This window comes from Anas platyrhynchos, chromosome 2, assembly GCF_047663525.1.
Source record: "Anas platyrhynchos isolate ZD024472 breed Pekin duck chromosome 2, IASCAAS_PekinDuck_T2T, whole genome shotgun sequence".
In the NCBI taxonomy this organism is placed as follows: domain Eukaryota; kingdom Metazoa; phylum Chordata; class Aves; order Anseriformes; family Anatidae; genus Anas; species Anas platyrhynchos.
This window is the reverse complement of record NC_092588.1, coordinates 88,510,517-88,582,605: the sequence shown is the minus strand read 5'-3', so window position 1 is coordinate 88,582,605 and position 72,089 is coordinate 88,510,517. Positions and strand designations below refer to the sequence as shown.

At 40.0% G+C, this 72,089-nt stretch overlaps 1 long non-coding RNA gene across 2 annotated transcripts; it reads left to right on the top strand.

Moving 5' to 3' along the window:
* The first annotated feature begins 15,856 nt into the window (after positions 1-15,856).
* Positions 15,857-51,720, top strand: LOC119716074 (uncharacterized). Of its 2 annotated transcripts, none has more exons than XR_005263753.2 (3): positions 15,857-15,989; positions 46,195-46,360; positions 50,808-51,720. It is a non-coding gene; the product is annotated as an uncharacterized lncRNA (long non-coding RNA). The 2 variants fall into 2 exon arrangements; XR_011807249.1 differs by having other exon boundaries at positions 46,195-46,367.
* Positions 51,721-72,089: the final 20,369 nt, after the last annotated feature.

The window sequence follows — 72,089 nt, the reverse complement described above, 5'->3', positions numbered from 1 at the left end:
GCTTTATGCACAGGGATAACGCCACTGGAATCCTGCGAGCCTGTGTTGGAAGGCATCTGGAAGCTAGACGAGCCTTGTGGTTAAGCAGATTGATGATGATTTCTTTTCTGGCAGCAGGTGTCTGTAACTGACTCTGTGCTTTGCAAGATTATACTTTATCAAATAACTGTGCTGTCAAAGTTAATTAGTTCAATTTTATTCTACAGTTTACCTCCTTGATAACTACCTGTCAATAGTGAAAAGTTCTCAAAAAAAGGTCATGTGCTTTAGCTAGAGGATTTCAAGAACACATGAAAACAGACTTTTGGAAAAGGAACATGAAGGCTTTTTGTTGAATTTTGCTTTGCTGGTTGTTGCTGACAAAACTATATCAATATAAATGATACTTAAAAGCTTTTGGAGATTTTGACCATGCTGGAGTGTTTCAGGAGCCTGTCATCTGTCTTCATTTGAAGATGTCTCCCACCCTTGTAATGAAGTCCTGAATGCATAGAAACCTATGAACTGTGATTGAACTGTGATTATCACAAGATTGACCATTGCTGCCATGTACCATTTGTGATGGTGTGGAGAAAAACTGTTCCTCCAAACAATTGGTGAAGCATGCCAGAGTGCTTATCTTGCATTCTGTGAAATTATATATAAAATTTGGGCTGAAACAATGTCAGTGAATTAAGTTAAGGGGTTCATCTATCTGCCAGATACCATTTCTAACAACAACAATGTGCTGACCACTTAGTTCATAACTGCCAAACTACTTGACAAGGGGTTCAAGACAAATACCTGCATGTTCACAACACTTTTGGCCATCTTCCTACAGACAGAGACCCTGTCAGCACAAGGAGATAAATAATGTGTGTAGGAAAATTCTCACAAATGAAGCAGACTGTTCTTTCCCTTTCTACCCCAGAACACTGACTAAAGACAGGATTTATCAAAACAGTCAACAGCACTGCAGAGATGGTGAATACATGGCAGTAATTGCAAAAACAATTGTAACACTGCAAGGATTATACTGGATGCTATTTATCTCTCAGAAAAAAAAAAAAAGTAGAAATGCCATGTTTTTTGTATGCAGGATGTAGTACTTGGTCAAGATAATTGGTTCATTTTCTTTACAAGTCTGAGAAGTATCTTATACCGATAATCATCACCAGCTGAATTGTCAAAGAATTGTGTTGTGCTTTTATCTGCAGCTAAAATTGGGTGTGCCATTTTACAGTTGTGAAATCTGAATATTATGTATTCTGCCAACAAAGGCTCTGTGATATTGCAAGCCCAAGAGGTTATTCCTTGACAAAACAGCAACACATTGATGCAGATAATGTCAAATGATAATAGGTTGTAGGAAGTCTTGTATGATCTAACTTCATTCCATTTCTTTCAGTGGCAGGAAACACCTAGGCAACTAAATGCCTTGCAAACGTAATAGTAGGATTCATTGCAAGTTGAGCCCTTAGCTCTCTTATGATCCTCGTGATATTCTGGTCAGAAAACTTCAGCATTATTGAAGTGGTTTTTGAAATGATGTTTTTCCAGGAGACATCTGTACCAAAATATCTCATGTATCACTGGCACTCACATTTAAAAGTTATTGGGAAGAGAATCTAGACAGTGCCTGACTGTTGTGTCAATATGGTATGTCGGCTTCCTTCCACCTGAGAGGCCTGTCTTCAGAAGAAAGCTGTTCTATCCTCCTCCACAAACAGCAGAAGTAGATAGGTGATTCCAGGATATGTCTGAGAAGGGCTGAATCACTTTTTTGAGGTTCATGCTTCACTCTGATGATTATCTGGGGAGTCTAGCCATGCTAATCATTAAGGATGTAGTCATACCTTTCGTTTTGTAGTGGGGCATTACACCTACAAGCAAAATCTAGAGCTTCTTTTTATTTCTGTTTTTAGACAGCAAGTTGCCATGGGGGTAAAATTGGCTGGGGAGGAGGAGGTTGGGAAGTTATGGTATACCTGCCAATTCCTTGAGGGAAATAAATTGGGGTCTATGGTGCATCTCAGTAGTTTGTCACTGCTTCTGGGAAGTAGTCTCAGTCAAGCTGACAACTGCCCACCACTTTCTTATTTAATGGGGTAGCCACATCCTCCCCATTTACCCCCCACCGCCTTCCTCCCTTGCAAAACTGCTGTGACAGGGTAACCCACAATTACCAGAAAGCAAAGACCCATCATTACATTTCCATCACACTGTGCAAATACTTATTTTAAAACACAGGAATGTGTCCTTATGTTGTTGCCTAACTACATTATTTGGGAAGAAAACAGACAGTCAGGGGTTAAAATGTAGGTGATTGATGCTACTGTCTTGACAAGGATAGTTTCTTTACTGGTAGCTTTAAAAATGCAATACAACTGTATCCTCCTGCCTCTCCATGGACAGTGAGGTAACCATCATGATGGTCAATGTTCAGTAATACATGATTGGGCTCATCCAAAATAAGCTGCAAATTTTGTTCTCTAGTTTCAGTGTTAAAAAATCCTTTTATAGTTCCTAGAAGGTCAATTTCTGTTGTCATGATTGCTCTCTACATGTGTCTTTAATAGTCAGCACTGAAATACTGAGTCAACGCCTTGTAGTCAAAGTGAATACTTTCTCACTGAAATGTTTATTTCTCCACTATTTTTTAACAAAAATCTTCCTTTGCAGATCTGTCAGTCACCAACATATGCCTACAATTAGCTGTTTATTTAGTCAGAATTGATGGGTGGGTTTCACTAACTTCAACCTTGTAATTGGAGACAGAATCTGCATTAATATATCTATTACAAGATGCATATAATTGCAGAAATATTATGACAGATTAAATTTCTGAACATGGTGCTTTACTTTATGCCCCACAGTGGCCAGAAGCAGCAGTTCCCAAAGACACTGATCTTTCAGTATTTTGGGTTATTTAAGCTGAAAAAGCAAAGCATGTATCTTAAATTGATTATTTTCTAATAGAATTGGTGATTTTTTTTTCTTTTTGATACATTCAACAATTTTTTAAAAATTAAAAATTGTCAGGAATACTATCCACCCTAGCAAGTCTGTGAGATTAACATCTGCTTGGTTCCAGTAGATGCATGCTCCATACCTAACAGCTCCATAATTTGCAATAGTAGTAATGAAAGGATAATCATATGAGGTGTATAACCAGGGGACCAGGTGGGACAGAATAGCCTTTCCTGAGCTTGGCATCTCAGAATGTTTTCTTTCCCCTTTTTGAAATGTAATCATGAGTCTAAACTTACTACTGATCTAAGCATATATGTTTTCTGAAAATATGTGAAAGCATTTTTTTTGTATTCTTTTCGGTGATAAATTTTCTCCAAGACCAAAAACCATCAACAGCAAGGAAAACAATCCAGGCCAGAACAATGGAGTGGCTGGAGCAGTTGGTAGAGCCCTGTGATCAGTAGGTAGAATATTATTTTCCTTTGGGGTGTAGGCGTGGAAGAAGAGTAAACTGTGTTTTTCCATTGTGATAAATTTTCGGGAAGACCTGGGCTCATAGAACTATTTTTTTTCTTCAAAGTCAGTTCTGGTGATTTACAGTAAATTTAGCAAGCAGGAAGTGGAGTCATCCTTCCTGACTTATGATGAAGTGCAAATATCAGCTCTTTATTCTCTTGAAGGTCATATGGCTTGAAAATTTGCTATGAATCTTGATATCTTGCACCAAAAAGAATAGGAGAGCATTTTCAAATGAAAGGCCTCTAGATTCACAAGATACTTAATCTCAGAATGGAGCAACAAATGCTATGCTCGGGTCTCTTTGCACAACTGTATGCCTCACAACTTCTCTTAATACCTTAAACAAACATTTTATTAGCTGTGAGTAACATGAAGATTCTTATTTTTCTCTTATTATAGTCATTAAGACTTAGCGCTTTTAGTTATGTTCTGGTTATTTTTTTAGGTTCAAACAAAGTGGCTCTCTATCTTGAAGATAATGGAGAAAGCCTGATATGAATACTTTGTATCTGCATAGAGTGCATGAGTGTCATAGTCAACAATGGTATACCAGTAGGGAACACAAATCAAAGACTTTGTATATGTACAAAGTACTTTGTATGGCAGTACTTCAGTAGTTCCTGATGTCTGGAGTAAGAAATGAGGGCAGTATATCTGATAAGATCTGATACATAAATGTTGAGTTCTTAATGGTTACTATTGTACCATCATCTGCTTCATCTCAAAGACTGTAACCTTTTTACAAGTAAACCTTTCCTAAGAGGGCCAAGTATACAGCTCCATCTAGTAGAAGCAGCAAAATTCAGTGGTAACTTGATTGCTGTGTAAATGTCTGGCATTTCCTTCTATTCAAGGAAAATTGTATGGTACACATTTACTCTGAAGACAATCCATCAAGAGGCCTGCGTAGGCCGAGGAGTGTATGTTCATGTCAAATATTTCACCCATAATTCTTACTTTTTATCTTGAAGTTTGTCTAAAAGTCGCACAAAGTGGATGTGTGTGGGTGCATAGGGCAAGGAAAGGCTTTCTTAGTTAAGACCCACATCTGGAGTTTTCTCTCCATAGTCATCAACTGGCCGAGTAAATATCCTGTGTGGGATCTTTCACAGCAAAGCTCAGGATCTCTTCATTTTCCTTTTATCATAGTTTCCCTATAATTGTTGCTTTGTGTGGTTTTGATATAAGAGGAAAAAGGGACAGTGGTTTGTGTTCAGTGTTTCTTGAGGTGCCACTCTGAGATTCCCTAGCATAATTGTCTTTCTGTTATGCAGTTTTATTAGTTTGAAGCATTGCTTACTGACGAAAGAGGAAATTTCCAACAAAAACTTGTTAGATGTTTAGAAAACTAACAGTCTGAATTCACTAGATTTTGAACTGCCAGCTCAGTAATTTCACTTGTATTCTGATTCCTTGAGGACATCTGGGGAGTGTCAGCTGAACACGATTTCCTGCATTTATGCTGACATAAATCTGAAGTACAATCGCTGAAGTCAGTGCGTGTTTGTGCAGTCAGTTTGTGCTGTTCAGATTCTATTTCTAAATGCTGTCTTCCATGTCTATTTACTTTCAAGAGGAGTACAATGGGATGAAAGCCTTAATATTTGAATGTTTTCTAGTTTACTGTGTGAATGATGTTAAGACTGGGCATTTAAGTGCTGCCCTGGGGTTGGCTAGTTTTTTTCCTCTTGTGATGAACAGCCAAGATGAGTTTGTACTGCCAGAAGCAGAGCTTCAACACAGGGAATGGACTCAGACAGATCAAGATTTTTGTTTTGCAAACAGGCTAGACTTATTTTTGGTGGCTTTGGTTTGGTCGTGTTTCAGAAACCTTGTTCCATAAGGGCTTTTCCTGCCTTCAAAACCTCAGTTGTTTTAACAGTAACAATAACAAATTATAAATGACTCCATCTGCAAGAAATCTAACTTGATCAAATTGAAAGGCTCCTGTTATACCAGACATAGCCAATAACGTGCTTGAGTGCCCTGCAGATGTTGTCCAGAAATGCTGCTTGTAGGCCCTTTGGAGGTTTCTGGACAGCAGAGTACCTCTGCATACAGAATTTCACAAAACAGTTGTCTTCACAAGTAATTTGGGAGTAGGGTTGTTACTAGGCTCTTTTATTAAGGGAAATAATCTTAGATGAACTGCTGTTTTTGGTTTCTCTGCAAATGGATAGATAAGTATAAACCCGACATTTCACCTGGCATACCAGCAAGGCTGTGGACTCAACATTTCATCTGAAATACCAGAAAGAGTGGACTGTGCTACCATTTATGGTTTACTCTCAGAAGTGATCCACAACTAGCTATGTAGTTCTGTAGTTTCTTTCTTTCATATAGCCCATATACCACAGAACCTGTGTTCTATGGTATAATGCAACTAAGTCCTCAACAGCCCTTAACAATCTGTTTTCTCTTGTTTACATCATTCTGCAATGAAACTGCATTTGCTTACAGGGCAAGAAGAGGAGATGTTACAGCTGAGGCACACGACTAATATACCTCGAGGAACAAAACCATTTCTATGGCTTATAAATAGAAGACTTCGGGGTTAAAACTTGTCAGACTGATATTCATTTGTAATAAGAAAAATTGAAGGTAATTGGTTTTGTTTATGTTCATTGTAGAAATGACTACTACAGCAAAGCAGCTGGTAGAAAAGGTAGAGAGGTGAAGTATATCTCATATTAGAATAGTAATAAAAATAAATACAGAGAATACTTACTTCTGGAGCTTTTTTAAAATTTTATTTTGCTGTCTAATGATGCAGGAAGATAACATGTCATTGTATTGGAAATGTAAAGTATGTCCAGACGTTTATATATGGTAGTCTTACTAGAGTCTACAAGGGACCATGTTATCCTCTTAGATTTATTCCTCTAAACACAACCAAACAACTCATGCTGAGTAAGACTGGGACTTCCGTTCAAACAGCAGTGGTAAAACTGTGGGACTGGAATCTCCTGTATGAAGGGAAAATTTTAAGACTAATACTCATCAAGTCTGTGGAAATGTAATACACAGGGCTCTTTGTGCTTTAGAAACATGAAACTTTTTTTTTTCCTTTGAGAATTTTGTTGTGTTGCATTTATAACTGTGTGAAAGAATTTATATTAACTCTATCTAAACTATGTGCACCAAAACATAGGCTGTGAAAGTTGTTCACTCTCTGAGAAAAGCTTTTTCTTGCAATTCCACCTGGATGGGGTGAGTGTTTGGCTTTTAATCAGGTTTATCAGCATCCTGAGGGTCCTGAAAGCTAGAGACACCTGACAGAAGAAAACTGTTTCCTTACATGAAGGGGGGACTAAGATTATTGAGTCTGGAGCTTCATTAAATAAAGTTCCCACCTGTTACCTTTTCTGGCACAGACTTCCATCCCTTTGGAAGATATATACTTCATGTTTGCAGGGATTGAGCTCCCTGTGTGATACTGAGGATTGGCTTTGTGGTTAACCTTGTGACAAGTCAGTTCTGAAAAGAAGTGGCAGGGTCCTGCACCTTTCAGAGTCCCTACTTGGGGCAATCACAGACAGGGAAATTTAAAATAGCCTAAGATGTGTTTAAAACTGTCTGAAAATTCATCTTTAATCAGTTTGAACCTCATAGATTAAAGGAGGAATTTATAAGTAAGAGAAGTCCCATAGTCTTCAGCCTATGTGGTGATAAAGTGAAAACATGCAGTATAATCTGTTATTTGTAACCTTTGATTCCTCTGACCCCTGTGACTTTTTGTGTGAGAGAACATGGCAGTTAAGCTGTTTGAAATGTTATAGTAAATAAAGTCAGTGGGATAGGAACAGAGGTGTGGGGACTGTTCAGACAGTCTTTTTCCATTCCTGTCTGCAGTTCTAATTTGGTTCCTTGATTGTGTGCATTGACACAGTCTTTAATTAGATCACCACATCCTATTTTTCATTCCGAGGCAAGATTGAGGATCAAACTTCCAAGACCGCTAAGATACAAAAGTGACTACACACCATTGTGTCTGAGCCAGTGATGAAAACTCTATGATGTATTCATCTATATTATTGCTGAATCACATACTTTGTTCAGATATTGCTAGATAATGTCCATAGGAAAACACTTTCCAAGCAGAAAAATTCCAGCAAGTCACTGAAATAAATAAATGCATTTAAAAAAAAACAAAAACAAACAAACAAACAAACAAACAAACAAAAAAAAAAACACCTCTAATTGAGGCAAGGAGTTCTTTAATAGCCAGGCAAATTATGGGAGATCATCCTAAAAGGTATCTCAGTGTAGTGACAGAGTTTGCAATCACCTGTCCTCATCCTTCTGTGAGGCCTGAATGAGGAGCTGACACAATGGTGTGAGGGGAAACAGCGATATCTCCCAGTGGCCACTAGCAGATACGAAGGGAGCATGCAGCAAGATTTTGAGATGCCTATCGGGAATTCAGGGCTTGCAAGAAGCTGTTGCATAGCTGTCTGAGGTTCTCTTATTCCTGTTCCCTTTATAATACTAGACCTCAATTACAGCGCTGTACTGCACCTGCTGGCAGGATCTTTATGAACATTTCTGCTGTGTACTTTGAATGGTATTTGCTCCACAAAACATGAATTCTCATAGACACCTGTATGAGGTGTGCAAATGGTACTGTCCTAACTTCAAAGGTGATAATCAAAGCAGAAAAATTGAAGTCAAAGACTTTTCCTAAGTTTGAGTACTTTGTCTGAGATGCCTACTAGCTGAATGTTAAAGAGCTCTTATATACTATATGATATGTTTAAAGCATGGCTCCCTCTCTACAACTTCATTTGTAGCTATGTGTGCTCTGAACGTTTTTAAACCAGACTAAAGGGTCTCCTGTGAGTGCGTGGAATTTACACTTTTGAAATTTTTAGCTTGAATGAATGTCCTTCATCCCGTGGGGATTGTGTCAGAGATGGGCACATCATTTATTTTCCAGCACAGTATTCAGTTGCCTAAAGCAAAACCACTCAGTCTCAGCATGATTTTCCCTGCAACTGCATCTTCTGACTGCACATCATTCTTATTTCCAGGAAACAAGAAGACTCACTAGATATGTCTCTGAAAGGTTCGTTGTACATAGCACAGATAAAATCTTTGGGAAGATAGGAGTTTTACAGTTAAGCAGTCTGCTCTGAATGCATAGATTGTGACTAGTACAAAGGCTTGCCTTTTGGCTAAATTTCATAGAGATTGTAAAAAGTGCATTCCTTTTACCCCTGTGACTGTAGTCCCATTCCAGCAGACTGCAAGTCCTGCTCAAAAATACCAAGTAGAATTTTCAAAAAGGAATAGTTTTCTTGTTAAATCAGGAAGCTCCCTGCTTTTTAGGGATCATAGAATTGTTCCTAATTCAATCTAATGTGCTAATGCCTGCAGGAAGAACCCAATATGGAAGATATAGCTGCTTTTTTTTTTTTTTTTTTTTTTTTTTTTTAGCCAAGGAAAGAGTGATAAATGGGAGATGTTGTCTAGCTTTCTAGCTATATATCACTGCCAGTTGCCTTACAGTACCAGAAAACACTTGTCTCTATTTAAGATCTAGAAAGTGGTGTAGTCAAGCCCAGAACATCAAAGGATATTTCTCATGCTGCTCCAACAGAAGTATGAAAAAAAAACAAACCACGAATCAGTTGATAGGAAAACAGAAGGAGACAGAAAATTTACAAAGATCAAAATATAGTGTGAATAAGAGCTCCACTTATGTAGTAGGGATAAATTGAATTTACAAGTGTACCCTACAGATATGTCTCTTGCAGTTGACTTACTTTAAGTTTCTTTTGCACTATGAAGAACAAAATGCCAGTGTTTTGATGTTAAAGAGACATATGCTCCTTTGTTTTCACATATTTTTATGTAAGAAGTCTCATTCAAAGTTTACTCTAGGTCTGAAAGATGATTTGACACTGATCAGTGGTGTTATTTTTGATTCTGCTGCTGGTTCTTGCCCAAATCAAACATATCTTACTTGACAGATTACACAATAAATAGAAGATGACTCTCTCCTTCATTGGTAAACAGAAGCCTTGTTTCTTCCACTCAGCACGCTCTTTACTACCCCTGTTTTTCATGCAGAATTTAAGTAATTGGTAGTTATGTTGCCCTTGTCCCCCCTACATCCCAAGACTCTTTCTACTGTGGTCAGTGCCATTGCATAAGCCAGTCATCCTGTCCTCCTTTTGGAAAATAGGCCTGTGACTTCATCATATTGTGTAATAAAAGTTTAAATTAGTGCATGAAAAGATTGTACAAAATAGCGTTTTTTACTTCCCTAATTAACTTCATAACCTGAGTGGAAAAATAAGAGGTTGTTGATATAAAAAACAGGCTATTTGTAAAACAATCTACATAACTGCTTTAAAATACTGAAGTAACTTTATCTTAACATCAACAGTTCAGTAGGTAGATTAGTTGCATATAGCATTTTCATGGCAAATTAATGTTCAGTATCTTACAGAGTAGTTCAAAGTGTGTTGCGAACAGATCTATGTTCACATATTTCATCTGAGAAGAAGTTATTTTTTCAGAACAGGTGGCCTTTATTTTAAAGTTGCATTCAACAAAATCTCATACAAGGGTTGGGAAGCACTTTTGCAAGTTTTGTAACAGGGCCACTATAAAATACCTCAACAGGTAGACATTGCAATTTGTCTTAGGAAAGGGTAAACCAGTTCAAGAAGTTTGAGTTGCTTTCATGTGATTGCACAGCAAGTCAGTCAGCTTCATGAATACAACCTGAAATGTACTTACCAAATGATATCTGTTCTTTTTTTTTTTTTTTTTTTAGAAACTCATATGGATCTAAATTTACAACTACTTTTTCTTCATTTTGGGATTAAACTAGTTTTCAGATTTGTATCCCTTACATAAAGTTCCCATAAAAAATAACAGTTTTTATGAGTCAAGGTCTTTTTGACAGTTATACTGGTAAGATAGTGGCTGATGGCCTACCATTTTATTAAAATCTTATTTTGGTTGTGTAGAAGTAACTCTTCCATCAGTAATTTTTGATCTTTGGACGAAACAGTTCACTAAATCTGATTTTGATTGAGAAAACTATTATTTACATGTGAGTTCTATTCATTTCTGCGTTCATGTTGCTAGCTGCTTTGCTTGCAAAGGAGATGTCTGTCCCTAAATTGTGTGCACTTTTCCAACATCAGAACTACAAAGCAACTTCAACCATAGCTTCAACTAAAAACTTAACAGCTATATACCTATTATTTTTTCTTCAGCTACTCCAGATTGTTTAAGTTAAATTCTGGGTAATTCTCATGCATTGACTTTCATTGACCAGCAGAACGGTTAGTAAAATAATTTGTTTTAATCCCTATTCAGGGGAGAAAGTCTTAGTTCCACGTCTGGGTCAGCCAAGAGTCTGCTAGGCCATCTATGGCAAATTACCTACATTACACTTCAGGAAATGGTCTTTCACCAAAACAATGTTTGGGCATTGAACCCAACATGAACAAGCGTGACTTTTGGTGTCATGAGTTTCTAAAGTTCATTTTACTCATTTTTTCAAATGTTTGCTGTCTTCAAAAAATTAAAACAAAAATGTCTAACATGCATAAAGACATGTGATCCATTCGGGAAATGCAAATCTATACTGTGCTCTCCGTGGGCATAGGAAGGAGACAGGAGAAATGATCAGTGGAAATGTGCAGGCAAAGACTTCTCAGTCCCTGTCTTTTGGTCTTCCCAGTAGAAAGTATTCTGGCAGAACATCATATTTTGATTGTCTTTCCAAAAATAGGCATTATACCTACTGATCATGCCTGTGCTGTGCACACAGACTGTGTCAGGGAGGAGCAAGATAAGGGCTGCTCTCTAAGGGAAGGGGAACTGGAAGCCAAAGGGTGTCCCAGGACCAGCAGGACAGGGGCCACACCAGACAGGGCCCATCCTCTGGAACCCACATCAGCCAAGCAGAATAGATCTGGAGATGATGGCCAGGTCCTACCAAGAGTTCAGATCATAAGGCAATATCATGAGGCAGGGTGAAGGTCAAGCCAGGAAGTCAGTTGACAGGTTGGGCTTAGGATCAGGTCCAGTGATTGCCCAGTGGGTTCATAGCAATTAGGCTAGGCTGAGATCAACCCAGGACGTCAGTCTGTGGCCCAGGGCCTGTACTCAGGGAATCTATGGCTTGAAGTGACCTTAATGCTACGGCCAGACATGGCCACAGAAACTAGCACTCCTCTATCATAGCCCAGGCCCTTTAAGGTAGTGAAGGCCCAGGGCTGAGCTTGAAGGGTGCTCCAGAGCCCAAGGGTGTGGGAGCATCCTCAAGTGAGGCTGGTCACAGCCAGTAAGGCACATTAGCACACTCAGGGCCCTGACAGACTGTCACTATTCTGTAATGTGCTCCAGAATATTTCAAGGTAATTCTTGGCATGCAGGAAAGATGCAGGCTTTGCATTATTCCTTTGTTTTCCTGGGTGCCCTTGGAGCCACTGCTATATTAAAATAGTGCAGATAAGAGATTTTTCATATTTTAGTGTGCTGAATTTTTAATAGAGATCTTTCTGATGTATTTTCATTAGAGCTTCCTTTTGCCATACTGCTAACTTATTCCTTAAACATAGCAGGAAGAAAACAAACAGATATAGATAAGGTGCTTTGTTATGAGTTGAAAATGGCTTATAAAAGCCAAATTCTACAGTCTGCAGAGCATCAGCAGAGCAAAGACTAAACTTTTTATTTAGTTTGGATGCTTCTTTTTTTCCTAAGGACCTCTTAAAATTCATGAGGGAGGTGTGTGTGGAGGGATAAAAGTAGATTTGCTGTCATCTTACAGTGAGCTGGTGGAAGAAGAGTCTTGACTTCTATGTCTGAGGGAAGACCGAGCAGGAAACTTTTCTGTTCTGTTAAGCTAAGACATTAAATGTAGCCTTGAGCTGCTGATGAAATGCCTCACAGAGGAAATGGGAGAAACTCCTGTTTCTCGTGATAAGAAGCTTCAGGCTGAGCTATGAGCAGCTGAAATGGAAAAATCCAGGCTTATGGTACAGAAATGCTTGCCATAAGTAAGGTCAAACCCCTTTGTAAACAAAATCTCTTTTCTATAGATGTGGGCCAAGTACTTCTGTAGATTTTTTTCTGTGCTTGAACTTGGAGCTTTATGTGAAACCCCATGTGGCATTTTCTTATCTTTTGTTTGCTGGCCTGCTTATCCTTGTGTCTTAATAGCCACACAATGAGCTTAACGTTACATTAGTGTTTGACTGATACACACATACTCCAGTTTAAACCCTACCTTCGGTATGCTGTACAGTCATTAAGAGTTTTTAATAAAGAGACAGTGAACCCGATAGAAACACATGAACAAATGCGCGGTGGGAAACTAAAATAAAAACACGGTGCAGAGTTGGAAAAAGGGGGTTCCGTGAGATGCTGAGCAGCTGCTTGGGAAGAGAACCATACCTTAGCAATTTGTTGGGGTTAGGTTTCTGAATCAGTTTGGTGCTTTTGTGAATATCTTTTGTGATAATTTCCATGCTGATAATTTCCTAGCTTAACTAAGAACCTACACAAATGTCTGCATTTTTTAACAGAACCTCAAAACGGTCTCTGTTTCTATGCTGATAAACATTAAAATACAATGATACATCTTTTTATCTGCAAAGTTTTCTGGTTTATTACTTTTAGTGAGTTGACTGTACAGTTGGATTAATATCTGATTTGGCAATGAATTGCAAGGCATATTGTGTTTTTCCAACCTCTATTTTATTTCTCACCTATATTGTGAAATTTTCAAAGCAGGGATACATGCTGAGAACACAGTTTGCCAACCATCAAACTCTTTGAAATGTTATAAGATTTCCCCTTACCCTCAGAAAAGAAATTTTGTTCTGTTCTTAACTGGGGTTTCCAAGGCTCTTGTGATATCATCTATCTGCGTTGGTGGGGACATCACATCCCAGTTAGCTTCTGTCACCTTGGTTACCTTAAAAATGATGCCAACTGTCTCATTAGTGTCCTATGAGGAGATGGAAAGTTGCTGTCCAGAAATAGTGCTGTAATTAGCCTATTATCCTGCACCATCACTCATGAGTAACTGTCTGAAACTCCTTCCCTGGAAAATACTGTTCCGTTAACATCAGAAGACCAGCACTAGAAGGATAGTACTCATGGTGATTTCTGTCCTCCTGACTTGTCTCCAGAGCTCCCTCAACTCAATGGAAAAGCAAGGGAGAAAGCTTGCCGTGTAAAGCACTTCATGTGCAGGGCCACTTTCCTGGTCCTGTGAATGCCATGCAATGCTGTGCACTTGCATTGACAGTGTGTAGTTTAATGGTTTATTGTCTATCATTTTGGGATGATCTGACTGTTAGCTCCTTCTCCAGACCCAAGCCCTGCTCCTGGTAATGTCCTGTTCCTCATGCTACCCTCTTTCTCTGTTTCGTGTTCTAACCTGTGCCACATTCCTTAGTTTCTGTCTCTGTTGGCGTGGCCCTGCAACCAGGTGGGCTTAGCAAAGAGAAAAAGTAACTTTGTTGTAGGGAGCAAACCATTTAAGAGAATGAGGTTTCAGATTGGTCAATAGTTTCTGGAATGGAGAGAAGTCAAATACCCAATGTTCTCAGGTCTGTTCTGCTGAAAAGCAATGATAGAGTTGTTTGAAGTGTCGAGATGAAAACCTTGAAACTAGAGAAATTATTTAATTCTGAAAAAATGCATACAGAGGATGAGAAGTAAAAACAGACAAAAGTGGTGATCTTTACACTGAGCTACTTTTAGCATCTATTTCTTGTTCTAAACATGCCAAGATCATTTTTATTGTGATTCTGAAGGTACAGTTGCATTTCTAAGTCTCATATTTTATTAAGTACTGCAGAGTTTTTCATGTCATTGCAAATGGTCTAATTGGAGAGGGAAATAGCAGCGATGCTCACTTCAAATGGCCTTTGGTTTTCCATGTTCCTTTTCTTTCTAAAACTAAGGAATGACTTCCTTGTTGGTGTACCATTTATTCTAGGTGAATATATGAGTATTCCTTCAATTCCTGTTGCCGTTTGGGAAGACATTTGAATCTGCAGAAACAATACTTAGTGCATTCACGAACTACATTTATCAGCACTACGGCCTAAAGGAAAGTCAATTTAATTGCACTAGATTTCTAGTTCAGAATGACAAACTGCAGAAGTTTGGCTCAGTATGATAGATAACTTCTTGTAGAATAAGCCTCTCTGATTCATTTTAGATATTTCATATTATTATCTTTGAGTAAAGAGAAACAGGTTTTCATTGAGACAAACTTTATCACATTGGGGTTCTATTGTAGCTGACTCACAGATGACGGTGTATTGGACTAGGATCTCATGTGTAGTAAACTGTGTTGCCTTTTTATTTTTTTTCTTCACTTGACACTTGAATACAGTTGATAATCAAATACAAGCACAGAACTATCCTTATCACTGTCTACTTGATACTATCAATATTTTTGATAATATCAAGTAGATTGATACTTTTGATAGATATTTTGCTTCCTGCTTATCAACCTCTGCTCTAAAGAAGGTGACTTTTTAGTTTTGAAGTTGCTTTAGCCACATAGGCTGACACCATTGGTTAAGCTGAAAACCAGCTGCAGCCCTTTTGAAAAGTAAACCAAATCTTTGATGAATTGATTTAAATAGCAATTTAGGAATCCTGAAGTCTATTCTGCAGTCTCAGCACAGAGTGAAGAACACTTAATTACCTGAATAGCTGCTTTGTAATCTGCAGCTGTTCAAATCCATGGAGCCTTTACCTGAGCTATGCTTCAATGCCTCTTCTAGCTACCTCTGCGCTGCATTCGCTTGCAAGCACTTAAGTGTGTCTGCTCAGCACAAGTGTGGGTGACCTTGTAGGAGCCTGATATTCACTGTTTATGGGGCAAACTGATGCGACCCAAATCCCCCTCCATCCGGTAATTTGGTGCCTCTGCTGGCAGAGCTGACTGATTACATGGCTGTGCTCTGGTTAGGTGAGTGGCAATTGAACTAGTAAAGCAGTGGTTTAGCCCTGCTGATAGGAAGACTTGTTAGTCAAAATCATAGTGAACTCTACTGAAGGAAGAGGATGGCAGTGAATCACCATTTCTTGTGCCATAATTTCTGTCTAGAAGCCTTCTGAACACTGACCTAGGTAAAAAGAAAGTAGACCCTCTGTTTGCTTGTAGGTCACATCTCAAATTACTTTAGATTTAGGGTGTTTTTCAGCATCACCAGAGGGATAACAGTGATGATCAACATTTCCCTGTTTTCCAAAGGACCAAAACTACTTGCATAAGAACATTTCTATCTTTGTAGTAATTATAAGTACTGTGTGTCAGGGCCCTGCGGGCACAAACAGGAATTAATGTCTCTGACCAGCCTCACCTGAGGCCTTCACCATACCCCCTACCCCTGGACTTCTTTAAGCTCAGGCCATGGGCGTTGTGTCTCTCTTGCCCTAGGGAAAGCTAGGTAGGGCTAGTGAGCTCTGGTAGTGCCTTCAGGATCCTGACAGCATGAATGTACCAGAATCTTGTTTGAGATGTAAGTCAAATGTTATGTGCTTGATGTCACTGATTATGAACTTGGTTTCTTTGAGGCACCAGCTGAGAACGTGGTTGGTTTGAGACAATTTAGTGAGAAGCTTTTTTTTTTTTTTTTTTTTTTCTTTTTAATATATATGTATATATCTTTAGTTCTTTATTTCTGAAGGCCTCATATAACTACTTTGGCTTATTTTCTTGGGATTTATTTTTTATTTTCAGACTTGAAAAAAATATTTTCATGGGAAGTTTATGGAAGTATTGAAGGACTCCATTTGGTGGCCCTACTTTTAGTTTTGATAGTGATATGTATGCTGTGAAATTGGAGTCATGTTAGGAGACAGGTGTAACAACTAACATTTGAAAAACATTTGAAAGATTGAAAAAAGGGAACTAATACTCTTTTTTCTGGCAAAAATGGAACTTATTTTAGTATGCATTTCACTTCTCTATAGCTGTATCTAGCCTAAAAATGAATGACAGAGACTAATGAAATCCCTGTAAGTTGTCCTTGATAAGGTCTGAATCTGAACTGGGACTTCCATTTGCCAGTTAACACCAGTCAAGGCCTTGGCTACATGATTTTATTTGCGTTTTAAGATGTGAAACATTAATGTTGTGGCCTGTGTTTTTCTTTCCCTGTCATAATACCTTCAACAGTTGTGTTCAGCAAGTATGGGTTTGTCAGCTGAGGAGAATCACCAGGCAAGATAAGTACAGGACACTTTCAAGGAGCACTCAATCTCTGTAAAAGAAAATGGGAAAGGATCAAAATATTCAAATCAATAGTCTGAACCTGCATCTTTTCCAGAGTTTATTTTGACAGCTGAAATGAAAGTGTAATATTCAGTGCAGTTTTCTAATGATGGGTGTAGGAGAAATAAAGAGGTAAATGCAAATCCAATTACAGTTCCTGAAGTTATGTATGCAGGAGGCTAGTTTTTTTCAGATAGGTAGGAACTGGACCACTTTCACTGAGATTTTTAGTTAGAGCAGATATTTTTGGATCAGTGCTGGTTCTTTACTATGGCTCTCAAGTTGGTCTGTTGGTCAAGATCGTAGAGGATCTTTGTCAGCAACTGTCAATGGGGAGTGCTGTTCAGAGAGGATTTTCTCATGTGCATAGCAGGTTTGAGTATGCATGCTGAGAAATGAGGTTACTGGTGTTTTAAAGTTACTGCCTTAGGAGCTGCTTAGGGGTTGTACATAGATGCTACCCATTGTTTTCTTACTTTTAATGTCTGCACTAGTTAGTTATAAATCAGATATTCCTTTGACTGGGGGGGGGAACATCTTGAAAAATCCAATAAAAACAGCTCTGTGAATCCCGTTTCTGAAGAGAGGAGAGAAAACAGACAGATGCACTTTGTTGACCCTTCATTCTCTTCCCCCACACTCTCCTCCCACAATAGCTTAGATCATTAAGCTCCTATATAATTAAAACTTGGTCCAAGTCACACTAATTCTGTTTACTGGCCACAGTGAAGGATATAAATATCTAATCACTTCCTTACACAGAGGCTGCTTCCTGCTGGTGGTTTGCAGTTGCAAAGGAGTCAGTCCCTCAGCAAGCTCTCTGTACAGCTGCTCACCCTGTGTGAATGAGCCCTGCTCTAAGTGCTGCCATGGTGCATTTATTCCCATGGATTCCTCCTCCTGTTTTTTTCAAAGGGAATGATGTCACTCGCTATGAACAGACGACATAGAAAGGCTGCCGTTAATGCACATAATAATGGGAGTGAAATTTATGGAATGAAATTAAAAGGGGAAGAAGAGACTATCTTTTGAGGGTTTCCCAAGGGACTGCAGTTCTAATGGGCAGCTGAAGCTGTGGCACTGAAAGGCCTCGTAGACAGATAGGTTCTGAGCATAAATCCACTGAAGTCATAGCAATGGTTCATTGATGGCAATGTAATTAATACAAAGTGCTTTCTCTTCAATGTGGAATGCCAAATGCATGTTGGTAATCTCTGGAGCATGCAGGGGTTAGTATTGCCTGCAATAAGATTTCATAGGCATGCTAGCGCCATGCAACACAACTCTCTAAGTAGGAAGGAATATCTGGAAGAGGGAAAGTGGGAAAGAGGAAGAACCTTCCTAATTCACATCATAATGGTGTTGTGAAGTTGTCATAAGTAGCAGGCTTGAAATAATTCTTGAGGTCTGGTAGAACAGATTTCACGCATGGGGCATGCTTTTTTTTTTTTTTTTTGGTGGGCGGAAGGTGGGAGAAAGGGGTCTGGGCATGGGCAGAAGGTGGGGAGTGGTGTACAAATCTGTACCACATGCTTTGAGGCTGTCTATGGAAGAACTCTCCAAAATTAAATGGATGGCTTCCTCAAGACACTGAGCACCCTGAGCTGTTTGTGACTGCCTTGGGCTCAGCAACTCCAAGAAGCTAGTCCACGAGCTCCTGCTTCTGCTGTGCAAGCAGAAGAGGCAGAATCACAAACGAAGTGAAGCCAAGCAGGTGCACTGCAGTGACAGCCCTTCACCTCCACTGACATTTTCAGGAGTAACCACTGTTTTACAGAGTATTTAAAGTAAATTACTACTGTCTTTTCCCTTTCCTAATTTTTGACAGATGAGCACTTCTATAATTAAATATGGTTTGATTGTATTTTACTTAAGGTTTATGTTTGCAGCTGGGTGAAGTGCCTGGTGGTGGAAGATACTAGCAATGTGAGCAAGGACTTTAAAGCCCGGTAGTGAAAATTTCCAGATTGTACTGACTAATCTAGTTTCCAGGTGATATGCAGAGTAACACAAGACACACCAGCCCTGTCAAGATGTGCAGAGGCTTGCTGTGCTTTGGTGGATGGAGCAAGTCTGCTTCCCCTTGGAATGTTTTTAATACTTCTGTAAACTACGTGGGGTTGAGGGCTAGTAGCTGTATACTTAGCCTGTGACATTTGATGTGTACTGATGCACCAATTGAATATTTTATAAAAGCATTGGAATTCTAGCTTTGGTTACATGGAAAATTAATGATGAATGTAACTTTAAAATAGTAGTAATATCATAATATCTTGAAATTTACAATCATCGGCTCTGGGATATGAGCTAAAGACATAACTGATCTGAATCTATGTGAAGTAGAAGCAATTTAACAGAAGAGAATTTAAAACATGTCTGTTTTGACTTCGCTCATTCTCTGCAACAGATTGATACTGACCTACAAGTCCATCTGCATTTAATTTATGGCTTATGTTTGTTGTAGAATTAATGATTGAAATAGATTTGAGTCTGGACCACTTAGTGAGCATTAGAATTGGTATTTAATTCTCCCGTCTTCTGTGCAATTGCAGATCTGCTTATGTTTCAACATTCTGTTCATCAGCTTCTATGAGGCTGCCTAATAGCTGTCATGGATTTTTCCTCCTACTTTGTAGGGACAGAAATGCAGTGGATTGCTCTATGAGTGTGTTTTAATTATTACATGCAGATTTCTAGAAGAGACAAAGCAAAGAAGTGGGCATGAGGCTTGTGTCAGATTTATTTTTTATTTTTTTATATGGGTTGAATTTGGGAGTTTCTCCTACACAGCCAGCAATTCTTCCTCCCTGACCACCACCTCCTTCTCCCCAAGAGATACCCACAAAGTCAGAAGGGAAGAGTGATCTACTCAAACTTTCAGCCTGAAGTTGCGGATGGCCTTTTAAAATCAGGCTGCTGAGCTGTAGTTTGACTACAATTTTACTTACCTTAAATTTGGTTTCAACCAGCCTTCCTTCATCTTTTAGTCTTCTCCAAACAATGAATCATTGGGTGTAGTTGTAATGCTCTGTCAACAAAGAGTTGTGTGTCATCTGGGTATTATGGATACTGTTATCTGACTAATTCATCTAAGTGGTTAGCATTGGAAAACGTGTTTGCAGGGTGCAGTGAGTCTCAAAGGTAGAGATACAGTTCATGACCATAAGGAAGAGTTGAAGCCATTCCAGTACATTAATATAAGACTCTGTTGCCTGTTTGATGGGAAAACGATTTCTGCTTAGTTGGGTAAGATGGTACTGAGTGGGCCAGAAGATAGAAATATGTCTTTTGTTCTCTATCAAACATGGAGAGAAGTTACAATTTTAAAAATACCAAGAAAGATAACAAGACTTCACACAAATTCAATATTGTTTTAAATGTAAGCAGGGATTGACTGCACGTTAAATAAACACTAAAGTACTCAAAATTTTATCTAGAATCTACGTATTTGAACCTAAATACTTGATTCAGTATTAGGCCTAGTGCCACAATTCTTATCTTCATAATTATTCATTGCACAGTACTGTCTGTGTAGTGACAGTAATTAGCCTTCTTGGTGCTTTTTCTTCCCATTTCAGAGCTTTCAGGTTATATTCCTGCAGGTTTAATTGTCGTAATTTGTTACTTAATGGCAATAGGAGAAAAAAGTTTCTATATGAATAACGAGGTTTTTGCAAGCCATGAAGAATGAGAAAGAAGAGTGATAAGTTATTTTCTGAGCACTTTTTAAATTTGTATTTTCATTACCTTAAAAACATTATGCACCTCTAAAAACAGGGGCAAATTCTATTTCCAAGGCCTTAATTCCTAAAGTTTGGCAGGTTCAGTATAAAATTTAGTGACTCAAGAGACTTCCAGAGACGATGTAGAATTTTTGTGGGCTGAAAAGGAACTTAAAATCCTTCTCCATCCTTTTCGTTAGCTTCTGTGGTAATTTAGAGTAACCTGTGGTAATTTAGAGTAACCTATGTAAAAATGTTTGGAAAAGGGAATGTGGTGGTAGAGCTGGCTTTCAACAAGTTGGTTTTATTTTAATTGTAGTTGTCAACAAAATAAGTTGTCTTCTGAAGACAAAGTGGACTCATGTAAAATGTATTGCCTGGAGTTTAAGCACAGGGAGCTGACTGCCTTTTTTATCTACATATTTTACTTGTTGATTGTGTAGTTATCTGGGATTTATATGCTGTAACAGATCCACAGAGATAGGTGTAAATTATGAATCTGCAGACTGAACAGGTACTTTGGCTGTGCTACTTGTCCAGTCGCTGTCAGTGCTGCTATTCACGTGGATCAGGCTAGTCTCATTATGATGTGATTCCAAACGTATGACAGTCATTGCAATATTCTTTGCTTCATCCTCCTTACCGAGGCTGGATGATTTACCTTGCATGCCAACCTATAGCTCTTGGCTAACTTCCTAAGCTCGTAAGCTAAAAAATACAAAATAAAAAAATGCCCAATTCAATGAATAATTGAAGATGGAGTTTGGTCCATGGAGAAAGATGTTTGAATCTGGGGAATAATGAGGGGAGAAGAAATGGCAGCTGCATAAGTAATTGATAAATTCTCAACAGCAGTCCCCTTGTTGCTGCGACTGACGGAGAGAAGGGAGCAGTGCTTTTCTTCTCCCCTTATATGGACTGCAGTAATTTATCCTTTAGGCAGCTGCCTGTGTAACTATGACATGCACAAAGAAATCTCTGAAGGCAACTGCTATGAGGAAGGCAGTGCTTGGCTTATCTGTCTCTTGGTTTGGAGGACAAGTAACGTGTTAGTTCTGCTGTAGAGAGGAGAGTGCATGTTTTTACCATATTTCTTTAGGCAAGCAGATCTTTGACCTGCACATTAGAAGTAAAGTGTACCAGGGAATCAAATCCAGAGTGGCAGAGACAACACTTCTGCTTGGGAAGGCAGAGCTGTTATCTCTTGTGAGGTCAGCAGTCCATATGAGACAGCAGTTACTACAGTCATTACAGTATTTCTACTGCTGGATCTTCCCTTGGTAGGCCAAAATAGCAATGCTGAGAAATTGTTCCTCTTCAGTATATCTGAGACTGGCAGTGTAGCTAGGATCCAAGAAACAAGGGCTTACATGCTGCCACTTAAATCATGAAGCTGGACTGTCAAAAGCTATTGCCTTCAATCCTGATTATGGATTACTTCCTTATGTTTAGCAAGGGGAGTTACTCTGTCTCCCTTAAGCCTGACCTCATGGAGAAGAGCTGAATTTTTTCCGTACCCCATTGGTGCTTCCCAGTAGCATCCTCGTCCATTAAGACAGCATTTTGCTTTGTTTGAACTCTCACTGTTTATCTATTTAACTGTAATTTCTGTGGCTTTCTCAAGTGTGTACTGCATGGCAATAAAATCACTTATAGCAACAGATGTCTCAATTCAAGTAGGTGGCACCATTTTCTCCCACTTACTGCATACAAGTAACAATATCTTCTGCATGAAACTTTGCCGGACTCTTGTTTTTGCAACAGTGCAGAGAAATAAAATCAAACCCAACAGTAGAATGGAAAAAAAGGGAGTAAAAAATGCAGCACACTGCTTAATACATGATGCAATGACAATGTCAATGCTGACTTCCTCCAACTGACGTTGCATTTCACATACAGTATTTATTCTGGATCATGCTAGAACACTAATAATTATGCTCAACTTCAACTGCACCGTGCTGATACTATGTGAGAGCATGCATGAAGATGCCTTTGATACTATATTATACTGTGCTTTTCAGAAAATACATTGAAAGCCAGCATCATTGTTGTAACATTCATTATTTATGTGCAGCTGATTACTTAAAGGAGAGACCATTACTTCTGTATAGCTAGAGATTTTAATGTACATCTATCTTACGTCTGAAGAAGTGTCCATGAGACTGTTGCCTTTATGTTGCTTAATAAATCATTTTCAAAACAATCTGTGTGTGTACAGATTAAAACCTCCATCAGTGGTTTAGCACTATTTTGTGGTCAAAACGCTGCCAGCTGATGTAGGACTTACGCCATAACAGTGAAGGCTAACCATATCAGACCAAGATACAAGAACTGTTTCCTCTGTGAGGATTAGATAGCTTAAATCAGTTCATTAACTCACAGTGAATATCTACCATGCATCACTCCTCCTGTGATGGAAAGACAAAATTGAGTTCTCACAGAGCCTGTTTCAAGTGCTCTTCAGGGCTGGTTCCATCCTCACAGAACTCCACCTTGTCAGACATTAGCTTTGCATTTGTAGGGGGCACATACATTCATTATGATCTTAAACTATTGATCTATTTTTACTGGTTGAAAATATTTAAGAATCCGGTTTTCTTGGCTCAATGGCTTTCTAAGACAGACAGGACAAACACCAACTGTGCAGTGATTTGATAACAATACACCAGCAATCTTAATAAAACTCATCTTGGAAAAGGAAGTATATTAACAATTGCTCTTTGTGTGGTTCTATTTATCCCTGTGATATACAGAAGGGGGTGTTTAGATTAAAAAAAAAAAAAAAAAATAGTATGGATTGCTATTTCCCCACATTTTTTAGATTGAAAAACAGTGAATTTTATAAACCCTTGTGTCAAAGCTGCTTTGTTGCTTTATTTGTGTAGAAACACTCAACTCTGGCATGAATAGAAGTGGGCACAGCATTTCTTATTTTTCAGTGTACTTAAAAATTCAGAAGTGGTCAGTAGACCAGAGCTGTTTAATTAAGCTTAGTGAATGTCGAGGCTTGAGCATACTTGACAGCAAGTAGTTTGCCTCCCGGTCTATTGACCGGTACCAGCACTAGAGAAAAGTTCCCTTTTTTAATTGTTTTGTTGCTTGTACCATGGCACGCAGGGTATAACAAGTGAAGCAGACTCTGAGGAGTTGCAGAAGAGCCTTGTGGTACTGAATAACTGATGAAATTCTTTGTATGCAGGTATGACGTGATGCTCAAGGGACAGGTGGAGGAACAATTCCTATCTTGTCCCCAGTGCTGTGGGTCTTCCCATACTTCTGAGGGATACCCTTCAGAAGTTGTTAGTCAGCTTTATAATTGTCAGCTCAATTCGCAACAGTGGTCTGAGACCAGAACAGGCAGTATTGTGCCGCTGAATAAATCCATGGTACGCCTGTACCTCCAGATGTACAAGGTGTACTGAGTTGGCTTCTGGCTGGAGAAGTAAGAAGTAATATCATCTGCTGTTCTCCATCACTGCCCCCACCTCCAGTTTTGTATTTAAAATGCAGCCTTCAAAGCAACTAATTGCAGCAAATATAGAATGGTCTGTGTTAGAAAGGACTTTAAAGATCATCAAGTTCCAACCCACACCATGGGCAGGGACACTGCCACCAGACCAGGTTGCCCAAAGCCCCATCTAACCTGGCCTTGAACACCTCCAGGGATGGGGCATCCACAGCTTCTCTGGGCAACCTGTGCCAGTGCCTCACCAACCTCTGAATGAAGATTTTTCTCCCAACATCGAATCTAAATCTACCCTCTTTTAATTTAAAGCCATTACCTCTTGTCCTATCACCGTGCTCCCTGACAATGAGTCCCTCCCCATTTTTCCTGTGGACCCCCTTTAGGTACTGGAAGGATGCCATAAGGTCTCCACAGAGCCTTCTCTTCTCCAGGCTGAACAACCCCAACTCCCTCAGCCTGTCTTCATAGGGGAGGTGCTCCATCTTCTTGATCATTTTTGTGGCCCTCCCCTGGACTCACTCTAATAGCTCCATGTTCTTCTTGTGCTGGGAGCCTCAGAGCTAAACACAGGGCTCCAGGTGGGGTCTCATGAGAGCAGAGCAGAGGGGGAAAATCACCTCCCTTGACCTGCTGGCCACACTGCTTTTGACACTGCCCAGTGGTTAGCTTTCTGGGCTGCAAGTGCACATCACTGGCTTGTCTTGAGCTTCTCATCAACCAATGTCCTCAGATCTTTCTCCTCAGAGATGTACTTAACCCATTCTCTACACTGCCTGTATTTGTGATACAGATCACTATTTTTTAATTTCAGTAATACTTGCTTCTTTTTGGTATGCGAGGCATGCAGGTGTGACCTAGGATTACCTTCAATTACATAGTCTGTTTCTGCTTTTTCTGTCTAACTCCCCCCTCTCCACTGGGTGTGTGTATATAAACGTGTATGTATATGAAGATATATATCTATATCTTCTTTACCACAACCCAGTGGAACTAATCAGTGTCAATTAAGAAGCCGTTCCAAAATTTCACGTTTCAAATGTGCCAAGAAAATACCTTCAAATATTTGATTGCAACCATTTTGTCTTTATAGGCATAGCCAGACTCAGCAAGAAATAAAAACATTTTGTGAGGCTGTAAGCTAAAAGTATGCAATTTGCTGTATAGGGTCAATGTATGTGAACATCAGTCCTTTACTCAGCTATTTAGGTATATTCAGTAGCAACTGTGAATTTAAATGTCAGACTGCCCACTGCCTGAAGAATGGGTTTTAGCTTCAAAGCTCAGCACATTGCTGTAGCAATCTTCCTCAAAGGCTGCAGCAACAGTAGTCTACAGCTCACTGGCTCATCAACACAGATAAAAACTAATCTTTATAGCTTGGCATTAGGTAGAAACAGTGCACATAAAATATGCCCCAGAATTCATCAGGTGGCTAAGGAATTTAACAGGTTTCTCTGGGTGAGGGAAAAAATCTAACATTTCTATAAAGCAGATATTTCAGAAACACTCAAGTTTTTCATGGTCTCAATAGAGGTTGTTAGACATTCCAGGCCCTTCACAGAAGGAAGACAGTGAGAAATGTGTGTTCAAATACTTAATAAGTTGCTGTTGGAATAGATTTGGGTCTCCCAGGTAAGTGCAATAACTTTCAAGTAATTTTTTTTTTCCCTTTAAAAACACAGTTAACTTATTTTCATTTCAATTTGAAGCAAGCGGAAAAAAAAAAACAAAAAAAAAAAAAAACAAAAAAAAAACAACTTGTGTCATAAAAAGTGTTATTTTTTGACCGTTTTTGAGTATTGAAAAGGTTTTTATAATTAACAAAAAACGTTTTTGTGCTACTATGCAAAAATACATTCCAGCACATGTAAAACAATTAAAACTCAGTTCTCTTTAAGTTTAGATTGCTTGCTGAATTGTCATTTTCAAGCACAGAAGCAGTGCTGTCATGCTGTCCCATGATCAAGTTTCAGTGGTGAATGAAATAATCAGTGTACAGATTGTATTTTTGGGGTGATAAGCTGTAAAAAACAGTCCTGAATCTTTGAAGGGCGAGTTTTTCCATTGGTCTCAGTAAAAGGTTGCCAACCCCAGCAGGGCGGTGGTGGCACTGTCCTTCAGGGAGAGAGATATATGGTGGGAATTCTCTTCTAGTCAAGCTGACAGAGGCTTCTCTCCCCTCCTCTCCTCCTCACCTTCTAGACACGTGAAGTACATGGTCATTGCAACCTTACTTCTACCTTCATTGTCCCACTCCACACAAAGCATTGGAAATACCTCCACAACCCACTAAACCCCTCATTTTTAATGAGATATTTGGTTTTCAGTTCTCTCACAGTCATCTCCTTACTGTTGTTTTCTGCATACCAAAGCAATGTAGTAATCTTCTTTAACCTAGAGGAGACTTCGTTACTTCCCTTTCCATCCTCTCCAGCAGTCAGGAAAGGAAAAATTAAGTTTTAAAACACTCTTCCCTTCACCCTCCTGCCACTTGGCTGCAGCTTTTTATAGCTCCAGCCATCATGTCACCTGGGCCTTTCAGTGCACTGTCTTTAGGCTGGGTCAGTGCTCTTTAACCTTTTCCTACAGGAAATCTGGTCTGACACTTTTTTTATGCCAAACTCTATAAAATTAGTGCTATCCAATTTTTGGTATAATCATAAATCAAGAATCCTTTGAGGTTTGGGGACAACATTATCTTTGTGCAGGCCATCACAGCTGACTTTGCTCCTAAATCTTTGTGTTACAGGGTTGCTCACTGCAAAGAAAAAGAAAATGATTTCCTAGGGGGTCCTTTCTGCAGCTAGCTCTTGAGGTTGGTAGTCAGGCATCTGCAGTCCTGAAATAGCCATGTGGTAGCAAGTGCTGTGGCTGCTGCCTTTCCAGCTGGTCTGCATGAAATATCTGTAATGATTCTCCTTTCTTTACTGCTCATGTAGCATAATACTTAGAAGCTATGATTTCTGCCTTCCTTTGGCATATCCTAAACTTCCAGATTTTGAGCTGTCAGAAAGAGGCTTTTCTTTGCAAAGATAAGTATAGTCCAGTCATCTCATTATAGCTGAAAAAAACCTAGTGCTAAATATATATTTGATAGACAAAACGGAAAACCAGTAATTTGGTCTCGTACCTTGATGAAAGGGAAAATCTGTTGAAATTGGGGTGAGGCTTCCGTGACCTCCTTGGTAAAGCCCTGTAACTTGGCATAAGGGACAGGTTGCTAGTGAGCACTGCAAGCAGAGTAGATATTTACACTGTCTTTATACCACCTAATGAAAACCTAGGTGTTAGAAATGTATCCAACTAGGCTCACATCTAACTAAAAATGTATCCTTCTATACAAATTGCCATATAAGCTTAGCATTATTTGCTTATTATTTTCCTGGAAATAAAAATGCATGAAGTGGGAGGAGAAAAGGCTCTTGCTATCTTTCTTTCCAGAAGCTCAAAAGGTGCTTTGAAAATGGCACTCACGTCAGGTGTTTTTAAATGCCTTTGACCTCTGAAAGAGGCCCCCAGGCTTCAGCATTATGGTTCCCTTATCTGTAAGTATTGTTTCATTTCATACAAATAGTTCTTATTGAAGCCCTGAAGGCTCTAATAGCCTTGACCAGCTGCCCCAGGGGTTACCTCCTGCTGATTCCCCGGGAGCCCCATTTCAGCTCAGCCCAGGGCCCTCAGTCCCTGTCTGAGCCAATCTACAGCATCACCAGTCTGTTGTGCCTGTGCCTGGCATGATCTTGACCTGCAGACTGATTGTCTTTGCCTAGCCTTGCCCTGTCCCCAGGCAGGTGCCTGGGGCTGCCCCCCAGCCTGTCCCTGGTTGGGGATAGGGATGGCCCTGGGGAACCTCCAGTGTCCTGGCCCTGAGGCAGTAGCCAGTCCTTGTGGTGCCCCAAAATCCTACCTCATGGGTGAGCAATAGAAATGTTTGTTTGAGCCTTCTAGCACTCCAATGGCAATGGTGGTTGTTGGTAGTGTGTTGAAACCCACTTCCTCCTGTACAGGTGAAGTTATTGCTTTGGTCATTTCAGGTGTGTGTGGTGAATAATGAGCAGTAAGATTAAAAAAAAAAAAAAGATGTGCAGAATGCAAGTTAACAGTTTAGGTTCACTGTTTGCTTACGTTTATATGTACACAAAGATAAAAATGCTTGTAGAAGCAAAATCTAGAGAAGGCTACCAAGCTCCAACAGGTGACCATAGCTATTTGGGGCTCCTGGCTCCTTTGGACTGTCAGTGAGAGCTGTTGGACAGTCGGTCTGTAAAGACCACATAAGATACCAGATTTGGGTGGCAGGAAACACTAAACTGAGAGTTATGCCTGCCTTTCCCTGGAGCTTCAGCGTGTGTGGTCTGTCTGAGTTGAAGCACCTGTACCCTCACAGGTTCTGGTCTCAGGAGTCCTCTTCAGAAGGAAGACACCTTGGAAGTTAGGGATTTATGAAGTCTGAGGTTTATTTTTCTCATATTCCATGAACAGTCCCTGCAAACCAGAATCTAGAGTTGCATTGCTGTGAGTTGCTAAAGATATACCAGCTCCAAGGAAAGCCTACTACTGAATCACAGAATCACAGAATTTCTAGGTTGGAAGAGACCTCAAGATCATCGAGTCCAACCTCTGACCTAATGCTAACGGTCCCCACTAAACCATATCCCTAAGCTCTACATCTAAACGTCTTTTAAAGACTTCCAGGGATGGTGACTCCACCACTTCCCTGAGCAGCCTGTTCCAGTGTCTAACAATCCTTTCGGTAAAGAAGTTCTTCCTAACATCTAACCTAAAACTCCCCTGGTGCAACTTAAGCCCATTCCCCCTCGTCCTGTCACCAGGCACGTGGGAGAACAGGCCAACCCCCACCTCACTACAGCCTCCTTTGAGGTACATGTAGAGAGCAATAAGGTCACCCCTGAGCCTCCTTTTCTCCAGGCTGAACAAGCCCAGCTCCCTCAGCCGCTCCTCGTAGGACTTGTTCTCCAGGCCCCTCACCAGCTTCGTCGCCCTTCTCTGGACAAAGGGCTCTAGTTTAGTCTCCATCTGAAAGGCAGTTTTCAAGTTTAGTCTCTGCTTCTAAGACTTTCTCATAAACTGAATAAAATAATCTGATAGGGCCAGGAATCCAGGTTTTCCCATCTGCTGGCTCTCCTCAACACTGGGATTCAGGATCAGGATTGCTCTGCTCTCGTGAATGCTGCTTGTATTGTCACCTGGCCAGAGAGGGCACCTCTCCAGGGGGCCTTGCTGATCTCAGCAGCCTCCTGAGAGGCAAGGAATGAGTGCCTATAGTCGTGGGCAGTGGCTGCAATTGCTAGACCATTACAGAGCAATCCTTCCCCTCTTGTTTTTGAATAAAAGTAACTGGCTGCCATGCTTTATAGTAGATTCAGTAATGTCTTTTTCTGTGTAAAGCATGACTACAGCTTGCTGGAGGTCTTTCAGGGGGTGAAACACAACTGCACTGTGTATGCAGCTGAGCTTTTAGTAAGTGCCTAGCTCTGCAGGCTTGAGTACTTACTGGTCACATACAAACTGACATTTGGGTGCTTGGAGGACTTCACAGATTAACCTATAGGCTTGAGTGGTTTCAGGTTCCTCAGTTTGGAGAATGGAGGTATTTGTTGGATTGCTTTGTGAATTTATGTGCCTGAATTCCATTGAAGATGTGCCTCAGGCAGTTAAGGTGCTTTTCTGGATGTTGACCAAATCCCTCCTTCAGCAGTCTATAATTCATCTCAGTCAGATATGATATGTGGGTCAAGCGTTCAAGCTGAAGAATAATTTCTTTAACTTAATGCATTGAAGTTTCAGCTGCAGTCTGGAAGATGTTAGGATATTAGGTACACAATGTGACAGCTTAAATCCAGGGGAAAAAAGCCTGTTCCATATATTTTCAGGAAGCTAATACTTGAAAACAGGCAGCGTCTTGAACTGAAGTGGGGACGTTTAAGGCTATAATTCATTTAAAGACCTAGAGCTAGGACTTCTGAGTGAAAAGAAGGGGACTTTTTTCCCCCCCTCTTGCTCTTTGTGTGATGATACTCACCAGGTAGGGTTTGATTAGCTGAGTCAGTAAATTACTGAAATGAGAGTGAGGATGATGTTACAGCTGCTTCAGAGGGAAGGAGTCCCCTCTTAGACAACCATGTCCATAAGCCAAGGGGTTTGATTTGAGGGAGCAGTAGTGCAATAGAAGAAATGTGGTTGAGAAATTCATAGAAGTTAGGCTGAGCAAGCCTAGATCAAGGGGTTGAGGGGAACAGATGGAGGTGGTTATTCCTATTAGAGCACATGTTACTTCAGGAATCTGGAGCTGGATGTTAACCAGGTAACTTTAAGCCCTGAGCTGGTCCCCTGAGGCAATAGCTCTGTTTTCGAAAGCCTATGGTGCCCATCTCTATGTACATAAATGTATGGCTCTTGCACCAGGAATTCTAGGTGGCAGAATTTCTTGTCTGTGCTGGTTTGCAGCTTAGGATTTTGTCTTTCTGACAGATTTTTCTCTGAGTAGTGTTTTGTCTTGCTACGCGTCCACTGTGGGTGAAGTGTACAGTAAGAGATAATAACCCTAACTTAAAACAAATATTTTAGTTTTCTTGTTCAGCTGTAGTGGCCTAGCATGCTCTTTCCAAGCAAGAAAACAAAGTAAAGCAGCTCAGCCCTACTGCGCTTCCAGTAAGGAAACAACCAGGGCCTGTACTTGCTGAAGGCGCCTGTGGCCTGCTGGTGGGGAGTGGAGCAGGGCCGCAGCACGGTGCCCTAGGGAGAGGCAGGAACCCATCCCGCAGCGGCTCACCCTCTCCTGCACGGCTTTGGCTCTTGTTTACTCTTGTTTGAAGCAGGACGTGAACGTCACTGAGGTACAGATTTTGTAACAGCCTGGCACCTCAGCAGCTAATCCCGTAATTTAGTTCTGGCCTGTAGGTAATAGTCCCAGGAAGGTGGGACTGCAAACTGCTGCTACGCTTGTGTAATCTTGGTTTGGGGCATTCATGGCTTGGCCTCGTTCCTGCCTTTGGAGAGGATGGCTACCCACGAGCCTCTCATGGAAGACTGAGCTCTTGAGATCAGCCATGGCAGTGGGAAGATATATAGTTACTCTTTGTAATGGCCACTGTTTGGAGAAAAGAGCTTAGATTCTCATTGTGTGTGTACATTATTGTTACTGCTGTTGGCTTCATGTGTAATATTAATCCTCCTATGAAACTTAACTGGCATTTGCCTTTCTTCCCTTCTTTTAATCCTTTGCACTTGGGCTCTAGCCCTGTACAAATTTGTTGAAAATCACTTGTTTCAAATTGATATTATTTCAGCAGCTATATTAATCTGTGTGCCTAATGTTGTTTTTCCTCCTAGTTACCATTGCTTGCTCATTAGAGTAGCTTAAAGCTAAAACATCTGATAGGGTGGTACAGTACTTACAATTACTCTAATTTTACCCTGTAGATAGCTCCCCTCCCTTTTCAGTATTTATGTGAATATTGGAAGATAATCAAGAGAAGATTTCCTTATTCTTCACCTTCCCTCCTCAAAAGCATGAGTGCTTTTGTACATGAGTATGCGCAAAGGATGTATGTGCAAAAGGATGCTTTTATCCCAATTTTTATCACTGTTTTAGTTCACTGACTCTTTATGCACACAGTGCATGGCTCAGCAAAAGTCTGGAGTACTACAGCAAGCAAAGACACAAATACTTTGGTGCTACAGGCTGTTTAACTTTTGTCCCTTTTTTTTTTTTTTTTTTTTTTTTTAATTGTTTATCACCAATATGACTTAGGAAACAATGTAGTCATCTCTGTTTTTTATTTTCCAGCAGTACTGGCATAGACTAAAATAAGCAGTAATAGTAAAATATTGTTGAACAGGCTACTTCCATGGATTTGTTTTTCCTATTCTTAAATATAGTTTCCCAATTTTTCCTTCTGAGTAACAGACTTCCAGAAAAAAAAGGTTGACTTTTGCTTTGTTCTTCCTGTTGCTATCTTTTTTGTTTTAAATGAACATACATAAAGCACTAACTAAGTAAAAATGTTTTGCCTCACAAACAACCAGTGCGACCAATACTAGTCATTTCTTGTTTTTTTCCAGAATTTTATTTGGCAAGCAGTATGGGTGTCTGTGGGAGGAAAGAAACTGAATTAAAGTGGGGGAAATACAGGATGGAGCTTGATAGGGTGTGTCCTCAGATGTGTGCACATGTGTCACACTTGCAAATTGGGTAATTGCATATTTAGTTTCCTGTCTGTATGCATGTGTGGGAGCAAATGTACGGTTTGTCTGCTATAAGGGAGATACATGCACTGAGGGCATCATCATTTTCAGACTGTTTTGAACCTAGTGCACTGGAAGAACTTACACTATGGTGTAAGTCACTATGGTGACTCAGAAATTCAGGCTCAGTTTTATGTCTGTCTAGTAAATCTTGGTAATAATTGTGATGTTAAATGTGTTTTGAGGTATACTAGCTTCAATTCAGCATGAATATGTTGTTGTTGTCTCTGGGGAGGCCTGTTGTCTTCAGGTCTGAGCATGGCATGGCTGTCAGCAGTATTACTCCATTATAACTACCGGTATGTTCTTGGTACTGTGTTCTTCTTGAGGAAAAATACCCCCACTGCTATATTTTTCTTCTTGGAGCTGCCATTGGATAGCTTGAAATAAATCTGAAAATGGAGGGAGACAGAGGACACATGCAGGTCAACATTCAGTGACAGTGAGGAGAGACATAGAAGGACGATGAGGTTTTCTTGTAAACAGTTTGTACTGATAGTTAACAAAAAGAATAAATTTAATGCTTGCTCTCACATTTCTATTCTGTATTCCTAGCCTCCCACCTGATGATGCTCATCTTCCATTTGGAGTCCTTCCAGTTATAACTACGAAAAATACGCTATTTCTGATATGCCAATAAATATACTTGCTTGCTAGTCCTAAAAAACAACTCCCTGCAATTACCGTTGTGGTAACTGCACATAATGAATGATAGAGTTAGTGGTGAAAGGTTTCACTGTCATAGCCACCATTTTATATTTAAAAATTTCAAAATAAGTACCACACTGTTTGCAGTTGGTATTATGTGTTCTGAAATATCTGAAAGGTAAGCTAAAACTTTTCTGCTGTGAAAATGGAAGGTATGGCTATTCACTGAAATAACATTTGTTGTTGCTGTTGCTTATTGTGTATTTTGCTTGGAAAGTAAGGAAGGTTGAAGTTAATGTCTTGTTTTCTCTCTGCCCAGCTTTGAAACTTTGTTAGGAGTCAGTATCTTTGAGTCGTAATGAAGGATTGTTATTGTCAGAAGTGCAGCTACAACTAAACATGCTTACCTTCTCTTGCTTTTTTTTTGCAGAGTTGAATTAGGATGTGCTACCGGGAACTTACTAGGCCACCTGGGCATGCATTGTCTTCTGTATCTGAAGCTAAAGTCCAAGCATTTTTACTCTAGAACACAAACATATTTCACAGTTATGTAAATAACATGATGAAACTATAAGCTAACTTTCTGGCTCTCCTCTGAGGGCTATGAAACCTTTGAAAAACTAGAGAATGTATGTTCTCTAGTGGAGTTTCGAATTTACTGATTTTCTGGAGGGGGCTTCCCAACTTCTGGAGAGGATTTGGCAGGCCAATAGTTTGTCTCTTTAAAATAATAATAAATAAATATATATATGATAGATAATCTTTAACAGCTGGTGTAGAGTACTAGGATGGTGTACAAATAATGTTATTGTTGCTAGTGCAGGTATGTCTCCCGTCCCCTGCTACATGCTTGCTAGATTTGGCATAGAGGACTTTGGCTGTGGGTTGGGTCTCTGTTCAACTCAACATCTCTCTTTAGGGCCCTGCTCCTTGAGAATTAAATACGCACCGGGGAAAAACTCCAGTCTTACAAATAAATGGTTTATTTCCATAGGAGGCAATAGGTTGCAAGAGGTTGTTGTGGGGCTTTGGGGGAATAAACTTTAAGCTGTTCAGGAAGGATGCAAGAAGTTACTGTGCCCGAGGACTGCCTCAGTTTCCCACTGTTATTCTAGGGTGCATTCAGTTTTCTGCTGTGCCCCTTCAGTCTACCAGAACACAGATCCTTCTCCAGAGAAGCATAGGCAGTCTGTGCTTCCTGCCAAGGTACCCTATATCTCTTTGCACCTGTCAAAACCGGAGGAAGAGGACTGAATGAAGCATATGCTAGTCCTTCTTGGCCCCTCTTCACACACTTTTTCTTCTACTTCTGTGAAAGTGCCCTTACTTCAGTAGCAGCCCAGTGGTTTAATTCAACCAATCTGGTTGCCTTAAAGTCATCCTATCAGCATGAATTGATTTCTCATTTAGCCAAAAGCTGCCTGTGTCATTGTTTCCAGTTTTGCAGAGGCACAGTGACATGCCTTGTGATGGATCATGAAGTACAGAAGAAAAACTACCTAAAATAATCAGACTGCATCAACTGTGTGGTGCTCAAATGAACTCATGTAGGTGTGGCTGTGTTGCTTTGTGGTGATGTGCTGCATTTGAACTTGTAGGAGATTGATCCTTCTGGACTCAAAAGTGTTCTGGCTGGTAATTGCTCTATTCAGGTGAGAGAGAGAGAGAGCGGAGGTAAGAAGATGAAGCAGGCAGTCTCTCACTAAAGCAGTCATTCTGGGAATGAAACCTTGGGCAACGCATCCTCTTCTAGGCACACCTGTAGCTGAACCACTTGCTGAGACAACTTAAACTCCTTTATGATCTGCTTGTTCAAGTTTGTGGGAGATCTAAATTTCCCTCCATTATGTTTTGTGGATTTGAGATGAATAGATCCTGTGACTTCTGGAAAATGCGGCTGTTCAGTCATGTGTGGTGCTTCTTACAATGTCTGCCCTATCTTATACCCAGTAGCCAAAGCCTGATCTTCCATTTGTTCAGACCTTTGCTGTCAGTACTCTAGACTGAGTATTGGTGGTCTTTTTGCAAGTCCTCAGCCTTAAATTGAGTACTTCTGAGGCAATCTCCATTTCAAGGTGAACCCACTTCTTACCCTGCCACCTTCTTAAATTTTCTGTAACACATGAAAGTAACAAAACAGTAACTGTGAATCTGCTTGTAGTTCCAGGGGTGTGTGTGTGTGTATATTGTGTATATATATGACTTGAATATGTTAGTGTATATTTATATATATGCACATATAAATGTTTTGAGGAGTAATTGTATGACTTTTCTTTTTGTGCATTGAAGGTGTGAGTTCTTCAGCAAGTTCAGCTCCTTACTACTGTCCTAATAGCTTTTATTCTGGATGATACTGGTGCTGTGAGACAGGAGTCTGAGGAGAGGAGCCTGTCACTTGTCTATGCGAGCTCAGCTCTGAGAAGCTTGAATCAGAGCCAAGACATGACATTTCATCAGATGAGTGAGATTTTTTTTCTCGCTGTTTTTCCTCCCTCCCCCTTGGCTGTCTTGCCCTGAGATTCTGCTGATTGGTGCCTTCCATGGTACACCAGTCTTCTGCTTTTTCTTTTTTCCTTCATGACAAAACCTTGCTTTGCCATATGACTCTTTCTCAGACAGGTCTATGTAATGGCTTTAGTCTTTTGAATTCCTTTAAAGAGATGTGTATTCCTTCAAGTAAGCAAACAGTTTACACTCAGGCTGGAGGCTTCCTACAGATTTAGACTGTCACCCTGTATAGCATTTCATCCTGACAATTTAGACCTGCAATTGCTTTCCCCTATTTCTGGGAAGAGGGGAATTCAGCTTTTTAACATGTAAAACACACAGACCAAGCCCATCCACTTGAAACTGTTTTCCTGCAGCTCTGAAGAATCAGTCAGGTTGGGCCAGTTTCACAGCATCCTTTTTTGAGACTTGGAACCGTATCTAGGAAATCTAGCCCTAGCTGTTGGCAGTGTCTGCATTGGAACCAGATCTTTTTGCAACAAAAACAACTTACCACTTTCTCTTTCCTGTTTAAAGGTGTTTCTTTTTTTTTCCCCATAACAGAATTTTCCATTCTATTGCCCTTCTCCAAACCTTTAAATAGTGGCTGAAACTCTGCACCTGAATCCCTGTTTCTTGCTCATGATGAAAGATAGGGGGACATCTATCCGGTGGGTGAAGAAGCCAGAAGAATAAATATTTATTACCAGGAAAGGCAACTGGTGAGGTTTAATGACTGGCTACTGTTTGTAGCTTGTAAGGGCAGAGTTTGTCTTGGCAATCTGTGTTCAAAATTTCTTGAGCATTATGAATATTATCATTAAATGGCACCTATTAGGTGGATATAGCATGTACATTCTCACTACATCATCTTGTGTGGAAATTTAAAAAAAATAAAAAAAATAGAGGTCTTAATTTTACTGTTAGATTTTGAGAAGCTGTAAGTATTTTAATTTGTTGGAGCCTTGATACAAGTATGGTAGTTTCTGACTTGGCAAGTGCTGTGCCACTTGGGGAAGAGGTGACAATAATAAAGCATAAACAGAGCTGCCATTGTTTAATTTCTTCAAAATCACGGGAATCTCAGAGTCAGTTTCATTCCTTTCCTAAAATCTTGGTCATGACATTTGGTACTTGTCATGATCACTATGTGCTACCTAGGAAGTAAGAATATTTCATCAGGGAATATTTTCTTCCCTCTTTTTAAATACCAAAGTTCTCAAACAGAATTCACCTCTATCCCTAGCATAGCTGCTGTTGTTGTTGTTGTATACTTCTGTGATTATTGGTAAGGAACAGAGTTTTATAGTTTCCTGGCATGCGGGTTGGATTTTTTTTCTGCTCTGATGTTGAAGAAAAATGAATGAATGTAAATGAATGTGTAAAACCTTGTTTGAAAACTTAATGAGACTTTGTTCTGCTTTTGTTCAAATGGTTTTGAGGGCTGCCTTCATCCTTTTGGAAAGGGCGGAGGAAGAAATATAGCCCTTAACAGAATCTTAACCTCTTCTGGTAACCATGGGCACAGTGGCAGAAACTGCTGTGGGTTAAGGAAGGAGTAGTTGGTCACTTGGCTGAAACTACAGACATCATCTTTGGTCGACCTTCATGATTACTCTTTTGGTAGTGGCCATCCCGGTTGGTCAGGCTCTCAGAAAAGCACATGCTTTTCTAATAACTTACCTTAGGCTGGCTGGTTTGCCCGAGATTCAGTTCTTCCAAAAACGTCAAAAGTTTCAGATATCAAGGAATTTTTTATACAGATGCCAGTAACTTCTGTAGCCTTCCAGCAACCCTCATGGAGCACGTGAGCTCCACTGGGCACTGGTACAAGGAAGAGGGACTAGTCTAGCAGAGCCCATTGAAGAGGCTAGGAGTATCTAGCAGTCAGTGACTTCAGGAGGAGAAGCACTTCTCAGAGGTCATCATGAATAGTTCTATTCTGGATGTTTCTGTAAGCACCCAATCTGTAAACACTGGGAATTCCAGATATGTCCTGTATGTTGGGGTGGCTGTACCCAGTAACCCAACGGGGAGGCTGCTGCAGCTCCCCACCCTGGGTCCCAGCCAGCAGAAAGGCTGAGCGTGTATCCCCAGTGGGGATGTGTGCGTGCATGCACACGCTGTGTATAGATCACGTACACACCTGAATGGCCGCACGGAGTGACACGGGCAGGCACGCAAATGACACCAGTGGCCTCCTCCTGTTCCCTCTGGCTGATCAAGATTAAGGTCTTGGTGTGAAACGTTAATCATATATAATTATACATATATATCTGTATATGTACAGAGAGGTACATACATACATACCAGTAATTATATATTATTAATATATTAATTATAGGTCATATCAAACACATGTAATTAATATCTATTAATGAGTATTTATTGCTACTAGTTATCACTGATAATTATTAGTAACTACTGCAAGTACTACTAATTATAATTACATTTAGGAATAGCCTTGTTTCTTCCTCTCCTCCTCAACAAAATGTAGGGCTGTACTTATTTTCACCACTTTGCGCTTGAGCACAAAGTTTTGGAAGTAAACTCGATGGCTAGTTGCTAATAACAATTACATATGCACACAATGTGCACAATGTGGATCCTTCCAGTAGTCAAGCCCCGTGGTCTTGCCATGAGTGATATGGGCACGCAAGGAGGTGCCCCAACCAACCCCCAGACCCTGTGGCTTTGCCAGCAGCTGGCTGGGACTCCCTTGGTCCCTCCACAGCCAGATGATGCAGTGGTCTGGTTGGAACAGGGTTTCCTTTCCTCTGAGCCCCTAATTTGGCTCAGAGGTGGGCCTTTGTGCAGGTGGGCCTTTGATGGGGCATGGTCTGCTGCAATGTGCCTGGGAGTAGCTGGGGCAGGGATTATTTGGGATCCCCCTGCTGTTGCTGGCTGTGCTCCTCTGTGTGTACAGATGGGCTTTATCACAAAACCTAAGACTGCATGTGGAACATAGAAACCTGGCCTGTTGGGTCAGGAAAACAATGGCTTTGCATGAGAAACTATATTTTTGTTGTTTCTGTTGTGAGGCTTCTGCCTTATTAAGTTAATTAAGAGTAACCTTTGTATTCAAGATTCACAAGTATGATGGGAGAGAGGAAGAAAATGGAACTACAAAAAGACCCTCTGTCTCAAGCCTGCCCCAGAGGAGGACAAACAAAGGAACTGCAAACAAACAAAACACCAGGGGTTGAGAAGAGGCAGGAAGGGCAGACATCTGACTGTTTTAATTGCGTTATCTCTTCTTTAAGTAACACCACTGCCTGTACACAAGAGATAGAAAGCACCACAACCTGGGCTGATCTGCAAAAACAGGAGACCTGCATGAGGACCAAGCCTGTCCATATGCCAGAGCCCATGTGCTGCTCTTGCACACTGCTGACAACAGCCTGCTCTCTGTAGTGACTGAATCCAAGCACAAACAAGGCTGTCGTTGCACATGACACCAAAATGCAGAATTTTAACTTCTTTTCTGAGTGTTTTTCTGGGCTGATATCAAGTCTGGCTGCGTCAAGGAGCACACTGTTGGAAATACTAACATCCTCATCTGTTCCTATAACCTTTAGTAGCAAACACATTGCAAAAATATTCCTTTGAAAGTCCTTAATGAATCTGTGAGGTGAGACAAACCAAATTTAAAATCTTGCTCATTGTCATGTGCAGTCTTTTCTGATAAAATCACAGCATGGTTCCTCAACCTTGGGTTGCTTGCCTTAGCCCTTTCACTGGGAAATGTTCATTAAGCGAACAGTCACTAATATTTTGAATATTATTGAAATGGCACATCTTCACAGCAGAGCCTAAACTGAATTAATCTCTGTGGCTTTTGAGAGGGTTAGCAGATTGTTGCATGTTTCTTAAATAGCTTCTTTTTGTAGCACTTCTAAGTTAGCTGAGTGGGAAAATGGAGTTGGGAATGGAGGCCAAGAAGATAGGCAAAACATGTGCTTAAAACTTATTTTATTTTTTCTGGTGGGAAAAATTCATCCCAAATAGGAGCTGATTTTTTTTTTTTTTTTTTTTTTTTATTTTTTAAGCACACATGGAGTGCTATAAATATTCATGTTTAAAAAATGAGCTGTCATCTCTCATCACAGTTGTGGGCATTCAGCTTTTTAATGACTCCAACCCCAGCAACACCAAGCACTTGAGAAAACCTGGTGTGTTCAGTTAGCAATTGGCTTCGAAAAGCATGCCTCGTTCCTCAGCCATATTTAACCAGGAACTCCAGTTGCAGAAGAAGAGGGTTTCTTTGTGTCACAGAACTGAACTGCTTTGATCAGCAGGCTTTTAAGTGCCCGTCTTCTGTAGCATCCTGTTGCACCAGAAAAGTAAAGGGACCTATATGAAACAGCCTGCTTCAGTTATGTAGCTCTGATTTGTATTACGACAAGTCTCTCTCTGCTTTGACTGAGGCAGGGGTGTTCTGGATTAGAAGGGGGAAGATACAGGATGGGTGCCACAAGATAATTTAAGGTGATGGTTTTTCTCCATCTGCCTGCTTTGCTTGCTGTATTTCCTGGTTTATGAGAACAGGTCTTTGCAATTTGTATTTCAGAATTACTTTTGCAGAGTTCATGATTTTTTTTTTCTGAAGATTTAAGGGAAAAGCAAATGTCATTTAGTAATCTGCTTGAGACCACTTCATAAACTGCAGTATCTACCAAAACTAAACTTTTTTCCTTCATCCTTACCTGTCGTTGGTAGTCCATATGACTATAAATCTTAATGATGCCTAAAAATATGAATCCTAAATGGTCTGAAACATGACCCTGTCAAACTCATATTGTCAAACACCCAAGCTGAATGGGATTTATCCTTTCCAACTTGTACGAAAAATTTGAAGTAGCAAATCTATTCCCTTTATTAACGTGGCACAAATCTGCTAAGCAGTAAGAGGGAAGGCTTGCATGTAACTTGTCTAATTATATTTCTTCATCTAATTTCATACGCAAATTGAGCGACAGGCTTAAGCAGCCTCCTTTTTCCACCTTTACTGGAAAACGGTACATTCATGTATATGCAGAAGGCTCTTACACTTTTTCCTTGTAGGATTATTGCTGGACAGAAGTGAGAATGGGTTGAGCATTACATCTCGGCCTCCCTTAGGCCCGTGGAAGGGCATCTGTTGCCCTCTAGCGTTCCCCCTGTGGATCTCCTCCCAGCTGACGGAAACTTCTCCCGTGACTGGAAAGCTGGGGGTGTTATGAACCTTTTCATTCTGCAGGAAAGGTTCCGTTCAAGATTTAGTGAGTAAATGTTTTAATAACTTGTTACAGGCCAAAATACTGAAATATCCTATATGCAGATAAATCAGAAGAGTTATTGCAGTGGATGTCGAGACTAGGCCCAGCTCACAGCTGAGAACTGAAATTATATAAAGTTTTTTAGGGTACTAGCAGAAATCTCATTGAAGTATGCATCAGGTGTGCTCTTTCCACCCACAATCAAGCACTCCATTAAGAAATCATGCTCACTCATTATCTCAGAAAATCACTTTAGTATGTATATATGTAATAATCTCTTTTGAAATGAGCCACCATTTAAGGTGATGTGCTGTACTTGCACAATGTCTCATTCAGACAAGAAGGCCTATGCCCTGTTTTTTCTTCACCCCGTTTATCTGATGGTAGCTAGGATGGTTGTGAGGGGACCTGTGGTGTGTGCTGCTGACCAAGCTCTATTCACATGTATTTGCTGATAGGTATTTCAACCCTAAATACTCTGTTACCTGGATGCAGATCAAATTGTGTACACTAATCAGAAGACTACTTTTTTTTCCTCTTGTAACTGAGAACGATGGGGAAGGATCATTAACAGGTGTCCAAAGTGGCAGTTTAACACAAGCTGGAGCTGTCAAAGCTGATAAGCACATCAAATTCAGATACCTGTTAAGCTCTGATCAAACTTCACCTAGAAAAAGAAAGCAAAATTACTCACTCTCATGTCCCTTCTCTCATCTGCTTTTGAGTTATGATACTGATAGATTTAGTCCTCCTGAGCTGTTCTTTCTGTTGAGGACGTGGCAGGGAAGGAGGGGTCTGTATTAAGCTGTAGCGCTGAGTCCTACCTGTGGGCTAGTCGCTGTTCATGGGGTTTAAAACTAGACTTCTGATTTCTCTAAGTGGATGTTAAACTGCCTTCCAAGACTGCAGGATGACAAAGGGTCTTGTGCCTTAGAGCAAATGTGCTCATCAAAGAGAGGTGGTGGGAATCTGTGATAGTCAGTCTAGATAGCCCCTGGGCAGCTGCTGTTTCAGTGACTGCTGGTGAGGAGGCAGCAGTGCTCTTAGCAATGGTGCTTAGTGGTGACCTCAAGGACGCTCAGCAGTAGTTCCTGAGGGGAGCACAGGTCTCAGACAGCTGAGCAGACAGCTGAGCAGATTTTTTACCTGGTGTGCAATGACCTTGTAGAAGCTCAGGGATATGGTTTAGTGGGGACTGTTAGTGTTAAGTCAGAGGTTGGACTCGATGATCTTGAGATCTCTTCCAACCTAGAAATTCTGTGATTCTGTGAAACAGTGGACAGAATGGTACATGTGGGGATGGGCTGTCTTTCCTTACTATTAAGGTTATTCTCTGTCTGAGAGTGCTGCTATAGCTTGTAAGGTTGGTTTTACACAGCCCGTAACAGACCTGAAATGGTGGTGCAGGGCTTTTGTGTGCTAGCAGATCTGGAGTTCAGGGTGCAAGGTTGGATTATGTCAGATCTGGAGTTAGTTTATAATTTCAGGGCAATGTGCATATAGCCCTCTTGGTAAACGGGCAATTAGAGGGGACAGACTTGCAGATCCCAGTGTGAGCAGAGATACCGATTTAGAAGCTAAAATGGACCTTTTCTTAAACGTAACAGATATTCCTTCCTGAACACTTCATGCTGCATTGGAAGACCTTTGCGTTCTTGTTTTTTCAATAATTTATAGATCAGATGAATAACTGAACTGTGTTTCTGTCCAATGCTGTGTGTAGGCTAAAGCCACCAGATTCGTTCCCCACTGTAGCAGACAATCAAGCTTCTAATATAGAAAGGTTTGGATAAAGGCTGAGGAAGATACTGGTAGCAGAAACATGAGATCATTCTTTCTTTTGAACGTATTTTTCATGAATAAACCTCTTCAAAGAAATGATCTCCCCCTTCATAGAGGTGTATACACCACATCCTTAATTGCAAAATAGTCAGAAAAGCAGCTTCAGTTATTCACTGACTACAGCAGATTAATGCTCAGCATGTGCTCAAAACAGATAACTTGTAAAACATCAAGAGCTATAACTTTCCCTTCTAATAAATCTATTTCCTTGGTGGGTGGAGGCACAAGATCAATACGATCCTTGTAGATCAAGGAAAACTGTGTTATGTATCTGTCAGTATCCCCGGTTTCAGTATGGGAGAATGAATCCCAGAACAAAACCCATAAATGCCTACCAACATAATTGCAGGCAACAGTAGCTTGAGGGTGTGCAAGAGATCCTAGCTTGTAGTGAACCTGGTGGTGCATCAGTGTGGCCTCTGTTGGCTGTATCGGCTCTGTCTTGAACATGCATCATGATCACATGCCTGTCTGGTGCTGCCGATGTATCCTGGTGTTTGCCAATGAGAAGGCTTGTCAAGGGCATAACAGCCTGTTACAGATATCTCAAACTATTTTGTGACGTTAGTGTGACCAGGGAATCTATACTTGCTCTGTGTTACAGTACGTAGGAAGCACATAATTGGAAAATGAGGCTTCATAGCACTGGCTTATTTGCATAGTTAGTGATAGCTGTAGTTATAAGCTTTCTAGATTTCAGGAAGAAAACCTTTATTTTGTGACAGTTTCACCATTTACTTGAAGTAGTGCTGGGCCTATAAATCTTTTTTTTCTTTTTCTTTCTTTAAAATTGCCTTTTTTTAAACACAATCTCATGAAAGGAGATGTGAACCATTCTACTTTACAGTAAGGTTAGTAGTGTTTGCAGTGCTTACGTGTCCTTTTATAGTGATTCATGTATTTGGTTTATAGAAATTAATGCTTCTAACACAATCATAAGTAAATGTGGAGTGCTTGCTTCAGTACCTGAATGGGTCTTATGATGAAAAGCATTCAAATAAGAGAGGCTTTGTTTTCTCTTCGAGTGGGAAAACCAGAGTCTCCCTCTCTTAAAGGAAGCTTCAGAGTTAGGGAAGGAAAAAAAGTTAACACAGAATAATATATTGGTAAGGAATTACGCTTACTCTTCCATCACAAGGGTTAGGGAATCCTTGTAAAGTATTCTGGAATTGTTGGCTTAAATGTTCATGACTAATCAAATCTGTTGATAGAGGTGGCCTTACTAACGGCTCAAACGCTCTTTATTATTTTAAACATCTGACAGGTTAAACATCTCTTCTTTGATGAAGCAACATAGCTACTATTTTGGTGTGAATAATTCAGAGAATAAAAGGAAACGCAAAGGACCAAAAGTCTCTAAATAGCAAAGGTGTGTGTTTACAAATTGCAGTATTGCCAAAATATTAATTCTGAAAGATAATTGCTAGCTGTCTACTTATCTGGACACTGGTTACACTCCCATCTGATCCTCTTACAACAGTGAAAGAGAAAGGACAGTGATGAACACAGGTGATAAACAAGCAGGGAACTGAAGCAATGACACACATGCCTCCAGTTATTCCTTAGGAAGCAATCTGCAAAAGAAGAATATCTTCAAGATAGGAGACTGTCACATTAATTTCAATGCTCTTTTTATCTTCAAATTATTCTTATTTTAACTTTTCTTCTAAGGATTTAGCTCATCTTGGAAACTTTCATTGTTCTGGAGCTGTAGATTTACTTTTTTTTTTTGTCACAGATGGTCTGTTATTCTGCATAAACAAAAGATAATTACTTCCTACATGATTCCTTAAAGATGTATGTTCATACCTAATCTAGTCCCGTTAGCAGTCTTTCGCATGCAATTACATTAAATGAAATGTTGCATTTCATTTGCAGCTGAAGATTCAAGTCAGACTAGCTTTTCTGTCTTAAAATTACAATGTGTTTTAACAAACCTTTTATATGCTATCCTGAGAGTAATTAGGGCATCAGCTAATACATCAAATAAAGGAGGGGGGAAAAAAAAAGTTTAACTTCTACTTAGATCCTACTGGGGTATTGTTTTTTAGGTGAAGAAACACTCAAAGTGAAAGCCAACCCTGGCTTTTTCCAAGGTCAATTTTATTCTATTTTTTTGGTCATGCCCTGCCATCTGTAGAGCTAGTGAGTCAACTAAGAAAAAGCTCTTTAAAGCATGCCAGAAAACTTCTGGCCAGGAAAATGTAAGTAGACTTTTGACTAACAAAAATACTGAACACTCGGTCTGTGCGATGCATCCTTGCAATGACGGGTTCATCACAGTCCAGTAGGGCTGCTTTCATTGATAATGAAAGTTCATGGGCAAACACTAAGAGACTATTTATAGTTTTACTTGTCCAAATATGACGTAGTTCAGTTCTAGTCCCAACCCTTCTGAAATCATCTTTGTTGAAGACAGGTGTGTGTGCCGAAGTTCTTTTGGCCTATAGTCAAATGTAGCTCACACCATTGCAAGAGATAAGAATTGCAAACTTCGTGTGTGTGTATGGAATCTGGTGTGTGTTTAACGTTAATAAAAATGGTCTGACTACTGCCTATTAGATCAAGATGCCCTTTTGGGGGTAGGAAGGGCTATTTTCAAAGCAGTTCATTTTCTCACAAAGAATGTGATCATACAAGGGACTACTAACGGTGTGCTACCATTCACCTTTCAGGTGGCATTGTAGTTTTGGGCCTGGCATGTTGACTAAGCAAAATGATGCATAGCAGGGAAATCAACCATGTAGGTATTTTTTGGTAATCATTATTATTTAATGTGCTTCTCTACCTTGTACGCTGCTTACATTCCGCAGTGTGGGGACTTGTATAGCTATGAAATCTTGCACGGACTGAATTTGAATTATTTTTACTTTTCTCAAAGGCAGTATCTTTTCTAACAGATGTTTGAAATGTTATTTTAGACTTGTTGGAGACATACTGGCTAGCTGCCAATTCACTGAGAAGCTATAGCTGTCCATTCAGTCTGCTCCTGAAGTGCATATAGCAAAAGCTTTGCTTGGGTGGGAAGATAGTGTTGATGAACAGTAACAGTTTATATTCAGGCATTCTTGTGTTAACATTCAAGAATGATTGTCGGAATACCTTTTACAGAAAAAGTCTGTCTAGATACTAGTTCTAAAAACTAAGCATTTTTTTTTTTTTTTAATTTTGACTTCATAGTTGTTAGAGACTTATTTCAGAAGTGGTTGGGAGAACAATGTGAGAAGAACTGTAGAATTTCTAAAACTGAAAATGCTTTGTGTTTTTTAAATAGAAACTTAGCCATCTGAATCTTCTCTTTGCATTTTGTTTTACAATGGTGTAGTGTCTCAAGATATACCAAAAAGGCCGTTGGTTTAAACATAGAAATGACAAGTTCATCGTGCCATATTGATTTACCTTAATTTCTTATGTAACTTTTCACACAGTTGCACAGGAGCTACTTCTTAAATCTACAGAGCTTATTTAGTGACAATGAGTCAGTAATTGTGATGCTACTTAGTGTAGTACTGTTGTTGTTCAGCAATGCATTGTGTTGAAATAATGAGGCTTGAATTTTAGATAGTAATACATTTAATGCCAGGCTCAGTATAAAGTGAACTGAAAACTTGAAGTTTTTTGAATAAATGACAGGTGGTGCCAAATAAATCAGTTCCCCAAGACACGATATTCATACTGTTCTTCCTATATAAAGTCATAACCTTTTCTGCTCTACAGATGCAAAGATCTGACTTTTTTTTTTTTTTTTTTTTTTTCCAGAAATGCACCCCAGCAGGTACATTGAGTACTGAGCCACCACAGGTATAAGCAGTGTTCATACAAGTGTGAGAGCTCTCAACAGACAGCTGTGAAAGTAAATGGGAGCTGTGTGAAAGCACTTGAGAGGGAGCAGGAACAAAACAAGCACTGGGCAGAGGAGCTGCAGGTAGGAGGTAAACACAGTATAGTGTTCCTGTGTATAAGAGGAGCAATGCCTGGCTCTCATCAAGATTCTTGTTCTCACAAATAAGTGCTATTACCAATGTGAGTAAGCTAAAAAGACCTATTTCTTTTCCAGTCTTTATGGCAACAGCCTGAAGCATGGTTTAAGCAGAATAATTTTACGGTTTCTCTGGAACACATTATAGTCTGGATATAAATTCAGTACTGGCTGAGTTACCTTATAGGGGAAAATGGTGTCCAGTAGGACAGGTTGTGAACTGACGAATGACATCACCCTGAGCAATTAGACTAGCTGCACAGCTGTGCTGATGTCATGCTGCTAACTACTTTTAAGTTTATGGCTATGATATTACCGTTGGTGTAACGATAACAAGAGAGACCACAGGAGGTGGCTATAGGTTTTTCAGATGAAAATATGAGAGAAGACAGTCAGGTATAGATGCTTATAATAGCACTAGCTGCATGAGCTTTCTAAGGAGCACGTTGATCATTCCCTTCTATCTGATGTTTCTTGTGAAAATTTGTTGCTGTTTTGATAGTAAGAATTATGAGTGCCTGCCCTATTTAACCGTCTCGAAAGCACTGAAGTACCTAAGGTCTAGCTCCTGGCACATGGCTCAGTTGCTTTCTTATACAGAAGCTGACAGAGGGCAAGTAATGCAGTGAAAGAGCTGAGTGGGCGTGCTCATTACCTTGACTGGTTTATGGAGCTGGGCATCTTATGCTAGGAAGAGGGAAGGCTGGGCTGTTGTGCACACAGCTGTGCTGGAGCAGTTGTTGAAGTGAGGCTGAAGTGACACGAATGAGACCTGCTAGGACCATGGCTCACGTGAGCACATACTTCAGCAGAACAAGTCCTGTTTTCAGCAGGTTATGAATTCAGGAAGAGCCATGCTGTAGGTTATTACTTGGAATATAACCTATTGCAGAAGTGTGGAGGTTTAATTTCACATACTAGGTGTCACCTGAATGTTAATAAAACTGCTGTCTGCATTCCTCATATTCAGTGTTTCCTGCAGCAGTTTAGCACTGGCGGCTGAGTTCTGCCTCTTGCCTCCTCAGTGAATGCGTCAGTGTAGGAACCTCCTGAGAGCAAGGGAGAAACTCGTTGCTCAGTTTTTGAGACAAGGATGTGTCTAGTGGGTCACTTTACAGATGGTCTTTTTAATGTAAGAATTCATTTTTTCTTTTTAGGGGCTAATTAGTCAACTTTTGGACTGGGGCTTTTGTACAGTGCTTCAGCTTTTCTGGAGACAAATTTAAAGAAATAACTGAATGCAGAAAAAACAATGTTACTGGTAATATTCTTCCCAAATGAGGATGTCTTGACATGCTAAATAAGCTTCTTACCCTGCCTTTCTTTCCCCAAAGAAATAAACTGTCAATAATATTAACCATGTCTGAGATGTTTTGAGAAGGCAGAGGGAACCTCTCTGCTATGCAAGAGAGCACGTTGCTTGCTGAGTACAACGAGCACTGAGTGGGACCATCCGGTGTGAACTGTATATACTTCATGAGATAATGGCTGCACGTGTTGTCTCAAGTACAGAAACTGCAGGAGTGCCTCTGGGAAAGTCGATTGCCTCCAGTCCACCATTACGTGGGAAAATTTGGACTATTTTGGCAGGAGGAAGTGTGAAACTGATTTCCATGGGAAAACCTAAAGAAAAAAAACAACACGGGTTTTCAATGGGAAAACCTACAGAAAAAGAAAATTCTATTTTTTTCCCCATATATTGGCCACATTATAATGGGGTTCGCTTAAGAAGGGGATGAATCATAAATCCAGCATTATCATTGGGAGTATCACATCTAGATTTATGTTATAGGAACATCAAGAGTTTCAGGACCATCTTCTGAAGACATTTGTTGGTAGAGCTTTTTGACTTGATGTGGTGTCAGCTCCTAATTGCCATGGGTTTCTGAGGGCTGGAAGCCCTGAGAGTGGGTGATGTCCTCAGATGGTTACAGTAGCCCCAGAGGAGTTCCCATGAGCAGGGCTGACCCATGCAGTCAAGAAGCCTTTCCTCGGCACCTCAAAGGAAGAGGGAGATGACTTTTGGAGGCATTTTCTGTGGTTTACTTGAGAACCATTTAAGCTGTGCTGAATTACAGTTGTGTTTGGAAGAGGAGCTGCCTCTTCTGATCATTGCTAATGTAAGGTAATGCTGCAGCTGGTGGTGCTGGGTGAGGAAAACCTGGGCAGAGTTGACTAGCCAGCCAGGCTATCATTTCTGTGCTAGTGTTTTTTTAAGAATCTCATGTTCTCCCAGCCCCATAAAAAGAGCTTAAATGTTGCAAGATGATGTTGCGTAAAGTAGTATTTCAGCAAGGGAACAGCTGATGCACTAACAGAACTCTGCACTCATCCTGGCTCATGGGAGAAATTATTACAAATGTTAATAATAATAATAAAAATAAAATAGAAGCATCATAAATGCAAATTTGGCAACATGTGCCAGCGGTGTTGGGAAATCTGGCTGGTTTGAGAGAGCAGGCAGCTGCTGGTGTCTCCTCCTGTATTTATTTCAGAACTCTGCTTCGTGATGTAAAGCATTGGTTCACATTTAAGATTCAAAGGTAGGTTGGAAAGAGTCTGATATGAATCGTGATCCTTAAAAGTGATTGCAGTGGCAGGGTTTAAACCACCAGCAGTGTTGGTAGTTGCTTTGCAGAGATGGATGCCATGAGCAATTTGCAACAGCGAAGCATCTTCTGTGACACTGAGTGATGCTCGACTTGGCTCTTGGCACCACAGAGCTGAAGTGAAACTGCTGATTTTTATGATGAATGTGGAAACAGATGGCTAGGTGAAGAAACAACACTGAAGCTTGCAGTCATTGGTTACACAAGATGCAAATACCTAGCATGTGTGTGCTCCTAATGAAAGCTGCAAAGGAATTGGTATACATTTGGTCCTTTCTGCAACCTTTTGTATGTGCAGATTGTGTGACAAGATAAGTTAACTATACTTGCTGTTTTGGTATGGCGTTGAGGAGGTAAAAGATTTTTATTTTCAACAAAGGTAAAAAGATCAAGTGGGAAATCCTTCTAGAGACAGCCAAAGCTTTAGAAACCTTGTGAATGTTGCAGGTGATACTTAAACAAAACAAAACAAAACACCAAAGCCTGTAGCATTAGATAAACTGCTGACAGTAAAATTCTGTTGTCTGATTAAGTGGTGGTAATGATATAACACTGGAATAAGTGATAGGAGTGATTAGTTAGTATTTTTTGCTGTGATTATTAACATGCATATTGTCTATTAAAACTGGAAACAATGAGACTATGAAGTATACTGCTTAGAAATCTCTCGTCTAACGTTTGCCAGAATGCGGCAAGTAGAATCGTACAGTAATTCATTTCTCTGAAACAAAGGACAAAAGTTCATGATCTTGGCCTACAAGGTAACCCTATGTCTGAAATTTTCCATATGTGTAGATATTTCATCTGCCAGGCTCAAAGCAGATGTTTGGAAAAGAAGTGTGCAAGCTGTTCCTGCGGGTGATTCGTTAAGTTGACTGCAGCTAGTTTGCAATCTGAAAGGTTAGTCTTAAGGAGGTAAAGTTAAAAAGCTAATGGCAACTGAATTGATGCCCTTCAAGTTTATCTTATAAACTAATGAATAGTATTCCGGTATTCCCTGTAAGTTTCAGAAATTAAAGAGGTGATGAAAACTCTTTTCATATATTCATAAATATTTATGTTTGCAGTATTGAAAGGTATTTTTTGCCTGGGATCTTTCATGCATGAAGAATACAGTTATTTTGGGGATATTTTGCAATAAAAAAAAAAAAAAATGCCCCTGGCATTAAGATGTATCCAAATACAAAACTATTGAGGAAAAAAACTCTTGAGGAAAAAAAAAATTATAGTGTAGGGAGTATTGTGCAAAATGGGTAACAGGTGTGAATCCCAGTGGTACTTGTCAGCTGTTTAATGAAAAGAATGGTTCTTGGAGAAGGATTGTAGTTATTACTTTAATTCTTACTATACATAGCCTTATTTCATCTGCCTTGATTGCATGAAAATATCTTAAAAACCAAACTTGCTGTAAGTGCCTTCTCTTCTCTATGCTAAAAAGTCCCAGCTCTTTCATCTTCTCTTCATGTGTCAGATGCTTCAATCCCTTAATCAACTGTGTCACCCTTTATCAGGCTTATTCCAACATATCCATGTTTCTTGCAGGGGGGAGCCCAGACTTCAGCACTCTAGAAATAACCTTTAATCAGTGCTGAGCAGAGGGGAAAGACCTGTCTCCCAAACCTATTGGCACCACTTGTCCTAACGTATCGGATAATGCAGCCCACTCGCTGCTTTCTTCTGGTGCTCTTGCATTGCTCAGGTTTATCTGGCTTGGCTGCTGTCTTGAACAGAAACCTCAGCCCCCCGTTGGCTGTGAGGACACTGGTTCTGTTCTGTAATTGCAGATCCTGAGGTGGAGCAGAAACGTTCCTCATGGTGCCAGAAGTCACAAACTAACTTCCAGCCTTTACCATCCTGGGAGTGTCTGCTTCCCACCCTGGCAGGCACAGGCTCTGCTTGACGCTTCCTCAAGAAAGTTGTTTGTTTGGACATTAAAAGCTGCAATCTTGGAGGAGATATGGTTAATTTCTCATCTCTGATGCTGTGCAGTCTGCTGACCTCCTCCTGCAGCCCCTTAGCTTGGTGGAGCAGCTCCTCAATGACCACACATCTCCTGTGGGCTGGAAGGTGATCTCCCACAGCTTCTTCCTCAGCAAGAGGCTCCAGGCACCCCCAGCAGCCCCAGACCTGCAGCACTGCCTCCAGCACTGAATAACTAGGGTTATTCAGCAGAAACTTGCTTTTCAGGTACATGTTAGTACTTTATGTTTGGATGCTTGACTTACTGCAAAAAAATACCACTTCAGAGTGCCAAAATCTGCCTAGGCATTCAGCAGGAAAGAAGTCAAAGAAAAAACTTGCCAGGGAGAACATGGCAACATTTGTGAGCCTGGAGTGCAGTGAACCTAAAAAATAATGGGAGGATGATTAACAGACAAGCTGCTAGCTATTGCATAGATCATCATGCAAATAGTTTTCCGGTATTACCAGCTGGATATTGCTGCAGTGGGCAGGCTGCAACAGAGTCCTTCAGTTTGGCTATTTCTGTGGGGATTTGGAGATATTTGTATAAATGTACACAATTACCGGCTCAGAGTTTACCTGCAGCAGGAGTGATTCTAGAGATTGTAACCTTCTACATGCCAAATGCGGGAATAAATTTCTGTTCTATTTTAGCGTGCTCTGTACCTACTTAACTACTGTTCTCCATTCCACTTTTGCTCTTATACTGCCGTTAGCCAGTGATTTCAGCTTTATAACTACTGGATATTAAAGATAGTTTTTTTTGGTTTTTTTTTTTTTTTTTTTTTTTTTTTTTTTTTTTTTGCGTTGGCTACCAATATATCAGTATTGCACAGTTGTTTTTTAGCCAAACTACCTGTTTAAAGGAAGCCCAAATTACAGGTAACGTTCAGTCAGTCGACCAGTTCAAGGTTGTAAGTTCTGTCTGATGGGGAAGGTAAATCTTAGCAGAAAAGCATGTAATATACCTATGTTACATAAAAGGCTTTCTGAGTATTATTATTTTAGATGTCTTCTCTTTTATGCCTGTGGAATAGAGTAGTTCAGTTGGAAGGGACCTTCAAAGATTATCTAGCCCAACTCACTGACCACTTCAGGGCTGACCAAAAGTTAAAGCACGTTATTGAGGGCATTGTCCAAATGCCCCTTTAAACACTGACAGGCATGGGGCATCAACCACCTCACCAGGAAGGCTGTTCCAGCGTTTGACCACCTGCACAGTAAAGACATTTTCCTCATGTCCAGCCTGACCCTCCCCTGGCACAGCTTTGTGCCGATCCTGCCCGTCCTGCCATTGGCGACCATGAGCAGAGGCCAGCACCTCCCTCTGCGCTCCCCTTCTTCAGGGAGTTGCAGAGGGCCATAGGGTCATATCTCAGCCTCCTCTTCTCCAGACTGGACAACCTAAGTGTCTCTCCTCACAGGAAATGCCTTCCAGCCCTTTTATGAACTTTTTTTTTTGCCCTCCTATGGATACTTCCAAGGACTTTAATGTCCTTTTTATATTGTGGAACCCGGAACTGCACGCCTCATTCAAGGTGAGGCTGCACCAATGCTAAATACAGCAGGAGAATCACCTCTTTTGACCGGCTGGCTGTGCTGTGTTTAATGCACCCCAAATGTAGCACAGAAAGGAACTCCATGTATCTATTGCAGTTGTCTGGTGTTGTGGAATATTTACCGTGTGTTGTTCAGGCCAGAGAACCTAAAAAGTCCTTTTATGCCTAGAACAGGAAGCTACTTTTCTGTAGCAGTATTGTGGCTGGAAGAAGCGTGAGCTTAGCACAAGAATCGGGGCTTTCAGAAGAATCTAAGGTGTCCTAGATCTGAGATGTAGTTACAGCATTATTGTATGAGGATAATGGTCCTGTGTCAGTACATTGCCAATACATTGCTATGTTAGGATAATTCAATGTGGAAAGGACATCAGGAACTCATCTACTCTAGCCCCCTGCTCTATGGGGAATGAGGCAGGAAATCAAAGCTGCAGATAGAATGGTATAGGAGTTTAAAAGCAATACATGAAATTTGGGCAAAATACAGGGGTATTCAGAGAAAACTTGTGTTCCTTAAACATGAACTGTTTACTTTCTGTGTATGCATGTTGTGTGCACTTGCTTTATATGTGAAAGCAAATTCTTTATCTGTGTAATATCCATGGCAGCTTGATTATAGAAGAGGTTTTATGATGAAGATGGAAAGAGACCTCTCTAACTTGCATGGACACTTCCATAAAAGAACCCAGAACTTAGGCCATGGGATGGTTTCTCTCCTCTCCTTTGTTATTGGCAACTGGAGTGACTGTGGTGGTGTTTTTTTTGTTTTGTTTTGTTTTTTCTTGGTACTCTTATTTTTTATTTAATTGGAAAGCACTCTTGGTTTTAGTTGCTGAAATCAATTTATTACACTTCTGCTACAAAAATATCTTCAATAAGGGAAAGCTTTAGAAAGGACTGAGAAACTGGCTGAAAAAAACATTTTTAAGTCAAATTCATTTGCTGAAAAAAAGTTGAGAAAACTTTATTTCCTGACCAACCTTATTACATATCCCAAAAGCTTTGTATGTTGAAGGAGGGGAAAAAAGTAATTCTAACAAAACATTCTTCTTAGTACTTGCTTCTGCCTGACACTTGCAGCTTCTCTGAAGTGTTCAACTTAGTCACGAATCACGGCTACTTTTTTTTTCCCCTTAACATCTTGTTTCTTACCTTTTTAGGGAACAGGACCTTATATACAAAAAACCTAGACAAAAGTCTGCATGTAGAAACTGAATGCAGATAGCATGGGGAGCTGTGCATTTTGTTGTGGTACTTGTGGCAAAATGACAAAATGTACAACCAGGTCAGTAGCTGAAACCAAACCATGCCGAATATTTCCTTTAGGAAAGTTTATTTTAAAGCTCTTTTAACACTTAATTAAGACATCTCAGAAAGCCATGCACTTTCCTAATGTAATTATGAGAAAGCTGTTTAGTTAAATTGCTGATGGTTGTCTAGACATCCTACTGGAATCTCCTGAGTTGGATTTTAATTAAATGAAGGGAATTTCTATGGTTCTAGACAGAAGTATTTGGCTCAGCTGTCTTCTTGTTGGAGATGTGGTTTGGAGGAGAACTTACAGTTCCTATAGGTATAGGAGAAGATATCTGGTTTTGAAATTAGATACCGAATAGAAGAGAGCAATTTGAGTTATAAAGAGTACAACTTTTATTACCACTTCCAGGGATGATCATATTCCTGAAAGGAAGCTAGGGCTATAGCAATGCGGCTTGGCAATAACTGAGAACTTGAGAGAAATGTTTACAATTCCCTGTTGCTGTCCATAATTACATCACTGCTTTCTGCCTCAGCAGCATACATTGTTGTTTGACTTTATTTTTTTAGCCCTTCAATTTTTTATTTTTTTTTTTTTTTGGGGGGGGGGGAGGGGGCATAAACTGTAATGTCTGATAGAAACAACCTTCCACATTTTATGGTGCTGTTCAGAATGAATTATCCTCTGTAAGTTGCTTAAATCTATGGGACCTCTTAGCAATTAGGTTAGTATTCACATCATCTACTCAATTTATTTCTCCACTATTGGCTTGGCATGCAAATTTGAAAGTTGGTTTCTTGGAAGCAGACGTACTACAGGAGTCTTTACTCCACTGGTACAGGATCAAGTGCAAACTATCCTGATTCCACTTGAGCATTCAAAATTCTACCTATCAAGAGTAATTACTGAGATTTTGTGAGGGAACTGTGGGTGGGTCCCTCAACTAAATGGAAAGTTAATGTTGAATGTTTTCTTGATTTGTGTCTTAAACATAGAAATATTGGCTCTGCTATTTTTGAGACTAGAAGTGAAATTAAATGCTATGTTAAGTATTAGCAGATGCTACAGGGTTGGACAGAATAGGAAAGGAACCTCTTGTGGGCAAATGGTGGGATTTAAAACTCTAAATCTGTGTGTACAGGCTGTCATGTTGGCAAAGTAGCTGGTTTGCTGATGAAGTTCTTAAAGTCTTTCTAGAACATTTTAAACCAGATATAGATGGCCTTATAGGAACAACAACAAAAAAATCTGAATATCTATAATTTTGAGAAAAGATTCTGAATTATATATACTTTTTTAGTTTTTTTTGGGGGGGACTACATTTATTATCTACACATGCAGGCTGTTTCTTTCATTAGCGTGATACTGAGTATGGACAATTGGTTCTTAAACTGATAAAGTGATTGAAGTCAGATTAATTTTAACCCAGCAGTCATCCAGCAAAATTGTTTAACCTTTATTAGTATTACATATTTTTAAGTTGGTTACTCATCTTTGGAGAAGATATATCTGGTTACCTGACCTCACTTTCAAAGTAGTATTTTTTTATTTTTTATTTTTAATGACCTTAACGCTGCTCCTGACACCATTTGCTGGTTCTGAAACACAAAGTGGAATCAGGCCTGCAACTTTGGTCAGGATATGGAGTTGAAACATCCAGTTGTGTTTCAGTAAGGTATAGATGAGGTCATAAACTCAAATTGTATTGGTATATATTTTAAGTTTTCTGTATTGTTTTTGTCTTGTGAGGAAGATAGTTTCCTCTTTTCTTTCAGGACCAAGAGGTATTCTGATGCATAGAAAAATCATGATCTCATACCCTGTTATAAAGAAAATTTATCTTTGCTTTTAAAGAATGATTTATCTTTGAAGTTGTGGAGCAAGAATTATGGAATGCTTTGGAGATGGAGGCATGTGGGCACATATACTGTGATGCCACTGGCAAAAGTAGCATCTTTAGAGGGTGTAAAATTTCATTCTTGTATACTCCAAAATTTCCACTGAGATGTATGGCATCTCTTCCTAGTGAGCAAGTTAGAAAGAAACAAGTATTTTCTTTGTTTCAGTTTTTATCAGTTAGGCCTCCTGAACTGTTTTGCCTAGAGGTAGCATTCAAGGTAGATAGGTACTACCAGTATGGGAAGAGGGTGGACAAAGGGTTCTCTTAAGAAATCTTACTGCATTAGTCTAAGGGACCCGATGGGGTCACAGAAGTCCCCTTGGAAGGGACCTCTGGAGGCCATCTGGTCCAACCCCTCTGCTCAAGCAGGGCTGCCCAGAGCAGGTTGCCCAAGACCATGTCCAGGTGGCTTCTGAAGACCTCTGAGGAGGGAGACTCCCCAGCCTCTCTGGGAAACCTGTGCCGATGCTCAGTCACCCTCACAGTAAAGAAGTGTTTCCCGTTGTTCAGACAGAACCTCCCGAGTTTCAGTTTAAGTGCCTATTGTCCTCTCACTGGGCAACACTAAAAAGAGCCTGACTTAGTCTTCTTTACACCCTTCAGATATTTACAAACAATAATGAAGTAACCTGAGGCTTCTCTTTACCAGTCTGAACAATCTCAGCTCTCTGTCTTTCCTCATAGGAGAAATGCTACAGTCCCTTAACCATCTTTGGGTCTTTACTCGAGTTCCTCCTCTATGTCCAGGTCTCTTTTGTACAGGGGAGCCCAGAACTAGACACAGTGCTCCATGTGTTGCCTCACCAGTGCTGAGCAGAGGAGAAGGGTTATCTCCAGCAGTAATAGGGAGGTGATCGTCCCCCTGTGCTCCGCTCTGGTGAGGCTGCACCTCAAGCACTGTGTTCAGTTTTGGGCTCCTCACTACAAGAAGGACATCGAGGCCACGGAGCATGTCCAGAGAAGGACTATGAGCCTGGTGAAGGGCCTGGAGCGCAAGTCCTGTGAGGAGCAGCTGAGGGAACTGGGGTTGTTTAGTCTGGAGAAGAGAAGGCTCAGGGGAGACCTTATTGCTCTTTACAGCTACCTGAAAGGATGTGGTGCTTAGGGACATTGTTTAGTGGGTGATATTGGTGGTAGGGGGATGGTTGGACCAGATGTTTTAAAAGGTCTTTGCTAACCTTAATGATTTCCCTTGCAACTGCTTCCTTGCTGGCAACTCTCCTCCTAATGCAGCCCTGGCCTTTGCTGCAAGGGTACTTTGCTGCAAGGGTACTTTGCTGCTCATGTTGTCCATCAGGACCACCAGATCCTTTTCTGCAAAACTAGATCCAAGAGGTCTGAGAGCTGTTTGGTGTAGCTGCAAGACTGCTTTCATTATCTTTAGAAGCTTGTGGAGATCAGGAGATGCCCTTAATGATGGGTGCAAGATTTCTGTTTCTCCAGTCTTCAGAAAAGGAAAGGACAATCCCAGGAACTACATGCCAGTCAGTCACACTTCATTCCCTGGGAAAACCATGGAACACATCCTCTTGGGAGCCGTTTCTTGTCACTGAAGGACAAGATGATGACTGAGAACACTTGTCTTTGTTTTATTAAGGGTAAATCATTTTGGCAAACCTGACTGTCTCAGAATCCTGGGAACAGGAATCATTCAGCATGAAGAAGACAGCTTTGGAGGGTGACAGTAGTAGGCTTCCATTTCCTACAGTGTGGTTATTGAGAAGATAGAGCTAAGCTCTTTACTGAGATGTGTGGCAGAAGAATAAGGAACAATGTTCTTCAGTTGCAGAAGCTCCAGCCGAACATAACAAAACACAATTTTACCCTGAGCACAGCTGAGCAGTAGAATGGGTTGCCCATACAGGTATTGGAATTACACTTGGAAGTTTCCAAGAGCCAGCTGGATAAAGGCCTGAGCAACCTGGCCTGGCTTCATATCTTGACCCTCTTTTGAAGAGGAGGCTGTATTCGAGAATAGGAGGCCTAAAGACCTGTATTAAAGACCTCTTGAGGTCCTTTCCCACTTGAATGGTTTTATCATTCTATGATACAGGGCCACGGTGGTAAGTTTGCTGTTGATTTGACTCATCAAACAAGTGGATGCTGAATTAAAAAAAAAAAAAAAGCATAAAATTACATGTAAATATCAGATTCTGATATGAAAGATGATGTGGCAGTTTGGGGATGTTTGAACTAGAATTATTAATATGGGTCCTCTGTGAAAAAAGAGACTCAGGGTTCTATCTGACTTATAAAGTCTGACTTATAAAGATACTGGCCCTCCAGAACAAAAACCAGACAAGTTTCTGTCTATGGCTAGTAACTAGATGTTCTAAGTGCCAAATGTAATAATGGGAATAAGGAATAGATTCTTAGACCAAAGCACTAACATAGTTGCATGTGAAAACACAGAACCTGATGAGCCTCAGGTGCCACATTCAGATTCTTAATCCTGTCGTGCTTTCCATCTACATCATACTCCTGTTGCTCTTTTCCTGTCTGTGATGTGAGGAGAATCCAGCTGTAGGACTGGGAGTGTGAGGCTATGGAAAGCAACACCACTTGCCGGTTATCAAAAATGAAGACTTTCTGATTCCATGTTTTGTTGGTTATCTTGTGGTGAAGCAGAGAAGAAAAAAGCCCAACAGAATTCTCTTGTCAAGGCGATGCAGGAGTTGAAATGGGATCAGAAGTCTTTCAGTTGCTTCCTATCTTTATTCCTACAGAGTTAGTGTAGGTGAATCTGCTTAGTGAGTTGGTGTTGGTAAAGTACACATGGCTCTTAGTGAATAGGGGTCATAGTGCCAAACAGCCATCCTGCTTCACTTTTTTTTTTTTTTTCCTCCGCTCCCTTTCTGGAAAGTAGAGGAAATTTCCAAGCAAAGGGGATATTTGCAGAATATTTTGCAGTTTATGCTATACCTTCCTTTCTGAGATATTGTAACAAATGTGTCTAGCAGGTGCAGACATTAAATCAAAAGGTAAAAATGTAAAGAAAAGATCTGGTAACTAGTAAATATATATTTCAGTTTACTTAACACTTGCTCAAATCTCTGACAGCTGGAATGAGAATGCCTTATTAGGTCAAGATGTAGTTTTCATATCTGTCTCAAAGCTGAGATTTGTTGTAGAAATTGTACCTACTATTTAGTTTTACTTCAATCTCACTTGCTTTTAAAGGACCTCAGCTTACTACTGTTGGTAGGAAAAACAAAGCACTTGAATATATTATTCTGGGGAAGAAAAACAAAACAACTAATAACAGCAAATGGTTAAGTATGTTTAGGCAAGACTTATACCTGATTTAAAAAACTGAACTCCTTTTGTCTTTTTTAATTCTTAAGAGGCACAAACATGATTCCAAGTACACTGTTAGAAAGCTCTTTCACAAAAGATGTGAGAAAAGACCACTAAAATAATGCTGACATTTTAATACTCTACAGTGAAGAGGTAATAGCATTGTAAAATGAAAACTGTTTCCTTAGAGTAATGATAAAGTGATTTAAAATTTGAAGACCAAAATTGTTGCCATATGACTGCCATCCATAATTTGACTTAAACAGAACTTTAAGTGAGCTATAAACAAGTCTTCACCATTGATTGTACACATACTTGGCAACTCTGTAATTTACATTATATATTACATATTTATATAACTTCTATTATTATCACAACTGAAGTTTACCTTTTATTTTAGAGGACATAAATATTGGTAATGAATACGCATAGTTGTTTTTGCATGTATGATTGTAATTGCAAACATATGTATTGCTGAATGTCAGCATAGCTGATAACGCAGACTGCACTGTAATATGATTGTTATCTTTCAGTTGTTTTCATGATGCTAGTTTAGAGGTAGACTAAGAAACCTGCTTATTCAGATATTGAGCAGCTGAAGAATCCAAACAGTTTAATTTTCTATCTTTGTATCTATGATAATCTCATAAGACCAACAGATTTTTCCTGGGGGTAGTGAGAAAGCTGATTTATTTTTGTCCTACAAATTGGGGAATTATGCCTGCTGAAGCTTTTCCTCTGAGAAGGGTGGCTAGTGCGTGCAAATATTGTCCCAGGATGAAACAGGAAATTCAAGCTGCTGCTTTTCAGGACACAGGCTTAGGTAATAAGCAAAAACTCAGGTGGATAAAACCAGCGTTTAAGGTGGAGTCAGGTTTAATGGCTTTCCTCATTTTCCATCTGGGGTAACTAGAGAGAGGCAAACCTCATGAAAGCAGAATTAAGATGCCTTTCAAGTATCTTCTACTGTGTTAAGTAAAACTGAGATTTATGGTATCCAATAATATCTAAGGCATATCTGCATCAGTGTTTTCCTGAAATAAAATTGCTGTCCCCGTTTTTTTTATTGTTATTATCACTGTAATACTTGGTTTGAAATTTAAGTAGCAGAGCTGCCAAATGTTATAGTGTCTACAGGCTACCAGAAGATGGCAGTATTATTTCTGTTCTTAATGAGACAGAAGCTGACTTTAGCTGTCAGCCTTGTATTAAAGGGAAAAGCTAATAGAGATGACTTCCTTCTTGGCAAAGACAGGCATGTGTTAGGCTCACATCTCTTATTAGATCAATTAAATTTTAAATAAGTAGAAATCTCATTACTGATTTTGATGTTACAATCAAGTACTGGGTGTAAGGCAGTACCGTGCTGAGCTTGGGTTCAGTTGGTATCCTTTCTGCAGAAATAATATTGTACCTTCTAATAGCATAATATGAAGCATGTGCCCAATAAATGAAATACCAAACCACTTTATTCACCCAGTTCAGTACATATTTCACCAATGTGACTGGAGTGCAGTTTTGAATTAAACATCCCTTTCTTCTTTCCCCAGACTAAGCATTTGTATGGTTATCTGGCTTGGCTCTCAGTGCTGGGGTAAAACTTCTAAGAATTTTGATGACTGCAGGGCACAATAGTCATAACCTGTAAACTGTTCATAATTTTTTTTAATAGTGCAGTTTTTGACTGCATGTTGCAAAATTAAGTGTGATGTCACCTTGCCAAAGTCTAATGCAGAAGTTCCAAGAGCGCATAAAGGAAATAAAATATTACTGGCTATGCAGTTATCTTTGGACAATCTCCAGTCTGAAGATGTTTTTTCATTGTAAACTACTAGAGGTCTCAGTGTGAGACCATTTCTCTGGACCCACCACAGGGACCCCATGAGTGCCAAACCCAGAGTGGGAGGAGAATTATTGTCAAATACTCTAGAAAACCCAGCAAGTGTGGCCTCATCACCACATAAATCCCAACTTAGGCCAGTTTTGCTGCATGGTTTCTTTGTCAGGGTCTCTCTTTAAAACTCCAGTGTCAAAATTTGAAGTCAGAACAAAAATGTGTGAAAGATTGCTTTGGGCAAGTGCATTTTCAACCTTTAGTACAAGCATAGCATATTCTTGCTCAAATGGATGAACACTTTGTAATTAAATCAATTTATTTTCTCTTTTAAGGAATAGCTGGCTTATACCAGATTGTTGAAAGTGTTATAAACAACATGCATGCTGATACACCAGTAGCTACTGGCATCAGAAGGTCCTACATAAAGAATGCCCATGACAGTAGAGTGAGGACCAAACTATTAAGGAAACATTTTGTTTTACATGTGTTAAAGGGATAGGGAGGACTTCTGAATGTCTGTCTCTGCAACATAAATGCAGCATTCCTACCCAGAACACAACTCTTGAAGAAGAGGATGGTGAACGTCTTGCAGTTACTAGCAGGTGCTTACTGTCACAGCCCTGAGCGTGTCCTGAGGTTTGCATCAGGCACAGCATGGCTAACTGGTTGAGGGAAGGGATTGTCCTGCTCTGCTCTTTTATTTTGATAAGTCAGGACAATTTTTAGGCCTGATGATGCTAATGTGCTTCAGAAGAACTTTTTCCACTGAGTTACATGTAGGTAGAAAGCAAAAGAAATGCTTAGAGGCTTTTTCTGTTGTCTGCATGCATGCATCTTGGTTGCTTTCAAGTAACCTGCAGCATAGCTGATTAATGACTCCAGTTCCACATATCCACCTCTTCAGAACAGTTTCCATTTCTGATGTCCTTTCTTAGGTCTATGGCATGCTGTTATCGTGACACAAGTACCTTGGTTGGTTGCTCAGTTTCCTTTCTAGTAAAGAAATGAGTAACCAGTATGGCGTAGATGGAGACTGTGAAACATGTGGTTTGTCTTTGTTTCACCTTGCTGCTGGCAACAAAAATAAATCCTTAATGTGCTCCTTCACTTAATTATCAGATTGAGAAGAAGCATCATTTTAATCTCCTAATTTCAGACTGGCTTTAGGTAGTTTTGTCTTTTCTCTTAGTGTGCTGCCAATGTGGCACACTCCAAAGTACCAGTTTCAGCCACCAGACCAGAGGAGAAGGTATAAGCTGAAATGAAGGCCAGGCATATTTGTAGTTTTCCTTTCACCTTCCTAGAGTATTCACTGGTGTATCTCTCTAGAAGGTATAGGATTTTCATTTTATTCATTTATTTATTTTTACTAGATAGTATATTAGCAAGTGTAGTATTTGTATGCTCACTCTTAGGCATTCTGACTATGTCACATGTAGAACTAAGTATGGCAATCTTCTTGTCAAGGAGGGTGTTATTATTGAATCTTCGGATGAAAGTGTGGTGTATATAGGAAACAAAGTACACTTGGTTTGCAGAAGTTGGACTAACACAATTCTCTTGTTCCTTCTCGCTCTCCTCTGGTCTTTCCAATTCCTCCTTGGAAATAAAAGGAGAAAAGCTGTTACGATTGCAGTTGTTAGGGTAAAAGTTGTTTGCAGTCAGCTTTGAGTGATGCTACTTGTAGAGCCGGCTGCTTTATTGCTTTTCAGCTATGCTTTCTCCAGCACAGTGTGAGCAACTTTTTAGAAATAGGAGAAAGAGGGATAATGGGCGCTATGTGAAGATTCTTACCAAGTATCTGATGGAACAAATAATTTTGCTTGCCTAAAAGTTAAGGGCAGTATGTTGTAGCAAAGGGAATCTGCTATCTCCCAAGTCAGAAATAGTAGAAAAGCGAAAGAAAGCAAGCATAGAAGTGCACAGTTATCTGCTGTGTGAAATCAGTACTCTGATCTCAAGGGAAGAAACCACATCAGTAAAACCTGTAGGGTAGTTAATACAGCAGAAGCACTCAACCGCAACTTTTGATTTCGTATTTGGGAAGGGCAGAACAGAGAGATATTCTGTGCTAACTGGAAAACTCCCATTTTTTTTCCTCAAAATGGAAAGAGTAACACACTTAGTCGGCTGGCACAGACAGCTTGCAGGTCCAAGCTGGAAATGGAGTATTTTGCCCTCATGTATTTTTCGTTGTTGTTTTAAAAAATACCGTAGTGTAATGAGACACTGCTGTGAGCATAACTCCTTGCTTAGGCATCTGTTTGTTGCTTTGGGGGCAAAAACGCCGTGGTCTTCTGGGCTACAGCAAGCTTCACATAATCCTCTCCAGGTCCATGGAAGTGCCTTTCTACCTCTCAGATGTGTTCTGTCTACTCCAGTGCTTTAGCTACATTGCAGGCTCCTTTGGTGAATTCTCACCTTCTGCTTCTCTTTTCCCTGTTACCCCACTCTAGCAGACTGGAAACTTCCCTCATCCAAGCTGGCTCAGCTGCACCATAAAAATTCTCATATAAAACTCCTGGATTTGGAAGATAGCCTTTCAACCTTCTGAATCTTCCTAAATACAACACCCCAGGTACTTACAAGCCTGTAGCCAGCTGAGTTTAAAGGGGTGAAGCAGCTGACAATGACCTTGCAGGGGGAAAGATTTCTTGAACAGCCATATGTAATGGGAGTTAAAAGAAGTCAATGGAAAAAAGACTGGCAAGAAAATAAAGGATAATTTGATAAAATGTATTCATTTTTAAGTAGCAAACTTTTCTTATTTCTTAGTTTGGTGTAATATTTCCTTTTTCCTAGAGGAATTAAATGTCAGAAAATAAGCTGTGCTTAAATCAGCTTAGAAGTTTACTTCTGACTCGCCTTGGCGTAACTGCAACATACGGTTGGTTTTCTGACCTGTGACCGCACTGAGGTTATGGATTTTTCTTTTTCTACTACAGTTCCCAATGATCATACACCTCTTAGCATAAAATGTCTACAGTGCAGCAATTGCAGTCGCTGCCAGCCCTTCGTGGAGGGGTAGGGAACCATCACTTTCTATGTTAAGAAAACTGGTCTTTATTAATTTTCTGCATCAGGGAGAATAAAGTGCAGATGAATCAGATCCTGATAATTATCAGCTGGTGAATTCTGAGTATCCGATAAAGCCCTTGAATGTTTAAGAAAGGCATTGAGAGCAGGAGGCTGCCTGATGTTGTGGCTGGCAACACCCGTGCAACGCCCGGTGGGATGCTGTGTCCTGCTGTGCTGCAGTCAGTCGAAACAGATACTGCGATTCAGCCCAAGTTCTGAGGAGCTTCAGTTTCCCAAAATGAGGTAAGGGTGACGTTCATGTCCATGAGATATTTACTTTTTAACTGGTATTTGATAAGTTGTATTTCATAGTATAAAAAGGTATTGTAGGGTGCAGCAACTAGAAACTGAAGCCATACTGCTGCAGACTGAAAAGGCTTTATTTAGTAGTAGACAAAATTAACCATTGGAAAAGGTTGTGAAAGGGCTGTGGTGGCTTCAGTACTGACAGACTTGTCCATTCACGAGCAGATGCCTGTCTGAGAGATGGGGTCTTTCTTTTTCTTTTTAAGAGGAAGTTATGTCCCATACTTAGTTTATTGGGCCAGCTCTTTCTGCCCTTAATGTCTGAACGCTAGTGTCTCAAGAAGTGTCTGCTCAGTACATCAGCTTCAGTTCTGCTTCTGATTCTGTTAATATTGCTCATGGCTCCTAAGCTCAGTGCTGATGGAGAAAATTGGCCTGCTGCTTCCAAAATTTATGATACTGGTTGAATTTTGAAGTGACATTTGACATTCCAAAAGTAAAATTGGAAAGGCGTGCTCTTTTCTATAACACAGATTCTATGTTCATTGGCTTCAAACATAACCAGGGCAAATTACAGAAACCCATGCTTCCTTGTCATATTTTTGATGAGGAAAAAGACTCCAGTCTTAGGGGCTGGGGTCAGGATATCATGTTTTTCAAAGACATCTCTAATGAGGTTCCTGGTAAAAAGGGTCTAAAAGGAACTTGGATGGTGAAAGAAACGCTCTAATGATGCCAATGATTTAGAAGAAACTGTCTCTGGAAGAAACCACCTGTGAGGAGTTAGCAGTGGGTTCTCACAGCTTACGGGATGGTTTCTTTGTCTCCATATGAGATCTCACCTTCTTTTCCACTTCCCTCCCACTCGTCCAACTCATACACACCTCGTCTTAGTTTTACTGGAACTTATCCAGTAGCCAGTTTGTGTAATACTGCACACAAGCACTTCCTGCAGAAGGTAGCTGTAGGTATGGGTAGTGTCATGTGCATTACCAAAGACTGTGTTTTCGGCCTTTTTCTTTTCCAACAGACATCCCTGTCATGATAAGGAAGGGTGGGAATAATTGAGATGTTTTATGAGAAAAGAAGTATTTATTATGTACAACTGATAATAATTGTCTTCTCTAGTCTCCCTATTTCTCAAAGTATGCATTTAAGAAGTAGAAGCAGTCATCTTAAAACCACTGGGTTTTGATACTTTTGGCTGAAAATCTAGAAGTGGTTTAACCTTGAAAAATATTAGAACTTGAAAGGAGAAGTGACGGAAACCAATATTAACCTTCAAGTTTGGATAGCTAAATTTGTAATACTAGTGAATTTTTCAATGATCAATCTTAAACTAAATGCAGTCCCTGCATTATCTGTGGGTAAGTGCTTTTCTTTCTTCTGAAACATAATTTCAGACTGGACTGAGTTGAAGTTGGCATCATTCCCTCTGCTCCCCATGATATCAAAGTGCACCATATATTTTAACTTTTTAGTAGATTCTGCCAATGAAAACAAAAGTTATAATTAATAGTCTCAGCAGTTTTGTTGCCAAGGGTTCCTGGCCACAAGTCTTAGTTTGTTTTATTCTGCAGATGCATACCTCTGAACCTTGTTAACAATTTTTTTTTTCCTGCAAATTATTAAAGACTGTTGGTGTCCAAGGAACAAGCCCTCCATTAAAATAAATAAATAAATAAATAAAGGATGCTAAAGAGTTAATTTGCTCTTGAGAAAATATTTCTGAGACAAACTCTTCAAAGGAGCTAAGATTCTTATTAAGGTTAAAGAACCATCTCAAGTATCAGGCAATTAATTTTTCTAAAATAATTTTGACCACAGAGTTGTATCGCAGAAGGGTGTTAGGCTGCTCAAGAATGACTCTACACAGTAAATATATGGGTTAGCAGATTGAGGTCTTATCCCTTTGCTCTCAGGAGCACCATGTAATTAATTGCCCTAATAATTTCATCCTTTAAAGAGTGGTAAAAGGTCTTCCATGGTGATATGATACTTTTTAATTATTCAAGTATATATTTAGTTTTGAAATATATGGTCTGATTTCTGACTGCAGAGGTAACTTGGGAAGCACAGTTCTAGCACAGTGCCTTTTGGGAAGAGGTAATTTTTCTATTTTTCTTGCCAAGCAAAAAGTTCCAGTCTCCTAAAGAGGGATTTTTGCATTCTCTGTTTGTGGAATTAGACTACACAGCCCGTTTTTTTTTTTTTTTTTTTTTTTTTTTTTTTTAATATATTATTGATAACTGCAATAGGCTGATGAACTTGCTTCTGCTAAATTTGATGATGGACAAGTGTTTTTCTACCATGTAGAAATGCTTAATCTTTTTTTCCTGCTTTGCCTTTGTTGTAATTTTGCTACAATAACATAAGCTGGATATTGGTGTTACAGGACTTTAATACCTTGTTCAGCTCTTTGCTTTTCATCCAGCTTTTGTTCTGCTTATATTATTTTTTTTGTGACTGAGTCTCCCATGCAAGGCTCAGTGTGGGTGGTTCAAACGCTGTATCTGATCAGATGCTGTTTACCTAGGGCATCTGATTAATGAGCACATGTCTGAGTGGGATTAATGCCATATTAAGTGTCTTGGGTAGACACAAATCTAAGGAATGGATCGAGGCTATTATCTTTGTCTGTTGCAAAGATTTGTGCTTAGTGACTGAGCTGAGTGAAACTTAAAATGGAAACCCTGGAGTTAAAAAGACCTATCTGTAATTTGTTATGTCTCCTCCAGTATAGTCATTCCTATATGCTCTCCAGTTTTTCATAACTGTAATAATTCGAAGAGAGCTAACTATGTCCTGGTGATATTGCAGCATTCTGTGAGTGCTTGAGATGTCCCAATAGGCAGTGCCTAAACATCTCTGAAATTCAGCTCTGTACAATTATCCTCCCTCATGTGTTCCTTTGTTCACCTGGTAATATACTATTTTTATCTTATCTAAATGTTCCTCATACGCATTTTGTATTTATTATGCTCCTTTATAATATGTCAGCATTTCAGATTCTTCTGTTTTACAGGCTTATGTGGTTCAGAGTTCTCACTTCACTTTGGCCTTTTTTTTGGTCTTTTTTGGTCTGTCTTTTCATTCTACCACACTTCCAGCTCTGAGGAGGGTGTCATTTCCCATTTTTAGAAACTTTGCTATATTTAATGGGTCTTAGAGCTGTCATCTTAGCTATTTCTGTAAACCTTGTATTTGAAGAGGAAAAGTCTTCACAGAAATAAACGGCCTGAAGCAGAGTTTATTAGATGCTCTAAATGCAAGCATTTCTCCTGACAGCAGAAGTTACATCTTATTTGAAGCTCAGAAGTAACTTTTACTACATCTAGTGCTTGGCAAGAGAGCCTGAGGGTCGATGGCTTGTACTTCTCACAGTCTTGAAGATGAATTGGAGGAGTGGAGAAAAGGTTGTCTCTCATTTAGCAACAAAATGAGGCTTGGATTAATAATAAAAAGTCCCAATTTGCTGACTTGCAATACCAAGCAGCCCACCCATCCTGCTGTAACAGTTCCAGCAACAAGTAATTACACCTGTTTTGAGCACGTAAAAAAATGATCTGTAGAGCTGTTGGCCAGCTGCAAGGCCATAATATGGAAAAGATTACTGATCTTAGATATTATGATTTATAAGGCTTGATGATATTGGTTGCTCACAACTTCAGCCATATTTTGTCCATGCTTGCTCAGCCCACCTAGGCTTCCATCAGTAGGAATTTGAAGACGAGTGGGATAGAGGGACCACAGCTCTCTCCATGCTATGACTGACATCATGTCTTTTACCTGAGCCAGCAGGTTTTTTATTACTATCTTCAAGAATATTTTGTTAAAATAGGAGTTAAAGTCAACATGACTGTAAATGGAGTTGCCTTTGTGCTACAACATGTGTGTAAGTGGTGGGAGGACAGAAGGAAGCGGGTTACCACCTAAAGTTACATTAGGCTTAAAAACAAAACCACAGAAGAAATTGAGGTAGAATAATGGAGATATCCCTGCTTTTAATTATCCTCTAGTGGATCCTGCCTCTAGAGGTCTTGAACTGCCCTAGGAGGAGCGGCTGCTGATAGAAATGTCTAGGAGGGCAGCCTCCCTGGGCAAGGCTTTCATGAAGCACTTCTTAGCCTATGAGCTATGGAAGATGCTTCAGGGCTGCTAAGTAGCAGAGCAGAACTTTCTGTAGTCTGTCAGGAACCAACGAACAGGAAACTACGTATCTTCTGCGTCACAGCTGGTTTAATAAAAAGCAGGACTTTGACCTCTTGACAGCTTTTCTTTACCAAACAAAAGCTCCTGATATATAGCTTGGCTTTGGTACTTCGAGTACACTCTGTCTCTGAGGTGGCACAACATATGGGTGGAGGTAGCGCTGTGTAAATGTGGCTGCATGCAGGAGCACCGAGCTGTTGGAGCTCGTACCTAAGCTTTCCTGGACCAAGAATGTGCCCCTACTGAGTCTGCTGAACTATTTGCGAGCTGATTTCTGAAGTCGGCATATGGAAAAAATTGCAAGTCTTATGTTGGAAAGCTTTTTTTCCCCTTCTTGGGTATGAGATCTTCTTGTGAGTTCTGAAAAGCATGCATCTGCAATCTATTCTGCTGGTCTGAAAGAGGGGAGACCCTGCCAGTCTATGCAAAATGGGTTTTCACAACAGTCAAGTAGCTGGCAGGGTGTGGTAAATACTAATAAAAAAAAAATGAAGGGCTTAGGAAAGACTTTAATTAAAGCAAGAATTCCACTGATTGTGTTTAAGGCTACACAGAGGGAGCCCAGCACTGGGTACATTTTTCAAACTGTTGGAAGAGAAAAAATTAATTACAGTCCCAGTCACAAGTTGAGGTCATTTATTTAAAGGGAAACAGTGCTTTGGTGCTTCATAATTTATATGACTGGGTTTGCTTTACATAGCTGGACTTGTAATGTGATATTTACTTTTATGCAAAACATTATTATGTTCTTAAAAGGAAACTATACTCCAAAGAGGTGTAATTAAAATTCTCTTGTGGGAGCTGGTGGCACTCCTCTCCAAAAGCAAGCAGTCTGATTTCTTTTGCTGCTGTGCATTTTGGTGGCATGTTGAAAGCTGTTCAGCTCAGTAGTATTGGTATTGGATATTTAGTTCCCATTTTGCTGGAATAATGTGAAAGACAGAGCAAAATGTGGTTTGCTAGAAGTGATGCGACTTGTGGACAGGTATAGACAAGGCTTTGAGCTGCTCATCTTTTTGTGCAACACTGGCAAATTCCTCAGCAAGTCGAGAGTGAACCTGCCCTTGCCCATGGGCTAATGATCTTAGCCTTCTTTTCTTGCTGATGTCCCCCAGTCAGGGTTGAATTATGACACGTAGGGAAGCAGCCAGCTGTAGTTATATTGACCCATGGTAGAGGAAGCAGCTTGTTCAAGTCCAGCCATTTATTTTTGTTTGCATGTTCTGCAACTGCACAGCTTGGGTAACACCAGCAGTTTAAGTAAGCTGGCACAATATCTATTGGGTTTTGCTTTTCAGTGAGCTGCTCTGAGAAGTCCTGATGCAAGGAACTGCTTCACACTCACCAGTTGTACCAGAAGGATGAACGTGTCATCTGACAGCTGGTTAACATAGCTGAACTGCAAGTAACTGCTACAGACATTGTTTGCTACAGTACCGTCTCTTGTGAAAACGTCTAAATTCCTCATCTGTATTGTTTCTTTATGGGTAGGTTTAAAATGGTGCAACCATTGTGTTTACTTAAGTAATCAAAAAGCCTTTTGGGGAAACCTTTGTTTGAAGCAAAAACTGGAAATTAAAAAAAAAAAAAAAAGAGTGTTCTGTAGAACGCTTTTGTAAGCACTTGCTGTGAAATAGATGCTATTCTCAAGCATACTGTGTAATTCACTTTCTTGTGCTCAGGCTCTTGTCCTGATAGTGATACTTGCAAAAACCTGAAAGCTGGTTGTGTTGATTCAGAACTATTTCACCTAGAGCTGGGGACAAGCTCTTTTGATCCCTGATATTTTTCACGAGTCATACAGGAGAGTGAAGGCCACAGCACTGCCCTGCAGCTGGAGATGTTCCCTAGCTGTGCTGCAGTGGCATCCTGAGAGAAGCTCTGATCTCCAGATACTTTTCGGGCATCAACCTTTGTCCTATCTGCTGGGGACTGTATGTTCTTGAAACCATGCTGTACATTCTTAACATCAACCCTAATCTGTGTTGTCAGAATTCTTCAGGTAATGGATTATTTTGTTAAAGCATAGTAGGCCTTTTTCACCATAACTTACTCCTAATTTGACAACTTCAGATGCTGTAGGCAGATCTAAAGTTGTGGCCCTGTTGTTCCACTAAGCTTTCCATGTAAAACTGCTCCTCTTCCTCAATTTGGTACCCTATTTGCAGCAAATTAAATGTGACAGTTAAATGTTCTTAAACCCAAAACTGTCATTGCTTTCGAATAATCCAAGTCTATGTGTTTCTGGGATAAAGTAGATAATAGGAAGTTAAGGGTTCTTTAAGGAGCTTGTTCATGACTTGATTTTACCTGGGAGTGTCTGTTGCTGAAAGACTTCATTTTCAAGGCGATATAGGTAATATACATATTTTAAATGTTATTTTACTAATTCTCTTCTAATTTGAAAGCCATGATAAATTGTTATTTGGAACTGAACACCCTGGAAAGCAAGAAGGCATGCTGGATAAATAAAAACTGAAACATCGTGAAGTGAGGAAAGATTTTTACCTGCATGATGGCTTGCCTTCAGAGCAGAGTGGTTTGCCACCTCTCATTCCTAAGGTGTTTCTTAAACTTTTGTAGTTGTTTTAAGCTGGGTTGAAATATTTGTCTCATGAATAGAGGCAAATAGAGTTGCACATCTTGCAGAGAATACTGGGGCATGACTGTTCTTTTTTTTTTTTTAAGTCCACCCAAGTCCAGTGTTCATGAAAAATCAAGCATTTCTCTGCCCTGAAGCAGTTCTTCCCGGCTAGGCAGGGGACAGTATTCACATCAGGAATGCAACCTAATATCTTCGGAACACCTGCATCTACTTAAGAACCATGAAATGAATCTTGTAGTTTTGCAGGCTGGCACTGATTACTTGGGGGGATAACTGACCTAGGATTAACAACCCACTGCAACAGACACAGGACTACAGCAGGTAAAGCATTCTGAACCTGGACCAATACTCCCAGAGCCTGGGACAAAAGTCGAGGTGCCAAGGCTTTTCAGGTCTTTGAATATTAGTTGACAGCAATGGGCCTTTGCCACCAATAACTGGAAGTGTCTGCAGTTCTGAAGTTACTGTGACTCAGTTAGTAAATACTTACAGCGGATTTTATAATTTGACTTAGGCTACCGGGTTAACTATTAGGATATTAACCTGTAAATTCAGAAGTGGCAAGCTAACAATGACTATTGAAAGGCTCAAGATAAAGTTAGGCTATTGTCTAACTTCATTGGCATATGCTTCTGTAAACATTGGTCATCTGTGTCCATTCTTTGCCTGCTTGTACAGATGCAGTGCTAAAATAAGTCATCTTTATCTCTTGGCACTACTTAGAAATGTAAGACCACCCTGTTTTTCTGCAGCGTCTTGCCTTTTCTGCTACATAACTTCTAATGTCTGTGAAGATGGGACAAATGAAACATTGTGAAACTCTTTATGTAATCCTGATTTGTCTCATGAGGAGCTCTGGTTGGAATGCCTCATCGTATAATGAGGGACTACATCATAACGTGTATATATATGCCAGGAATCATAGTTTGAAAATAGGAGAATAGGAAGGTCTATCTGAAAAATCTATTTTCTGAACACATGACATCATAGACAAAACCTTTGAGAATCTTTTTTTTTTTCCACACAGAACATGATCAAGTGATATAGAACTATGTATTTGTTAAAAAATGAATAAACATAACAGGAAGCTGGAACCCTACAGAGGGAAATAAAAA